The 72,089-nt window shown below is 39.7% G+C and overlaps 1 pseudogene across 1 annotated transcript; it reads right to left on the bottom strand.

The window, feature by feature from the left end:
* Positions 1-30,954: 30,954 nt before the first annotated feature.
* LOC118144132 (DNA (cytosine-5)-methyltransferase 1 pseudogene) lies at positions 30,955-33,205 on the bottom strand (annotated as a pseudogene). Its single transcript, XR_013522298.1, has one exon. The product of XR_013522298.1 is annotated as a DNA (cytosine-5)-methyltransferase 1 pseudogene (transcript).
* Positions 33,206-72,089: the final 38,884 nt, after the last annotated feature.

Here is a 72,089-nt window from a genome sequence, read left to right on the forward strand (position 1 = left end):
CACCAAACTAAAAAACTTCTGCATATCTGAGGAAACAACCAACAGAGGAAAAAGGCAAACTACAGAGCAACCAACCTACAGAATGGTATTTGCAAACCATATATCTGATAAGTGGTTAACAGCCCAAATATATAAGGAACTCCTACAACTCATAATTCATAGTGTACCCCATCACTACAAAAAATTAGCCAGGCATGGTGGTGGGTACCTATAATCCCAGCTACTTGGGAGGCTGAGGTACGAGAATCCCTTGAACCCAGGAAATGAACATTGCAGTGAGCCATCCCAACGTCAGGGTGGACGTTGCAGTGAGCCATCCCGATAGCAAAAGAGATTCTGCTATTGCACTCCAGTCCGGGCAACAGAGTGAGACTCTGTATCAAAAAAAAAAAAAAATTATATATATATATATATATATATATATATATATATATATAGTCATGTGCTACATAATGATGTTTCAGTTAAAGACAGTCTGTAAATTATATGATGGTGGTCTCATAAAATTACAATGGAGCTAAAAAATTCCTGTGGTCTAGTGATGACCTAGCTGTGGTAACATCATAATGTAATACATTACTCACATGTTTGTGGTGATGCTGGTATAAACAAACCTATGGTGCTATAGTTGTATGAAAGTATAGTAATGTGATTACATATAGTCCATAATATTTTATAATGATAATAAGCAACTATGTCACTGGATTATATATTTAGTAGACTATACTTTTTATTGGTGTTTAAGGGTACACTCCTGCTTATTTTTAAAAAGTTAGTTGTAAAACAGTCTCATAAAAGTCCTCAGGAGGCATTCCAGAAGAAGGCATTATTATCATAGAAAATGACAGCTCCATGCGCGTTATTGCCCTGAAGACCCTCCAGGAGGACAAGATGTGGAGGTGGAAGACAGGGATAATGATGATCCTGACCCTGTGTAGGCCTAGGCAAATGTGTGTGTTTGTGCTTAGTTTTTAACAAGCAAGTTTAATAAGTTAAAAAAGTTAAAATAGAAAAAAGTTTATAGAATGAGAATGTAAAAAAAAATATTTTTGTGTAGTTGTGTAATATGTTTGTGCTTTAAGCTAAGTGTTATTACAAGTCAAAAAGTTAAAACAACTAAAAAGTAAAAATGTTACAGTAAGCTAAAGATAATTTATTATTAAAAAAACTATTGTTTAATAAATTTAGTGTAGCTTAGGTGTACAGTGTTTATAAAGTCTACAGTGGTGTGCAGTAATGGCCTAGGTTTTTATGTTCACTTACTGACTCACCCAGAGTAATTTCTAGTCCTGGGAGTGCCATTCATGGTAAATGCCTCAGCCTCCCAAGTAGCTGGGATTATAGGATTATTATAGCTGCCACCATGCCAGGCTAATTTTTTGTATTTTTTGTAGTGATGGGGTTTCACTATGTTGACCAAGCTAGTCTTGAACTCCTGACCTCAGGTACTCTACCTGCCTTGCCCTCTCAAAGTGTTGGGATTACAGATGTGAGCCACTGTACCCAGTAGCACACTATATATTTTATATTGCATATATATATATATATGCCAACTCAATTTTATAATTTAATCACATTAGTAAGCCAATAAGAAAAGTTTCTAAATTCTGAAGGAATATAAAAGTCTCTAATAAGTGTTATTCTACCATATGTGCTATTTATACCTTTATGCTGTCAATGCTAAAAGATCTTTTAAGTGTCCTTAGAACTGACCTTTTTGCATCATACATCAAAATCTCTAGTTAGTTGACTAGCTTACTAGCAACCAATGTTTAAGGATAGCTTTCAGTATCTGATATTTATTGATACAAACACAAGAAGAGAAATTTTAATTCTGGATGTATGGGTGAGTATTTTATTTAAAAAAAAATTAAATGTCCATAATCCCAGCACTTTATGAGGCTGAGGTGAATAGATCACCTGAGGTCAGGAGTTGGAGACCAGCCTGGCCAAGATAGTGAAAACCCATCTCTACTAAAAAATACAAAAATTAGTCGGACATGGTTGTGCGTGTCTGTAATCCCAGCTACTCAGGAAGCCGAGGCAGGAGAATCCCTTAAACCCAGGAGGCAGAGGCAGCAGTGAGCAGAGATCGCACCACTGCACTCCAGCTTGGGCAACAGAGCAAGACTCCATCTGAATTTAAAAAAAAAAAATGAAAATAACATACTATATAATAACCCATGAAAATCTTTCCTCTATTTCTTTTTAATAAATATGCAAGTAAGAAGACATTAAAGTTTTATTAGATGTTTCCTTTGGTAATTTTGGTGTTGATTCAAAAATGCTTAAGATGCTTAGAAAATTATCAAATTGGGCCGGGCGCGGTGGCTCACGCCTGTAATCCCAGCACTTTGGGAGGCCGAGGCGGGTGGATCACCAGGTCAAGAGATCGAGACCATCCTGGTCAACATGGTGAAACCCCGTCTCTACTAAAAATACAAAAATGAGCTGGGCACGGTGGTGCGTGCCTGTAGTCCCAGCTACTCGGGAGGCTGAGGCAGGAGAATTGCCTGAACCCAGGAGGTGGAGGTTGCGGTGAGCCGAGATCGCGCCATTGCACTCCAGCCTGGGTAACAAGAGCGAAACTCCGTCTCAAAAAAAAAAAAAAAGAAAATTATCAAATTGTGTTCTGCAGCAGAAAATAGTAAAAGTAACTTTAAACTTGCAAGTCTTGTGTGTTATCAGTGGCACCAAATGTACCATGAAACTGCTCTGCTCAGGATGATGAACAAAGGAACTCATCTTCACCATCAGCACCGGATTCTTCCCCAGCCTCCACCAACCTGTTGGCAATCCTCCTGATTTCTATAGCAAATGAATTTTTAACAATATCCCATAGGAGCTGGAGTAGAATATACAAGTAGCCAAAATCAAAGCCTTTGTAGATTAGAGTGAGTCTCTTTCTGGGTTAATGGTAAGAATCCCAGGAAAGGAAATTTGCCATGGACTTCCCAAAAATGAGGCTGCTCTTTCCACTAAGGGAGACTATTGTGGCCTTTGAAACATTAACTATTTACTTAAATTTAGGAATAGTTACCAAAAACTTTCAACAAATAAAACTGAATCTACTTCAGAGAACAGTGATACTGGCTGAAAACCATAGTTTACATTCCATCTTCAAAGTGAGATAATGCAGGAATGCCAAAAATTCAGCAGAGCCTTCTCAAGTAACAATCTTGTTCTTAAGAAATCATTGGGATTTTGAGTTGTGGAATTTTCCAATCATTTATCCTCTCATTATCTATATTTTTTGCCTCAAGTGTCAGTTGAATCCTCTCACAGTTGTACAAATCACAGGACTTTTTTTTTAATTGTCATAAGACAGATACATTATTCATCTACCCAGTTTCATCTGAAGGAAATCCAATAAAAAAGAAATTTTATTTTCCAATAAAATATTAAAGCTGCTTTACCCCACAAGAGACAGAGAAGAAATTCCATTCATGATCTGTGTAAGTACAAAACATTTTGCCTATCAGAGAGTGTGTGAATTTAATTTTATGAAATGTATAACTGTCTTTTCCTGTTATGCTTCATAGTACTTGTGTATGAATATGTAACACATTCAATGTTTTTATTAGTTTGTGAAGTATTATGCACCATGATGATACCAAGAACATCCCGTGCTTTTCCTAGCAATTACTGACTTAGAAGGACACTGTTGACATTTGTGCTGTGTCCTTGATAGAAAGCATGTACATATTACAGGATTTGTTTCCCTCTAATGTAAATGCAGTGGAGCAGAATATTCAAGTGGTGATTATACATAAGTCATTACCTTTGCCTCTGGGTTATGGATTGAACTAGAACCCAGATTAAGGTCATAATAACCCTTTCTTAGCAGATGCTTCTATCACTAATGAAAAGAGGGTGTGCCAAGCTAAACACACACACCTTTCTAACTGTCAGAATCCAATTCTGATTTCTAAAAGTCCTATATAAAAGAAGGGAGAAATGATGTTAGCACTGATACAGAGGTAAATATCAGCTCAATGTACAAACATAGGTTAATTGTGTAAGGATAAATCTTTCTTTTTTCCAGGAGACAGTTCACCACTCCGACCTGTAAAAGGATTGTGGGAGACATAAAGTAGCAGGGAGAAACTTCCATCTGTCTCCCAACCTACCCCTGTGTCCGCATGTTCCACCAACTCTCCGCGATGGAATAATTAAGTCCTTTGATAGTTACCATGTGTCCTTAAATAGTTACCATCAACCTCAAACAAAAACACTCGGCAAGAAAACAAACAAACAAAAAAATGTGGGATCAGTGCTCTTAGTCCAAAGATAAAAGATACATTATGGAAAAGATAGGTATGACTTTATAAACAAAACAGAACTTTCTCAAGAATCTCATTAACCAATAGTCTTTCATCGTAAGTGATCATGGTTATTTGGAGTCAGAAGCAAAATATGAAGAGATCTTTCTGCAGACAAGTAGAGACAAGGCATAATAAAGGGAGGGTTAGATGTGTAAAGAAAATGATGAAATTGACATACTTTAGTGTTTAATTCATAAGGAAGAAAATACATCAACTAGAGCAGGGATTTAACCACTTCTGGGTGGAATGTCAAATATACATATAAACAATTATTTCTGTTCCTTTCAGCATCAATGCACATTAAATAGTTTGAACTTTTATCTCATTACTTGGGTTTGTTTCAAGGCTTGGTAAATACACTTCGTAAGATACTTTCACATATGAAAAGTTACAAATTCCAACATCTTTAACTGTATAAAAAGGTCACTGATTCCGAGTTGAGGAAGTTATGATTTGTGATGATTCCATTTCAAACCGTACCCAAACCTACCATTAAACTCACAGCTGGCATCTAAAATGACAGATGAGGAGAATTTCTGGGACTTACACTTTATGGGGGATGAGAAGGGTGGTCCTGTACTAACTGATGTTAAAAGGGCCCTATATTCAACTGCAGTGAACCCAGACAACATTCCAACAGCATTACCCAAGTGGTTAGGCTGACCTCTTCTGCAGATGCTTGTACACAAGACTTGATGTTTATTTTGTGATGTCACCTTCCTCTTTCCCCATTTCAAGTTACCTTGTGTCCATTTTAACCTGGTTTTGTCTGTATAAACACGTTGGGATAAAGGAAAGAACTGTAGGATTTTTGGACCTCCTATTCCTTAGTGGAGGACTTTGTATTACCTTTGACAAATGAATTTGCTAAAATAAATATTTTAAGTAGTGGGAGAGAGAAGGGGGGAGAGCAAGGGTGGTTATTTAGTCTTCTTGTTTTTCCCTAAGTTCAAAATTTTTGAAGGACTAGCTCATCCTATGTTTCTATACAAATAAAACTGATAATAATGCATGACTTTTGTTTATCCCTGGAAATTGAGCAAGGCAGGGAAGGAAGGGAATTGAGTGTGATAGAACAGCATAGGTCCACAGAGCATAAGAGGGATGTAAGAAGATGTGATAAATGCTAACCATGTAGAATTAGAGCAAACCCTCAAGTTCAACCACGTTAACCCAATTGTTCTAGAGTTTAAAATTGAGGTTCAGCCGGGCGCGGTGGCTCACGCCTATAATCCCAGCACTTTGGGAGGCTGAGGCGGGTGGATCACGAGGTCAAGAAATCAAGACCATCCTGGTCAACATGGTAAAACCCCGTCTTTACTAAAAATACAAAAAATTAGCTGGGCATGGTGGTGCCTGCCTGTAATCCCAGCTACGCAGGAGGCTGAGGCAGGAGAATTGCCTGAACCCAGGAGGCGGAGGTTGTGGTGAGCCGAGATCGTGCCATTGCACTCCAGCCTGGGTAACAAGAGTGAAACTCCATCTCAAAAAAAGAAAAAAAAAAAAATTGAGGTTCAAAGAAGGAGGATCTTTGCCCCAAAACAAATAACTGAACAACTAGAGTTATTATATAAAAATGACCATTGCAAACATTTTTAATAATAACAACAAAAATGTAAATGTAACTTATTGGCCATTTGCTAACTGTGTTACCTAGAGCAATTTAATCAAGCTTTCTGTGCCTCAGTCTCAACATCTGCAAAATTGAGAGAATAATTCTTAGGCTTGCTGGAAAAATCAAGTCAGTTAATACCTGTAAAGTGTCTAGAACAGAACCTGGAAAGAGCGTTTGATAAGCATCAGTTGTTTATTATTATTATTACCACCACTACTACTAATTTCAGACAAGCCTTTTTCAAGTAAATGAAATTTTATTGATGAACTGAAAAATTCAATCCATTGTGGATCGGAATGTTGCTGTGACATGAACATCAGCTTTTAAGGATGCACTAGAACAGAGTCTAGCACCATCTTAGAGCCAAACAAAGGAGGGAAATGAGGACAGTCTTATCTCCATGACTAATACTCGCTCATTTTTAAAAGTACTTAAATGTCAATTTTCAAATAGCATTTTTTAAAACTCAAAGAATGGAATCGAAAACCCAACCTTTCTACATCTGCTTTGATTTTTAGAAACCTTGATCAAGCCACTTTCTCTTACTTGGTAGTTTTCATATACGGTGTAAATAACAATCTTAGTCAGATGTGGTGGCTCGTGCCTGTGGTCCAGCTACTTGGGAGGTTGAGATGGGAGGATAGGTTGGACCCAAGAGGTCGAGTCTGCAGTGAGCCATGATCATGCCACTGTACTCCAGCCTGGATGACAGAGTAAAACCCTGTCTCTAAATAAATAAATAAAATAAAATAAAATAAAGATTGTTATAATCTTTACCTGAACTGTAAAGATTAAATGTACTTGAAAGCATTTCTGGTTTATAAATTTTGCAGAGAATTGTACATTCTTTAAATGCACCATGCATTACAATTATAAAATATTTATATTACCTTGAGATCACTGGGGGGGAAAATGTCATTTTTGTTTTCTTTCAAAGATTTAGCATTGACCATGGAAATAGCATATGTAATCAGAATATTCATGGAATAATGTGCTCAAAAGAAAGAACTCTGAGCCGGGAATGGGAGGTTTGGGTTCTAGCCCGTTTTCTCATGGACACCTTCATATGGCTTTGGGCAACTCATTTAGACTTCCTGGCACCATTTCCTTTTCTGTAAAACACAGGGTGCATTAACTGATCTATTCTCCTCTAATTCTATAATTCCAAATGTCATGCATGAATCCATGAAGTACTAAAACCTAGTTGATTTCAGAAAATTATTTAATAAACAAAATGTCTCATAAGCAATTCAAGAGATCTTGGAACTGACTTTCAAAACATTGCATAATTATGTTCAGGCAAAGACTTCAAACCCAGAAAAAACATCTTGGCGTTGTTTCACCATTCTGCATTGGAGAAAGGTTGTGAATTAATATATTAACACTCATTTAAACATCTCTCATCTCTGAGGCACTTAATAAGGAGAAAAGGGTATTTATTGCCTTTTTCAAAATGAAATGCAAGTTTAAGAGGATGGCATATTTCTGTAACATTCTCAGCATCTCACGATGTTGTGATAACAATGCTACTTTTTTTTTTTTTTTTGAGACAAAGTCTCACTCTGTTGCCCAGGCTGGAGTGCAGTGGCAGATTTCAGCTCACTGCAACCTCTGCCTTTCAGGTTCAAGCAATTCTCTCCTGAATAGCTGGGATTACAGGTGGGCACCAACACACCTGGCTAATTTTTGTATTTTTAGTAGAGACGGGGTTTCACCATGTTGGTCAGGCTGGTCTCAAACTCCTAACCTCATGATCTGTCAGCCTTGGCCTCCCAAATTGCTGAGAACACAGGTGTGAGCCACTGCAGCTGGCCAATGTTACCATTTTTTTCCCTCACACTTCTGATTTGATCAATGTAACAACTTTGTGAAAGAGGCTGGACTCAGGAATTATTGTACCCATGTTACAAAGAAATATCTTGGGGAGGAAATAAAATAACTTGCTTCCCACTTAGAGCTGCTAGTCCTCACACTTGGATCTCTGACCGATATGACACCTGACCCATCCTAGAGTAACCTCTGGGCTTCAGCTCATGTGCACATTGACCACCTGCTTGCCGCATCGCTGTGAGCAAGATCAGTTCTTAGCAAGGCCTGGCTCAGTTCCCTGTCAGAAACAAAAAGTCCTCCCCTACTTTCCACCCCAAATCACTGTCTGGGAATCTGTACAGAACTGAAGTGATGCAGTCCTTCTGAAGGATTTCCATGAATAAAAAGGTTCCCAGATAAGAATAGACTTATTGACGACCGAATCTGACCCTGCTTCCCATACTCCGAGGTTTCTCCCTGCAAATGTTTTTTCCATAATCCAGTGACTGCTTTGGAAGAGTTCTCCAGAACACTTTCATCAGGACTATTTTTTCATCCTACGATTTTGGCTATCATCCAGTTTATTTAAAAAATAATTAAAAAATTAAACAAAAATAAGGGGCAGCTGGGAGTAAATCATGTCCTAGAGAAAAAAAATCATTTTATATTCATAGGAATAATTAGGAAAATTTGAGAATTATACCTGATAGTCAATTAGGTAGTAACCAACTTGAAATCACAAATACAGGCTCCTGAAAACAACATGTAGTTTTATGCAACTGACTTACCAGCCTGGGGATAGAAATAAGGCCATGATGCATTTGAAGGGCCTGCCGAGGGCTTGATTGGTAACTAGAATCCAGCAGAACTGCTGGGCTTGGAAGGAAAGGATGGCAGAAATTAGCTCCACCAAAACATGCCTGTATTTGCATAATGTTTATGTTTCCACCCTCATAATGGCTTCATTTCATTTATCCTCCAAACTGAATGGCAGAGATAGCTACTTACTATGATACACATGGTTACATTACTCCTTTTGCCAGTTCCATGAAAAGAGCATTGTCACTTTTTCTCTGGATATTGAAAACAAAATAAACATAGGTCTGAATCTTTGACTCATTTTTCAGTTAGAATGGAAGATATTGGCAGCCATATATATCATTTCACTTAATTCAGATCCACAAATATCGAAAAACTTCTATGGATAAGCCATTTTGTTAAGTGTTTCAGGGGCCTAAATCTGAGCAAGATGCAATGCCAGTTGAAAAATATGTAAATGAAGTGGGTGATTGCTGGTAAATATTGCGGAAAATAGGCATCAGAAAGAGACTGTGGGGGACCAGAAGGGATGGCGAGTCTTCAAATTACTGCTTAGAATCAAAGGTCGAATAACAGAAGTGAACCTCATGATCAAATACAACATAGATATAAGATTAGGGACCACATGAAATTTTCTTGCTCTATAGCATGTAACATAATTTTTAAAAAGTAAGAAAGAGAGGCACTTTGAAGTTTCCAAAATAGAATGGCTCTTATGTCAAAGAGATAAGAAGTGGTTTCATGAAGGAAGTGGCATTGAAAATGAGCCTGGAAGGTTAAGTAGGCTTTTAATAAACTAGTAATATAACTATAGATATAGATATAAATTCATAACTTTAAATGGCATTTTTGCATACAGCATCCACTTTGCAGACAGAAAGATGAGGTCCCTCCATGTCGGAAGCACACCATGAGCAAATACAAGGACTGGGAATCATCGGACAGTCTTAGGAATTAGTACATAATTTTCCATGCACACGACAAAACTTTAGTGAGTAACTACTATGATTTAAGTCTGAAATACAGGTGATACAGAATTTTGAGGCATAGATATCTGCCTTCAAGTGTAACACAGTCTTTTGGACGGGCTGCCATATTATGTTCATATATGTCAGATGGTATTAGGAGAGACTATGCCTGCATCATTTTAAGAGGGTCCTTAAAAATAGGCTAAGGGTTAGTATTTAATTCAGTGACAATAGAGGATCATTAAAGATGTTAGGCTGGGGCCGAGCGCGGTGGCTCACACCTGTAATCCCAGCACTTTGGGAGGCCAAGGCAGGTGGATCACGAGGTCAAGAGATCGAGACCATCCTGGTCAATATGGTGAAACACCGTCTCTACTAAAAATACAAAAAAATTAGCTGGGCATGGTGGTGCGTGCCTGTAATCCCAGCTACTCGGGAGGCTGAGGCAGGAGAATTGCCTGAACTCAGGAGGCGGAGGTTGTGGTGAGCCAAGATCACGCCATTGCACTCCAGCCTCGGTAACAAGAGTGAAATTCCATCTCAAAAAAAAAAAAAAAAAGATGTTAGGCTAAGGAGCAATATCATTTGGGTTGAGTGTACAATTTATTTAGAGTAAAAATATAGAATTCATTCAGAATAAAATGGAATGAGGAAAAAAACTGGTTTAGAGACAACTGCAAAGCACCCAGGCAGGAGGTAATAGGAAATATGAGAGGATATATGGTAAGAAGTAAGAGGAAGTATGGTACCACTCAAGAGAATTAAAGAGAATGGAAAAAGAGAGACTCAACTGAAATTGACAGTGTAGAATATTGACTTGTGTCAAAGGAAAAGAAAATGTTTGATATGGCCATGCTGAGTTTGAGATGCCACTGGTGTCTAGCCATCAGTTGGACATTCGGGTCTGAGTTACTTGGGTCCTGAAAAGAAAGATACATGTGGGCACTATCCTCGTGGGAGTGATGTAAAGGCAAAGGATTGAACAAGATAGCAGAGGTAGCAAGTCTAAGTCTAAAAGGAGGAAGAAGAAAACATTCCAGGAGGCACACATATATAGAGAGAAGTAGGAAGAGAAGCATGTGAGGAGAAAGGAGAACTGAGAGAAGAATACCAGGGATGCAGAGAGGGGGATGCTTAAAGGGTAGAAGCAACAATCAAATGCTAAGGAGAAGTCAGGGAAGCTCAGCCTCAGATGAGCACTTGGATCCAGTGTATAGGTCTCTGTCTGTCTCTGAAAAAGCCACTTCAGTGGGGCTGAGAATGGAAAAGTCAGCACTCAAGATAATGAACAATGAGTTGGTACACAGCAAGGAAGTGGACTCTAGGAAGTTTGATAGGATTATATAGAATGAAGATGGAAATGACAAGGGAAGGATTGATGGGGAAAGGGTCGAGGGAATCAGGCTGGCAGTTAGAGGGCTTAAACTGACAAGGAAAAAGGGCACATACTCCTCAGAAGCACATTAGAAAGAAGAAAGTGTAGTAAGGGGCAGTGAAAATACAAATACTCTCTCCCTAGACCTTGTCGCCCATGCCTATGGGCACAATTACCACCTCTCCAGGAATGACTCACAAATGTCTATCTGCTGCCTTAACCTATTCCTGAGCTCCTGGGCTACATATAAAACTGCCTGCTAAAAATACCTGGCTGTCTGCAAGGCACCTCAACTTCAATTCAACCTACCCAAATCAAATTCATGACCTTTTCTCCCAAACAGTGTCATCCTGTACTGTTCCCTGACTGATAAATGATATTATTATCCACCAAAATTGCCAAAGTCAGAAAGTGAGGACTTACTTCTGCCCCTCTATTGCTCTCAACTTCACTCCCAACCAAAGAGCTTTTAATGTCTTGTCAAATCTGCTTTTTCCCCCTTCTAAGCTCTGCACTGCAGCTAGAGTGACCTTTTCAAAACTCAACTCTGAACATGTTCACTCCTGCTTAGATCCCTGCAGTGACTTCCTCTTGGGCAGGGCCACAGTCTGACTTGACTGTTGAGGCCCTATGTTGAGGCCCTATCTGGCCCTGACTACCTCCCTGCTTCACCCCACATTCTCCCCGACCCACATAATTTCAGTTCTCTTCTACCTCTGAGCTCTGCACATGCTGTTCCACATGCCTAATACTTCCTTCCCACCTTCCTTTCTACCTGGTTAACTTCTTCAGGGAGAATAAGAGACAGTAGTATATTACGGACTACAAGTAGTGATTAGGTCTTCAAGTTTGGAATCAAACAGAGTTCCAAACCCTACCTCTCGACTCACCCACTGGTTGATCCTAAACAAGTTATATACTGTATCTAAGCCTAAGTTTCTCACCTGTATGTTAACATAAGTCCATACCTCACAGAGATTATTCATAGAAAGCACTAAAATCTGAGACTGGCATATAGTGCCCATTTGGTAAATTTCTGCTATTTTTTCTTAATCTTCCTTCCAGCCATAGCTCAATATCATTTCTTCGAGAAGCCTCTGCCCAGGTCACCCCCCACTTCATCTGCACCCGCAGTCTCCTTTGTTGCACCCAACACAGATTCAATTTTGCACTTATGTATAAGAGTTTCAGAATATACCTGTCTTCTCCATCAGAAGGCTGCTTGAAAGCAGGATTCACCTGCTTTGCTCATGCAGGGAGCCCAGCCTCTAGCATAATGCCTGACACAGAGTAGACACTCTACCAATACTTTCTCAATGAAGAAATGAATGAATGAGCAAACCACAATAGCCCAGCTGTGGTAAGAGCAGGAGTCAGCATATCCAACTTGTCCTGTAAGCAACAGCCCAGTATTTGGTCATTTGGCCAGTGCATCCTTGCTTTAGTGGGGGCCTGATTAGTAGTCTGTCATCTCATCCATCAATGCCTGTAAATCATTATTAGCAATATGTATTTTTTAGAAACTCGATGAGTCTGAGGTAAAATTTATATTCATGCAGGCCTCATTGGCCAAGGACATTTGATCTCCCCTGGTTGAGGCTGATAAAGATAATGACAGCAGTGATGATAATGCCATAATTAACAAAACTTATGAATATTAGCACATTGAACCCTAGAACGCTTTGGCCTAGTAAATGGAACATACAGAACAGAAGCTCCTGAAGGTCATCTCACATGCCAAGTGAGAAACAGTGAGAGAGCCCCATCACTTGCTCTCTTTGTCCCATCTTAATTTTCTGTGTTGTAGACACATACACACATGCCTCACCAGGTCTCCGTGCCTGGATATGACCTTCTCTGGTCTTCTATTAACTGTGACACATGAAGTTCATGAGTCAGGCCCCATAGTCTGCATCCCTGCTTCTCCCTCCCCCCATGTCTCTTCCAAAGAAGACCACTGAGTCGGCTCACATTTTATTTTAGGGAATGTTTTCTGACTACTTCTCTTGGTGTCTGCTAATGGGGAAATACCAAATCTGTGGGAAATTCCTACACAGTTCTCAACAAATATGAGGAAAAGCAAATACAAGTTCTCTATGATTCTTTATACATTGCTTTTACATCATGTAAACCCTTTGATTAACATCTGGCCATGTGCAGTGGCTCACACCTGTAATCATGGCACTTTGAAAGGCTGAGCCTGAGGCGGGAGGATCACTTGAGCCCAGGAGTTTAAGACCAGCTTGAGCAACATAGTGAGACCAATGTCATTCGGGAAAAATGACAAGCCAAGTCTCAATCATTTTAGAAGTTTAAGAAGGCACACCCGGGAGACAGGTCTATGCCTTTCTATGAAGATGATTTTGAGAGCTCCAAATTTAAAGGGGAAAGGGTGGGACATTGAGAAGTACACAATTTTCATGTAAGATGCAGATAGGAAAAAATGTTTTTCATGTCTTTGGCTCAGTGAATCTGCATTTTTTAATGTAAGGTGATATAAACAAATGGGGCAGAGGAAAAATCAGATATGCCTTTCTGTCTGGAGGGCAGGGGGATGACTGCACCGGTAAGGATAAGCTATCAATTTATGTTGCCATGGTGAAATTGTGAAATTTTAACAGAAACACCTTAAAAGATTTTGAAGTTCATTAGGAATTTCCTTGTGGGCAAAATATGGCAGCGGTATGTGGTTTTTAATCTTGTAGCCATCTTATTTAGGAACCAAAAAGGGGGAAGCAGGTTTACATAATCCAGTCCCCAGCTTGGCTTTTCCCTTGGACTTAAGGAGTTTAGGTTCCCAAGATTTAATTTCCTTTCACACCCCTATCTCTACAAAATAAATAAAAAAGTTAAAAATTAGCCGGGCATATACTAATAGCTAGGACTACTAGCACACACTTGTAGTCCTAGCTATTCAGGAGGCTGAGGTGGGAGGATCCCTGGAGCCCAGGAGTTCAAGGCTGCAGTAAGCCCGGATCATGCCACTGCACTCCAGCCTGGGTGACAGAGCATTATCCTGTCTCTTAAAAAAAGGAAAAACCCTCCCTTTGCCTCTAATGACAAATGGTCTTTCCCTTGGTGGAACAGCTTGGGAGCTTTGGGAACACTGAATGCACAGTATGTTCTGCATTGTCATTAGAATCTGTGCTAATGTTATCAATGGCCTTTCTTTTATTGAGTACCTAGTAAATGTAGCAAACCAAAGGCCTGAGATGCATCTACTTTACTTGTCATTGAATTAAGTAGTAGCTTCAATGCCATAAGAGTAAAATCTAATGAGTTTTGTACTCTTTTTAGAACAGGTAAGGAAAATTGAAGTCTTAGCATTCACAGATGATATGGCCCTTTGTGTCCTAGTTTATCTTAGGAGTTCTCTTTGACCCCTGGCAGACTGTTTTCTTTAGTTGAAACAGTAAAGTGTGATTATCCACAATATGATAATGTTAAGAATAGCAAGGAAAACCTTTCATTTCCAGAACTTAGTGACCCTTTTTGAAGAAATCCATTATTGTCTAGCAATTGTATTACAAAAGCACATTAGTGCTTAAAATGTGAAGTGGCTATGGAGGAAAAAAAAGGCATATGTAACATTAGATGCAAAAACAGATTGTAAAGTCATGTCTATGCGAAGATTGTAACTACGTGAAAATTAGATAACCTATTGACAGTAACTGGAAGGAAACATTTAACAGCTGATTTTTAGACTGGCAAGATAAGAGACTTTTTTCTTCTTTTTTTCTTGCTTGATTTATTTTATTGTTGTTATAGCATTATTATTATTATTATTATTATTATTATTTGAGACAGAGTTTCGCTCTTGTTACCCAGGCTGGAGTGCAATGGTGCAATCTCAGCTCACCGCAACCTCCACCTCCTGGGTTCAGGCAATTCTCCTGCCCCAGCCTCCTGAGTAGCTGGGATTATAGGCACGCACCACCATGACAAGCTAATTTTTTGTATTTTTAATAGAGACAGGGTTTCACCATATTGACCAGGATGGTCTTGATCTCTTGACCTCGTGATCCAGCCTCCCAAAGTGCTGGGATTACAGGCTTAAGCCACCGCACCCGGCCTGTTGTTACAGTATTATTTGTACAATATAAGATTGTCAGCTGAACATGTATATTATGCTTAAAATTATAATTCTATACTTATACTACAGACATCAAAAAATTTATACTCCACCTTAAAATTGAATATGGAAAATATGGAGCTTTTTGCCTTATCTTTAAAAACTATTATTTAATCTGTGAAATAAAAAAGGGAACAACTTCTAGGACAGCTCCTAAAACTGGCAGAAAACAATTTATCTCCTTTGGCATCACTGACAACAGTCTCAAAATGTTTATTTCTTTAATGAGAAATGGTAGAACAAAATAACTTATTACTAAATTTTCTTTCTGATTATCTAGTAGACCAGAGAACATCTTTGAAAGAAAAGAAAAAAAAAAAAAAAACCGCCATACATTTGATGAATCTTTAGTGGGACTAAGCCAGAAAAGACTTCACCTTATATTTGCCTGGTGAGTACTAGTGCTTAAAGATAGAGAATGCTGGCTGGTTTCTAACAACCAGAATTAAATCCCTAAATTATAGGTCTGCAATTTCAACTCAGAAAATAACCATACAGTTCCCCTGTTTCTTAGCCCTCTATTCAGTACTTAGTCCCACAGGGACCTGTTGCCTGTAAACAAAACTGAATACAGAGTTAGAATAAATCTCACAGGGAATAGGCACTTCCTGATGTCTTAAATTTCCATTTACTTCTTAAATCAAAAGACTCTTATCCATAAGATTTGGCTGCCTTTTCCTTCTTGTGTGCCATGAAGCTCAGGTCTTTCCTTGTATACCTTCCAAGCGATCCAATCCAACAAAAATGTATCCAGCTGAGTGGCTTCCCAGAGCTGTTAGGTCAACAAGCTCTACCAGCAGGCCTTGGAAATACCTATTGGCCTTTGAACACTGTGTCTCATCCATTGGTTAGCACAGTTTAGGCTGAACATCTAAACAGTTCAATCAGGAATTGCTGGACTGCATGTTCCTAACCTTCCTCTTCGCATGTCTGCTGGTAAGCGGTGAGAGATATCAGCAGCAAAAACAAATAAGTCAAAGCTACAATAATAAGCAATATTGTGAGCAACAAATGAATTTACCCAATATCAGTAAATTGACTGCCATTCTAAAAAGAGTGAACTTCATTCTGAGAGCAATGGGGACCGATGGGAATGACTTTGAAAAGGAAGAGGATAATGTAACATGGGTTTAGGATAAGAACTCAGCCTAGAGGCAAGATGAATATAGATTTCAGACAACAGAGATCAGAACTGGGCAACAAATAAAGGCTGCCGAAATAGTTGAACTGACCCAAATCAAGGCAATGATGGTAGAAATAGAAATGGAATAGACAATAGAGTTTACATGGATAAAATGATGCAACAAATTTGATGCAGAGTAATGAAGAAAAGCACAGTGTAAAGACAGAGTTAAGAAGACATTACAGTTTCTAACCTGGATTACTGCGTCTGAGTGATGCCATTAATATAGTTGAGGAACCAAGAAGAAATGTTGGTTTAGGGAAGAAAACAATGAGTTTGATTTTGGATATAATAGGTTTAAAGTGTCTGAAGGGACATCCATGAGGAATGGCCCAGCAGACAATTAAGATATGCCAGGGTTAGAAAAGAACATTTAACAGTACAGACTAAAATTAAATCCTGGTTCTGCCACTTAGAATAAGTGGCCTTGTATAAGATATTTAAACTTCTGAACTTTCTATTTATTTATCTAAAAAAAATGAAGATAATTACATTGTAGAATTTGGCAAGGATTAAATAAAAAATGTGTGGAAAGCACTTGCAATATCTGACACATAGTAAGTACTCAAAAAAAAAAAAAATGATCTCCCATTGAACCGCTACAAAAATCTCTTCCTGTTCTCAGTTTCATACTGTGCCTCCTTTGGTCCACCTCTGCATGGCAATTGAGGAGATCTTGTCATAACAAAGAGGAACTCCCCATCACTCCGCTACCTAAAATCCTCTAAGGTATCCCTCTGAAACATGATCTATAAGGTCTGGCATTTCTATTCCTTGGCCCTTGACCATGCTGGTCTCATTCTACCCTCAGGGCATTTGCAAGTACTGTCCTCCCTGCCTGATGTGGTCTCCCGCAGATTTCTCAAGGTTGGCTTTTTTCATCCTTTTGCTGTTAGCTTACATGGTACCACCTCATGGAAGCTTTTTGGTGATTGTTTCATCTTGTTATTCTGTTTTTATTTTATCTATAGAACATTACTATTTGAAATGAAAAATTTAAATATGTTTACATGATGTTGTCTGTTCCCTCTGTTCAATAAGAATATCAGTTCCGTAACAGCTTGTCTGTCTTATTTCCCACTCTGTTCTAAGTACCTGGCATAGATTAGTCTCTCCATAGTCATTGAATGAATGAATGCAAATATCCGGAATAATTGTGGACCCTTAAATATAAAGTGTACATTTCACCTCCAGTAAGATGAAACAGTCTGACTCAGAAACATAAGCCCATGATGTTGACATACTGTAATCTGGATGTCCCACTGAGGTAAGCCAATTAACCTCTCTGGCCTCCATTGTCCTTCTCACTGTAAAAGAATGAACAATTGTCACTCTCTTGCCCAAGACGGATGCACTGAAGAACAAGTGAGATGAAATCTGGCATACGTCTAGAGTTTTACAAGAGGAAGACATTCTATTTTACTGTTCAACCCATCATAAAGATGACTGACACAGGCCAAAATGGCATAATCAAAATCCCTAAAGTCACATCAAATCACTAGACTATGAATCCCCAAAAGGTCCTGAAACAATAGTCTATCAAAATTTCCACTGAGCTGCAATGATAATGTAAATCCCAGGATCACAATTCACTATGGTAGTTCCCGAAATATTATGAAAAACAAAACCACTCCCCAAATGGATTAGTAAGAAAGAAAATGCAAAATACCTTCTGCCAGAGCATGATCAACACTGTGATTTCCAGACTCCTGGCTTCCCTCTCTCTGTGGACACAGTTAGTGTCCCCTTCATACACAGGGGCACACTGCTGGAGCATTCACTCAGCATCTCCTTGGAGGCTTACTCTTAGAAGAGCTTTTTGACATATACCCAAACAAACTGAAGAAAATATCTTAGTCTTGAGCTCTACTTCAGGCCCGCAAATGGAAGCTGGCTTTATAGGTGAACAGATAATGGCTCAGCTCAGGATGACTCTGACTTAAGCAACATTGCTCTCTAATTGCCTACCTTCTATGAGAGCAAAGAGATCCAGAAATCTCATCATACTTGGTATAAAATTTAAAAGAATGAATGCTTCACTTAGGTGGCCCAGGTTATTTTGACTTTGTTGCTTAGCTGTTGCATAACTTTAGGCAAGTTATTCTAAACTTTCAAGGGCTTCAGATTTTAATTTCTAATGTAAGGATAATAGTGCCTGTCTTTAGTTGGTTGTTGTAAGGATTAAAGAGATAGAATAAAATGCTAAGCATACTCAATGAACACCATTTATTCATATGAACCAGTAGCCAATAATAATTATCAATAATACATTAATCCAAGCTATTTCTTTTTAATTCATCCAGCAAATTGTAATTGGGCATCTGCTTGATACCAGGCTTTGTGTTAGAAGCTAGAGATACAAAAATAAACATGGTAGACTGATCCCTATCTTTGTGCATTCAACATATTTGTAAATAGGCAATTATGGTGTGACATTATAAGTGCTATCATGGGAAGAGTCCAGAGTGCACTGAGAGCATCTGAATGGAACATCAAAATGGCCCAGGGAGTCAGGAAGTCTTCTCAGTAGAAGTGATGCTTAAGTTATGGATCAAGGAAGTCATCCAAAAGGTTGGGGAGGTTGGAGTAAAGGAAATCGTATGCAGAAGAAATACTATTTGCAGATACCTGAAGAATAGAGAGCAAGACATTCTTAAACTGCAGAAAGTAGGTTTGAGCAAGGCACAAAAGGCTAGTAAAAAAAAGAGTTTTTGTAAGTTCTTGTTAAAGAGTTTTTACTTTAATCAGAGAACCATCTGGAACATGGTAAGATTTAAGCCAAAGAGTGGATTGGTTGTATTTATGGTAACTCTATTTATAGTAACTCTAGTTGCAGTATTAAAAAATAGATTAGGCAAAGAAATCACTATAAGTCTATGAATTAAAAAGATATCCTTCAAGGATGTAGACCAGAGGACATATTCTACAGATATCTAGAAGGGACAATGATGGGATTTGGCAATTGATAGGAAGATAGACTGAGGGAGAGAAAGGAATGGAAAATAAGTATCAGGTTGAATGGTAGTGCCACTCACTGAGATAGGAAGTACAGAAGAGAAGCAGCCTTGAATGGTCAATATAGGATAAGCTGAGTTTAAAATGCCCACAGAGCTCTCAGATGGAATATTCAGCAATAAGGTGATTAGATCAGGCCCAATGATATGGTTCAGCTGTGTCCCCAAGCAAATCCCATCTTGAATAGTAGTTCCCATAATTCCCTCATGTCATGGGAGGTGCTTAGAGGGAGGAAATGAATCACGGGGGCACCTACCCCCATGCTGCTGGTCTTGTGATAGTGAGTGAGTCTGCACAAGATCTGATGGTTTTTATAAGGGCTCTTTGCTCAGCACTTTTCTCTCCTGCCACCATGTGAAGGATATATCTGCTTCCCCTTCTGCCCTGATTGTAAGTTTCCTGAGGCCTCCCCAGCCCTACAGAATTGTGAGTCAATTAAACCGCTTTCCTTTATAAATTACCCCGTCTTGGGTATTTATTTTTTATATATTTTTTGAGACAGAGTCTCACTCTATCACCCAGACTGAAGTGCAGTGGTACAATCTTGGCTCACTGCATCCTCTACTGCCTGGGTTCAAGTGACTCTCATGCCTCAGCCTCTCACATAGATAGGACTACAGACCCCCACCACTACACCAGGATAATTATTTGTATTTTTAGTGCAGATGGGGTTTTGCCATGTTGGCCAGGCTGGTCTCAAACTTCTGGCTTCAAGTGATCCACGTACACTGGCCTCCCAAAGTGCTGAGATTACAGGCATGAGCCACTGTGCCTGGCTTGTCCCAGGTATTTATTTATAGCAGCATGAGAATGGACTAATGCAGACCCAAATATTTTTTTGTAATCAGCATTACAGCTACCTTCTTTTAGTATTTAATTCCTTTAGTACATGCCCCAATGATCTAGCACACAGGACTTCTGGTCCTCAAATATACCAAGCTCATTTCTACCTCTGGGCCTTTTTATCTGTTGTTCTTTCTACCGGGAATACTTTTCTCTGAGATGGCCAATTGCCTGGCTTCCTGTCATTCAGATGTCAATGCAGACATTACAGAGAGATCTTCTTTGACCATCCAACCTGAACTCTTCCCAAAAGCGCTCTCAATCACCCTGTCCTATTGTCAGAAATTATCTTGTTCTTTTATTTATTTACTTCTTTCTTATCATTCACACTCTATAACTGCACTCTTCAATACTGTATTCACTAGCCACCTGTGGCTTTGTGAATTTAAAGTAAATAGAATTAAATGAAATTTTAAAATTCTGTTTCTTTAATTGTGTACTAGCCACATTTCAAAGACTTAATAGTAATTAATTAGTAATATGGTAGCTACTGGCTACCATATTAGACAATACAGATATAAAATTTTTCTATTATTGCAGAAATTTTTAATGGATTGCTTGATGCTAGAAAGCAAGTGCCATGTGAGACACTTCTATATTCCCCATGTCTACAAGAATGTTTTCTAATCTGTAGGCCACGGTTCATTAGTTGGTTGGGAAATTTAGTGGATTGTGGCCAATATAAGTTTTAATGAAATAGAAGAGAAAATAACAAAATATATCACACTAACATAAGGAAAGTAAGAATTTATTTTATTATTATTTTTTATTATTTTTTTTTTTGACAAAGTCTCACTCTGTCACCCAGGCCAGAGAATGCAGTGGCATGATCTTTGCTCACTGCAACCTCCAGCTCCAGGTTCAAGCAATTCTCCTGCCTCAGCCTCCTGAATAGCTGGCAATATGCGTGCCCACTACCATGCCCAGCTAATTTTTGTATTTTTAGTAGTGATGGGGTTTGGTCAAGTTGGCCAGGCTGGTCTTAGACTCCTGACCTCAGGTGATCTGCTGTCTTGGCTTCCCAAAGTGCTGAGATTACAGGCATGAGCAACCACACCCAGCCAGGAGTTTCTTAATGAAAATTCTATTGTGTATGTGTGTCCTAGGTTGTATTATAAATTGTATTATTTGTTATATGTCACAGTAAAAAAAAAAGTACCTGTATCTGTAATATGGGTTCCAATGTTTTCGCTGAATCAATAAATAAATGAAGTGATTTTATAAAATTTATTTGATTTAATAAAATCTACCACCAATTACAGCCTTGTGAGGCAGGAATTGTTGTACCAATTTTAAAGATGAGAAAACTAAAACTATAAGGGTTAGGCGACTTGCCCAGATAACAAAACGTATAAGAATACAAATTGAGAGTAAAATCCAAATGTGGCTGGATCTCAATTCAAGATTCTTGACCACAGATGGGTTGTTCTTGAAGCACTGAACATGGGTGGCTCACATAATCTCAGAAGAAATGAGAAGCTCAGATGGAACCCCAAAGAAGCCCGATGTTGAAAGATAGGCAAAGGAGGAAGAGTCTTAAAGACACTAGAGAAGCAGCTAGAGAGGAGTCTTGAGAAGGAAGCGGATCACAACAGGAAGGAGGGAGAGGTCCCAGTTGTGAAATGATCCAAACTGCAAGGAAAATAAAGACTGATCTTTATTAAAGACGTTGGCAAGAATCATTTCAGTGAACTTATAGAACGCCAAAGACTGACAGTAAAGGGGAGATGAATATAGACAACAGCCAGGAAGTTTGGCTATGAATCAGAAGGAAGAAGCCACAGTCAAGGCAGGGTTTCTGCTTATTTATTTACTTGTAGAATGTTCTGAGTGTGACTATATGTTGATGTAAATGTTGGTATACTGAGAGAGGATAGTTAAAAGACCAGAGTTCTTGAGAAGATGAGAGGTGACAAAATCCAGGTAAGAGGTGGGGCAATTGGCCTTGGATAAAGCAAGAAATAATCTCTTGTTTAATGAGGAGGAAAGGAAGAAAAGCTAAATGCCCAGAGACCAACTGCAAGTCTCTATAGCAAAATGTTGCCATAGCTCTTCTCTGATGGCCTCTTTTTTCTCTAAGACACAGAAAGAGAATTTGTGTTGTGAATGAAGAGAGATCAGGAAATATGTGGAATTGCCTCGATTAAAAAAAACAAACAAACCAAGGTTGTATTTACATTTGGATGAGCATAAACCCTCAGAAAACTGTTCCTAGTTTTCCAAAATCAGTAAGCCAAAACCTCTCTCCATTGCAGTGCACAGCAGGAGTGGAAATACAAAATGTTTATAGACATATATTCCAGTCAGGTGAGAAAAGAGGAGGGAGCAGACCAGGAAAAGTAGATTATGAGGCAGCACAGAGGGTCCACTTGAAGGTGGAGCCTATGAACTTTTAGTGACATCAGTTGGCAAATGTCATGGAAATGAATGGAAAATCTCTTACTCTAATTGAGCTGTTTAACACATCGGGACTTCAGTAATAAGAACCTGACTTCATCCCTCCTGTAAACACTTAAAGCTGAAAGAAACAAAACATCCAGCACAGACTAAAAGAAAAATATAAAAAATATAGCCATTTTGTGGGATTTATCGGACCCTTAAGTGCATAAAATCTAAAGCAAAGATGTAGCCTTTCAGAATCCTCATTTGAGCCTTATGCATTTGTCAGAATTTCCCAATCTTGTATTTATAGGTACATCAGATAATATTAGTATACAAGATTTCTTTTAAATTAAACATAAGCCCTCAAAAACCTGTTCAGAGTTATCCTAAATCAAATTTTTAAATGCCCTCTATCACTGTGTAGTGAGGTAATAGGAATATAAAACATTAAAATTAATTTCATTCCCAATGGGAAAAGCAAGTTATTATTTTTCTTTGTCTGAAATGCTTGACTGCTCCATACCACCATGCTCATAGCCACACACCCCTACTCCCTTCCAATGAGTCAATATTTTCCTCTTGCCATAAGGCTCTTAACATCTCTGAGAGCTCCCCAGTGCCTTTATTGCAGACACAGTGGCAATGGAATGCACCCTCCAGAATCCAGTGTAGCTCTACAAGGCAGGGTCACATCTGCTCTGCAGCCACACCCTGCCTAGTTAGCCCAGGGCTGACCAAAACAGAAAGATCAGTACATATGCTGAAGGCCCTTACAACCATTTGGTGAGAAATGTTGGATCCTTGCCTTACTCCACATACCCCCAAAATTCCAGATTCACCAATGTCAGAGATGTGTGAGCCAGAGCAACTCCATCTTGAATAGGAGCTGGATAAAATAAGACTGAAAACTACTGGGCTGCATTCCCAGACAGTTAAGGTTTTCTAAGTCACAGGATGAGCTGAGAGGTCAGCTCAAGATACAGATCATAAAGATCCTGCTGACAAAACAGTTTGTGGTAAAGAAGCCCGCCAAAACTCACCAAAACCAAGATGGTCACAAGAGTTACCTTTGGTCTTCCTCACTGCTTACACTCCCACCTGTGCCATGACAGTTCACAAATGTCATGGCAATGTCAGAAAGTTACCCTATATAGTCCAAAAAGGGGAGACATGAATAATCTACCCCTTGTTTAGCATATCATCAAGAAATAACCTTAAAAATGGGCAACCAGCAGCACTCAGGGCTTCTCTGTCTATGGTGTAGCCAATCTTTTATTCCTTTACTTTCTTAATAAACTTGCTTTTGCTTTGCACGGTGGACTCGCCCTGAATTCGTGCTCATGTGAGATTCAAGAACTCTCTCTTGGGGTCTGGATAGAGACCGTTTTCCTGTAACCCCAATATGTAAAATAGAAAAATAAAGCCATAAGAGTACCATGAAGGGAAAAAAATGGCAGAATTTTTTTATGACCTCAAAAAAGTGGAAAATGCCTTTCTAAATTTTTCCATAAAACTCAGAAGGTGTAATATCAAAGATTGAATGCATTTGACTACATAAAAAATAGAAGTTTCTGTATATCTCAAAATACTATAGGCAAGATCAAAAGAAACTGTACCTCACATGAGAAACTAAGGACTAATTTATTTCCTGAATAAAGAGCTCTTATAAACCAATAAGAAAAACTAATTAAAGGCAAAGGATTGGAATGGCCCACAGAAAAGGAAAAAACAAATTACTTAGATTATAAAGAAGCACTATACTTTTCATAATAAAAAAGATGTGAATTTAAGCAGATCAAAGTATTTAAGAACATTGTGTTGTCAAGTATTTAAAGAAACAGGCACATTCTTGCTTTGCTGGTGGAAATATGAATCATAACCTTTTGCAATTTGACAATACTCACTGAAATTTAAAGTACACAAATTGATGGAACCAGAAATTGAATTCTGGGTATTTATCCCATAAATATATTCCCAGAAATGAAAATGTATCTTTGTAATAGCAAAAGATTGAAAATAACCAAGATATCCCATACTGGAAGATTAAGACAGTATTATTAAATATTGAGAAGGGAGGATCTCCAAGATATGGCTAAGGAAAAAATAGCATGGTTCAGAACAGTGTATAGAGTATGTGATCACCTGTATTAAAAAAAAAATGCCCATATTCTTATGTATGCATATGATTGTAAATATCCAACATACCCCTATTAATATTTATAATAAACCAGTAACAGTGATTGGGAAAGGAAAAGATGGCTGGAAATTAAAAGAAAGAAGGATATTTGCTATTCAACATATTCTATGTGGACATTTTGCATTTTTTAACAGATGCTAACAAGTTAAAAATGTCAATATCCAGCAAACTAAATGACGATATCACCAACTCACACATACATAAAGTTAACTTAACAGTATAAAACTGTGAGAAGGCTGATCAGTGATCAGTTGAATTCACCTTAGAAAGTTTTTCTCTAAATATGAATTCTGGGCTGTGTGTGGTGGCACACCTCCATAATCCCAGCACTTTGGAAGCCAGGGCAGGTGGATCACCTGAGGTCAGGAATTTGAGAAGAGACTTGCCAACATGGTGAAACCCCCTCTCTACTAAAAATACAATTATCCAGGTGTGTTGACAAATGTCTGTAATCCCAGATACTTGGGAGGCCGAGGTAGGAAAATCTCTCAAACCCAGGAGGTGGAGGTTGCAGTGGGCCGAAATTGAGCCATTGCACTCCAGCCTGGGCAATAGAGCCAGACAGCATCTCAAAAAAGAAAAAATAAATAAATAAATATGAATTCTGGATGAAAGCTGGAGCTTAACATTCTTGTGGACACAGAAAGCACACAAGCAGTGTCAATAGCACCATTGCTCCCATGGAGAGGAAGGGAACAATTGAAGTCACTAATGTATGAACATAGGAGCTTCTTTGCAGGCCATGATTATGTGATTACGGCTTAGTTCCAATCTTAATTAACTGCTATTTTAAAAAATAATTTGTAATAATATCATTAGAAAAATTAAAATAAAGAAAAAAGGGGGGAGGACTCAAGATGTCACTGTGAGAACAACCCAGGATTGCAGCTCTCCTTGAATCCACGGAGAGGTGAGTCAGAGATGCATTTCCAGACTGATCTTTGTTGCCCACAGAACGGGGAAATTCCCAAGTGTAAAAAAGACGTGGGACGCCTGGCAGTACCTCTGCCTGACGAAACCGACAGCCAGGGTGGTGGCAGCCGGCCCTACCCATCACTCCCCACAGGGTGTGCTTGTCTGGGTGCCCTGTTGAACCGGCAACCTGAGACTTGAGAGGACTGGACTTGAGACTGAACGAGACTTGGACAGTGGGCCAGCCCAGGGGACTGCAGGGACAGAGCATTTCGGCTAGCCCAGTGGGACGAACAAAACCGCGATTTCCAATGATCCCCGTGCAGACGGTCCAAGATGCTCTGTGGTGAGGAGCGTCCACCATTACTGAGGCAACCCGTCCCGACTGAGATGCACGCCCACTGCTGACGCACCCTGCCATTGCTGAGGCAACCCACTACAACAGAGAGACTCCACCTCAGGGCGTGGTGGAGACCACAGCAGAACAGCAGAGCCTGCCCCAACAGGGCGAGCCTCACAACAGCAGGGTGGAGCCTCGGCAGGCAAACAGTGGCTAGTCTGCCTCCTAGCTGGGCAGGACACCTCAACGAACATCCAAAAATAAAGCCCAAACCCCCCAACACAGAGCATTTGAGAAAAAAATGCCTTTTTAATGAGCTCTGTTGCAGCAGAATCAAACATAGCAGCCTAACAGCCCTGAATGAACAACAGAGATCACAGCTCAGCAATTGAGCTCCTATAAAGTAGAGACTGTCTCCTCAAGCAGCTCCCTGACCCCTCTATATCCAAAAGACTGACATTTCACAGGCATCATCCTGGGACAAAGATAGCAGAAAAAGAAACTGGTAGCATCCCTCACTGTGCCACAGCTGCTAGAGGTGCACCCCAGACAAGCAGGGCCTGGAGTGGACCTCAGCAGTCGTACAGTGAAGGGGCTAGACTGGTAGAAGGAAAACCAAGTAACAGAAATACTTCATAATCAACAATCTGGGTGTCCACTCAGAGACGCAATCGAAAAGTCAGCAACTACGCAGGCGACAAGCGGATAAATCCACAAATATGGGAAGAAACCAGCGAAAAAAGGAGGAAAATACCCGAAACCAGAACACCTTGTCTCCTAGAAAGGACCAAAACTCCTCACCAGCAAGGGAACAAAGCTGGACGGAGAATGACTGTGACGAAATGACGGAATTAGACTTCAGAAGGTGAATAATGAGAAACTTTTGTGAGCTAAAAGAACATGTAATAAATCAATGCAAAAAAACTAAGGAACTTGAAAAAAGATATGAGGAAATGATAACAAGAATGGATAACTTAGAGAGGAATATGAATGAATTAAAGGAGCTGAAAAACACAATACGAGAACATCATGAAGCCTGCACAAGTTTCAATAGCCGAATTGACCAAGCAGAAGAAAGAATATCTGAAGTCAAAGACCAAATCAATGAAATAAAACGAGAAACCAAAATTAGAGAAAAAAGCGCAAAAAGGAATGAACAAAGTCTCCAAGAAATGTGGGACTATGTGAAAAGACCTAACCTACGTTTGATAGGTGTACCAGAAGGGGACGAAGAGAATGAATCCAAGCTGGAAAATACTCTTCAGGACATCATCCAGGAAAATTTCCCCCACCTAGCAAGACAGGCCAACACTCAAATACAGGAAATACAGGGAACACCACAAAGATATTCCGCAAGAAGAGCAACCCCAAGGCACATAATCGTCAGATTCAACAAGGTTGAAATAAAGGAGAAAATACTAAAGGCAGCCAGAGAGAAAGGTCGGGTCACCCACAAAGGGAAGCCCATCAGACTCACAGCAGATCTATCGGCAGAAACACTACAAGCCAGAAGAGAGTGGGGGCCAATATTCAACATTCTTAAAGAAAAGAACTTTCAACCCAGGATTTCATATCCAGCCAAACTGAGATTCAGAAGTGAAGGAAAAATAAAATCCTTTGCGAACAAGCAAGTACTCAGAGATTTTGTCACCACCAGGCCTGCTTTACAAGTGCTCCTAAAAGAGGCACTACACATAGAAAAAAACAACCAGTACCAACCATTCCAAAATCACACTAAATGCTAAAGAGCATCAACATAATGAAGAATGTACAACAACTAACAGGCAAAACAGCCACTTAGCATCAAAATGGCAGTACCAAATTCACACATAACAATATTAACCCTAAATGTAAATGGACTAAATGCACCAATCAAAAGACACAGACTGGCAAATTTGATAAAAATCCAAAACCCATCAGTGTGCTGTATCCAGGAAACCCATCTCACATGCAAGGATAAAGGGATGGAGGAAGATTTATCAAGCAAATGGAGAGCAAAGCAAAGCAGGAGTTGCAATTCTCATCTCTGATAAAATAGACTTTAAAGCAACAAAGATCAAAAGAGACAAAGAAGGACATTACATAATGGTAAAAGGATCAATACAACAAGAAGAGCTAACGATCCTGAACATATATGGACCCAATACAGGAGCACCCAGATACATAAGGCAAGTTCTTAATGACTTACAAAGAGACTTAGACTCCCACACAATAATAGTGGGAGACTTTAACACTCCACTGTCAATATTAGACAGATCAACCAGACAGAAAATCAACAAGGATATCCAGGGCTTAAACTCAGACCTGGAGCAAGCAAACCTGATAGACATTTACAGAACTCTCCACCCCAAATCCACAGAATACACATTCTTCTCAGCACCACATCACACCTACTCTAAAATTGACCACATAATTGGAAGTAAAGCACTGCTCAACAAATGCAAAACAACTGAAATCATAACAAACAGCCTCTTAGACCATAGGGCAATCAAGTTAGAACTCAGAATACAGAAACCAACCCAGAACCGCACAGCTTCATGGAAACTGAACAACTGGCTCTTGAATGTTGACTGGGTAAACAATGAAATGAAGACAGAAATAAAGAAGTTCTTTGAAACCAATGAGAACGAAGACACAACAAGCCAGAACCTCTGGGATACATTTAAAACAGTCTCTAGAGGAAAGTATATAGCAGTAAGTGCCCATATGAGGAGAATGGAGAGATCCAAAATTGACACCCTATCGTCAAAATTGAAAGAGCTAGAGGAGCAAGATCAAAAAAACTCAAAACACAGCAGAAGACAAGAAATAACTAAGATCAGAGCTGAACTGAAGAAGATTGAGACACAAAAAACCCTTCAAAAAATCAATAAATCCAAGAGCTGGTTTTTTGAAAAGTTCAACAAAATAGACAGACCACTAGCCAGATTGATTAAAAAGAAAAGAGAGAACAACCAAATAGATGCAATAAAAAATGATAAAGGGAAAATCACCACAGACTGCACAGAAATTCAAACCATCATCAGAGAATATTACAAACAACTCTGTACACATAAACTAGTAAACCAGGAAGAAATGGATAAATTCCTGGACTCCTGTGTCCTCCCAAGCCTAAACCAGGAGGACGCTGAAACTATGAATAGACCAATAACAAGGTCAGAAGTCGAGGCAGCAATTAAGAGCCTACCACTCAAAAAAAGCCCAGGTCCAGACGAATTCACAGCTGAATTCTACCAGACACACAAAGAGGAGCTGGTACCATTCCTTCTAAAACTATTCCAAACAATCCAAAAAGAGGGAAGCCTTCCCAAATCATTTTACGAGAACAACATCATTCTGATACCAAAACCCGGCAGAGACCCAACAAGAAAAGAAAACTTCAGGCCAATATCTATGATGAACATAGATGCAGAAATCTTCAATAAAATATTGGCAAGCCGATTGCAACAGCAAATCAAAAAACTTATTCATCATGATCAAGTAGGACTCATCCCGGGGATGCAAGGCTGGTTCAACATATGCAAGTCTATAAACGTAATTCACCACATAAACAGAACCAAAAACAAAAACCACATGATTATCTCAATTGATGCAGAGAAGGCATTTGACAAAATTCAACAGCCCTTTATGCTAAAAACCCTCAATAAACTTGGTATCGATGGAACGTATCTCAAAGTAATAAAAGCTATTTATGACAAACGAACAGCCAATATCATACTGAATGGGCAAAAACTGGAAGCATTCCCTTTGAAATCCGGCACTAGACAAGGATGCCCTCTTTCACCACTCCTATTCAATATAGTACTGGAAGTTCTAGCCAGAGCAATCAGGCAAGAAAAAGAAATAAAGGGTATTCAAATAGGAAAGGTGGAAGCCAAATTGTCTCTATTTGCAGAAGACATGATAGTATACCTAGAAGACCCCATCGCCTCAGCCCAAAAACTCCTGAAACTGATAATCAGCTTCAGCAAAGTCTCAGGATATAAAATCAATGTGCAAAACTCACAAGCATTTGTCTACACCAATAACAGACTTAAAGAAAGCCAAATCAAGAACGAACTGCCATTCACAATTGCTACAAAAAGAATAAAATACCTTGGAATACAACTCACAAGGAACGTAAGGAACCTCTTCAAGGAGAACTACAAACCACTGCTCAACGAAATCAGAGAGGACACAAACAGATGGAGAAACATTCCATGTTCATGGTTAGGAAGAATTAATATCGTGAAAATGGCTATACTGCCCAAAGTAATTTACAGAATCAGTGCTATCCCCATCAAGCTACCATTGACTTTCTTCACAGAACTGGAAAAAACCACCATGAACTTCATATGGAACCAAAAGAGAGCCCGCATAGCCAAGTCAATTCTAAGCAAAAAGAACACAGTGGGGGGCATCACACTACCGGATTTCAAACTATACTACAAGGCTAGAGTAATCAAAACAGCATGGTACTGGTACCAAAACAGAGATATAGACCAATGGAAGAAAACAGAGACACCGGAGGCAACACAACATATCTACAACTATACAATCTTTGATAAACCTGACAAAAACAAGCAATGGGGAAAGGATTCCCTGTTTAACAAATGGTGTTGGGAAAACTGGCTAGCCATGTGCAGAAAGCAGAAACTGGACCCCTTCCTGACACCTTACACTAAAATTAACTCCAGATGGATTAAAGACTTAAATATAAGACCTGGCACCATAAAAACCCTAGAAGGAAATCTAGGCAAAACTATCCGGGACATAAAAGTAGGCAAGGACTTCATGAACAAAACACCAAAAGCATTGGCAACAAAAGCCAAAATAGACAAATGGGACCTAATGAAACTCCACAGCTTCTGCACGGCAAAAGAAACAGTCACTAGAGTGGATCGGCAAACAACAGAATGGGAAAAAATTGTCGCAGTTTACCCATCTGACAAAGGGCTGATATCCAGAATTTACAAAGAACTCAAACAGATTTACAGGAAAAAAACAAGCCCATTCAAAAGTGGGCAAAGAATATGAACAGACACTTTACGAAAGAAGACTTTTTTTTTTTTGGTTTATAGGAGAGATTTATTTGAAGAAATATTACAACATATAAAAACTACATAAAATCTTAATTTCCACTCATACAGTGGTAGATTCGATATAATGCATAATAAAAAAACTTTTAAAATCCAGAATGCACAAAGTACTGCACAATTTGATCACTAAATCATTAGTTGGTAAGCAAACCTCACACAACAGCTTCATGTCAGCCAAGGCCAGAAACACCATGTGCCACACATGTGAACGGACAGATGGACATGTTAAAAACACAACATCAGTGCATGTTGGGGATTCCTGGTGCCAGAAACATGGGTGAAGGGAGGGCAGAACTAGTCCTTAGCAGCTTCCTCCTCCTTTATTTTAGCTGAGGCACTCTCTCGGGCTTTGGCCAACACACAGAGCTTGATCTCCAAGCCGATGGCTTTGGCCAGGGGTGGTGGCACGGCATTGCCCACCTGCCGGTGCTTGTCCAGGATATTGCCAAAGAGCCGGTAGGTGTCAGGGAAGCCCTGGTAGCGGGCACACTCCCGCACACTCACCACACGGTGTTGCTCGGGGTGGAGCACGCGGCCCTGCTTGCCCATGGGCTCGGGGTTGGTGACAGTTGTGCTGAAGAAGCCGTCCCACTCAAGCCTTCCATAGAGGCCAGCCCAGTGGTTGTGCCGGTTCCCAGTGTGGGGCAGGCACCAGGGGATGAGGGTGTTGAACTGCCTAGCTGCAGGGTCGCAGGCTTTGCCAGCTTCCACACAGGAGCAGACCCCACGGAGGGCCCCGGAGCTGCTGCGACCGTTCTTCCTGTCATGGTGGGTGTACCGCAGCTTCCGGGCCATGGTGCCGTCCGAGAGCCGCACTTCGATGTTGGGCAGATCTTGCCGGTCTGAGCCGGGGGCCAAGGGGATGTGCCGCATGCGGGCGGCCACCAATGCACTCATGTCCTTACAGATGTGGTCCCTGAGGATGGGCTGGTACTGTGTGCCCCGGAGCTGCCTCTGGAACCAGGACTGAGGCTCCCCGTTGTAGGAGATCTCCAGTGCCGAGGCTCCGTTCTGCACCTCCGGCAGGTCAGACATCGTGTCTCGCACCGTGATGGTCCGGAAAGGACCCGAGCTCAACCTGGTTATGTTGCTCACGAACTTCTTGTCGTCCACCACCACGCTCAGCTGGCAGGCCCGGGGTGCAAACACATGCAGTGGCTCCGGGAACAGGGGAAGCTTCTCTCCAGGGGCTGCAGCCAGGATGATGGCCCGCCTCCGCGTCTGGGCCACGCCATACTGACTGGCCTGCAGCACGCCAAAGGTGCACTGATAGCCCATGCGGACCAGGCAGCGGAGGGTGAGCTTCAGAACCATGGAGCGCTTGAAGGAGACAAAGTTCCTGACGTTCTCCAGGAGGAAGAACCGGGGCCGGTAGTAGTCACAGTAGCTGAGGAAGGAGACCACCAGGGAGTTTTTGAACTTGGAGTAGGTGCGCGAGTTGAAGCAGTTCATGCCGCTGAAGCCCTGGCAGGGCTGCCCACCACAGAGCGTCTCCACATCTCCCTTCTGGGGCAGCCGCTGGCCACGGGAGTTGGTGGTCTCCCCAGCCATGACCAGCTTCAGCAGGACGTTGCAGTCCTCTGTGAACACCGTGGATCCGGGGTTGTTCAGCCGGAATGCCTGGGCTGCCGGGTCCCACATCTCGATGGCCCACAGCGTCTCAGAGATGCCTGCTTGGTGGAATCCCTCCGACAATCCCCCACAGCCAGAAAACACGTCTAGGGTCCGCAACTTGGGCAGCTTGATCTCAGTCTCTGGCTCGCTCGGCTCACAGGCTTGGGACTTGGGCTTGCCCTTCCCTTTTCCCTTGCCCTTCCCTTTGTTTCCAGGGCTACGAGCATGGTTGGGAGGATCTTCAAAGCTTTTGCTCCTCGCATTATAGGCCTCAGGGAAGTAGAAGCGGTTGGGGCCGCCCATGGAGTACTCCTGGACGCACTCGGGCAGGTCCTCCCTGTACTCCACGGTGCAGCGGCCCTGCACGGCCTTGAAGTCCACCACGGCCTCCTCATCACTCCAGTAGAGCAGGTTGATGTCTGCGTGATTTTCAATCATATGAAAAAATGCTCATCGTCACTGGTCATCAGAGAGATGCAAATCAAAACCACATTGAGATACCATCTCACGCCAGTTAGAATGGTGATCATTAAAAAATCTGGAGACAACAGATGCTGGAGAGGATGTGGAGAAAAAGGAACACTTTTACACTGTTGGTGGGAGTGTAAATTAGTTCAACCATTGTGGAAGACAGTGTGGCGATTCCTCAAGGCCTTAGAAATAGAAATTCCATGTGACCCAGCAATCCCATTACTGGATATATATCCAAAAGACTATAAATCGTTCTACTATGAGGACACATGTACACAAATGTTCATTGCAGCACTGTTTACAATAGCAAATACCTGGAATCAACCCAAATGCCCATTGATAATAGACTGGATTGGAAAAATGTGGCACATATACACCATGGAATATTATGCAGCAATCAGAAATGATGAGTTTGTGTCATTTGTAGGGACATGGATGAATCTGGAGAACATCATCCTCAGCAAACTGACACAAGAACAGAAAATGAAACACCGCATATTCTCACTCATAGGCGGGTGATGAAAAATGAGAACACATGGACACAGAAAGGGGAGTACTAAACACTGGGGTCTATTGGGGGGAAAAGGGGAGGGCCAGTGGGAGGGGGAGGTGGGGAGGGATAGCCTGGGGAGAAATGCCAAATGTGGGTGAAGGGGAGAAACAAAGAAAAGCACACTGCCATGTGTGTACCTACGCAACTGTCTTGCATGCTCTGCTCATGTACCCCAAAACCTAAAATCCAATAAAAAATTTAAGAAAAAATAAAAAATAAAATAAAACTTTGACACAAAACAAAAAAAATAAAAATTAAAAAAAAATAAGGAAAAAAGTTCTTAAATGGTCCCGGGTCAAATTTGAGAAGTATTTCCGATCAAGAAGAGAGAAAGCTGAAATGGCCTCTGAGATAAGTCTGACTCTGCTTAAAAGCTTGCTCCTAAAACCGTATTTCGGCCTTTGGTGGACTGTTTGTCATCAAAGAAATCTGGCACATCATGTAGAAGAGAATGATTAATGCGACACCAAGTAAACCTAACAGTGAAATCCAACCATTGTTACTCAAGTTAATGAATGATTTGGAGTGCTGATACACTCTTATAAAACACAGTTGACTGTTTACAAGACAGAGCAATTTCTTTTCTTACATTTTCTCCTCCAGCATTTCTGAGCAATTACATTAGGAAGTGGCCGTTTACCCTGGCAGCTGGGCTCCATATCTCCACCACTGGAGAGACAATTCCCCAGGCCACAAATAGCCAGAGAGCTGACTCATTACATAAAAAGGAAGTTCTCTTTGGTAAGAGAGTTTAAAGAACATACTTTAGAACGTGCATTAAACACTAGTGTTAATCATTGCCAGAAAGGACGAGTAGGCTACAGGCTGGTTGGTGAACTTAAACCCAACTTATTTTGATAAAATTTGGTACCTTGGACTCTAGATCTTTTGTGAAAACTGAGGCTGTAGGCCCAGCACCCAGCACTAACCTGAGTGTCAGGAACTTTCCATTTCCTTTATAAATCTAATAAATCATTAATATCTTACTGTGGTAAGTATGACACTTCTCTTTGTCTCCTTGTCTAAAATAATAAGCCTGGCCTACTTATCTATATTAGAGGTGATGGTGAAATTCAGTTAACTGTGCCTAACACCCTATGATCCCTGGTGTGGATAGTTCAAAAAATAATTTTTTTTAATTGTAGGCAAAGAGGAGAAAATAGAAAATATCACAAAATTTTATAGCTATAAAAGAAATCTATAGGTGTGTATAGTCAGGGCAACCTGAATCTATGCTCCCTGACTGCAATATAAACTATGTATCTAGTAACTACACTCACAAGTACATATGTAGTAATTTTTTCCCCAATTTGCTTGTACATTTCCTTTCCTTTCTATCGTAAGACAGAAAAAAAAATTATCTCTGGACACTTCCCCAAGTGAATGCATTTTTTTCTTGTCTGGGCACACAGCCAATAGAGATTAAACTAGGTAGGGAATTGATATGACTGTGGGTGAGTGTGCTAACTCCTCTGGATGCCAATTTTCTTCTCTGTAAAATAAAAACTGGACAGATAAGTGGTTTTCAAACCTCAGTATATTTTAGAGTTACCTAGGAAAGCAGGTCTTAGCCATCAGGGTATGATTTGTGCATTGGTATTTATTTTTACAAACTCCCAAGAGATTCTTATGTTTACCAAAGTTAGAGAATTTCTAAATCCAAGCATTCCTAAAATGGCTCTAACAATCGTTAATCTTTTTTAAAACATACCTTCTCTGCATATATAGAAAAAAAATTTTAAGTGTAAAAACACAATTATATACATACTTTGGGGGCATTTTTTTCTCTTTTCTGTTTTTGTGTGGCTTCCCCTCCTGCTGATCCCCCCATGGGCTCCATGGTAACAATCTATCAATGATCTTCATAAAGCAGGCAGGGGCCTTCCTGGTCCCTTTTTCTAGATTTGGGATGCTGAATCCCAAACTTCAAACGCATTTTTTAAATCTAACTGAAAATGACAATTATGTGCAAATCCTCTGTTTCCTCTCATTCTATCTCCCTTGCCACCATCAAGATAACCTAGTTGCAATTGATTTTGCACAATCATGATTGTTTGCCTCCAGGTCTCCAGGGTGAGCTCAATGCTTGGTGGGAATTTAGGAATTGTTTGTTAACTGTCTTTGGAAAAGAGGAAATTCAATCTTTGCTGCTGATTGGTGACTCTAAGTGAGAGGTTGTCTTTACTAGAAGTAAGAATATCGGGGATGCATGAAAGTAACAAAGCAGCCAAAGTCAGAACCTGAGTCTCCCATGAGTCTATTGAACTCTCTCAATTCACAGGCAAATGAGACTCTGAAGTTGGACATTCCATATATAAAAAGTAATGGCTTCCTCCAAAATAGGTAGAGACCTACCAAAGATCACATTATCAATCCAAATAAACACCATGTGGAATTTCACAAAATTCTTATGCTTAGTCTATTTGATTATCTTTGTCAAATTTTCACAGAAATTGGATCAAGCACAGAAACTGATTGTATTGTATGGTTTTCTATTTGAATAGTAACAAGAATAATAAAGGTAGTTTGTAATTTGGAACAGGCAAAAAAATTAATAAATATTTTGCTGATGGGTAGAAATCTTTCTGAGACTGTAATTTGATTCATTTGCTTATGGAACCAAAACACTGGAGGGAAATGTTCCCAATGAATCACTATGAATGGGAAGCTGATATATGATTTACCACCTTACCTCACCTTACAATGCATTAATGGTTCCCTGCATGTTTTACTTTATGTTCATCCAAAAACACCCAGATTAATAAGCAGTGTATATTAATAAGCAGTATACACAAGAGTGTATATAACATCACAGGGTCCACCTTTGAGGTGCCAGGAAGGATCATGCCAAAACCATCAAGATAATGGATTGTGCCACCTCCTTTGGCAACACAAACCAGTTTACCCTTCTGTTGCCACTAGTGCAGATTACAAGCTTAATTAAGAATTCGCCAAAAGATCCAAAGATCAAAAGACTATGGCTGATTACACATCATCAAATCTATATATTAAAAAAATACAGAGCATACATGTCAACCTGTTCTTAAAAACACTCTCAGAGCTGTCATATGTGCTAGATAGTTCTCCACAGAGAAGACCTTCGTCTTCAGGATGTTAGGAAAACCTCCTGACTCAAGCACTGAAATAAATGCAAATCACCATTATGAAGTAAAATCTATAAACAAGCTTGGAACCCAATCTCAAATCCCTCAGATCCACACCTATACACTCAGTAACTCATGTCTATGAGCCATGGTGACCATGTCCGGGGTTGGGGTCAGAAGAATCAGGGGAAATGCAACAGCAAGGGGACTCTTCTTCAGTCTTGGGTGACTCTGCATTCCATTTATGATGCCTATGGGGAATACAAGAGGAGCTTCAAATAAGCACTGGATATATGAGCCTGGAGCTCACAGGAGAAATCCGAGGGAAGAAGGACATGTGGGAGTTTGTATCATGTGGGTAACCATAGCAAAGCCTTGCAAATTAATAAGGGCCCCTTTAGATCAAAAAAATTTCCATTCTAATTTTCACCAGCCTTCCCAACATAGACTTTCTGCATTATTATTACAGTATTTTAATTTTGAAATTTTTATAAGATTTACTCTGCTGCAAATTAGTTGTTAAAACTTAAACAAGTCATTTAATTAACTTATTAGGTTCTTGTTTTTTTCATCTGACAAGCTGAGATAAATAACCGTTATAAATTCTAACTTCAAAGGTTAATCTGAGGATCGAATGAGAAAACAGAAAAGCACTTAGAAAAATGAAAACATTACCCAAATGCCACTTTTTATTTCTGTTAGGTTTCTTTTTTTTTTTTTTTTTAAGAAATACAGTTTCTTGGCTATTAGGAATGAAAAGAAGACAAAAATTAAATTAAACATGCATTAAACTTCATGTGAGGGAAACAACCAATAAAAGAAAAAAAATATCCAAAGAAAAATAAAAGAGAAATAACATGAACAAAAATTGAAATAAATACACTGGAAAACACTGAAATTCTAGAACAAATAAAACTTAGCTGTTCTATAAGCAAAAATACAAAAACAGTTTGCAAATTGATGACAGATAAAAGATGAGCTTACATAGAAAATGACAATTAAATAAAATATGAGTATTGAATACAAGTGAATATTTATAAAAATTAAGTATGCTACTTTACTCACCCCCTTCATTAAAATGATCACTTTTTTGTCTTAAAAGTAACAGAGTAACGAATGTGCCTCATCTGGAAATTAATTGTATTTCCTGTATAACTAAATGAGGCATTATGTGTAGTCCATATTTTTGTTCCATACTACACTTTTTAAAGTAGGGAATCGAATTTTAATTGTCTATAGAAATGTCTTTGTAAGTTGTTTTAAATGGAATAATGTCAAAAAAAATAGCAAAAACTACAAGGAAGTCCCATGAGAAATTCAGATTTCAACTATATGGTCTGGATGTATCCTGGTCTACCCGCTACCTCCTTGCTGGAGTGGGGGCACCATTTTCCTCCTTGGCTTCAGGGACTCCTGGGCTCTTTCCCAGAGGGATTGAGCCGACAGTGGACTTGGGTACAGAATTTTTTTTCTTGTTAACGTGTTAAGATATAATTATCAGAATTGACTGGGGCCATTTGGTTCTGGAATGATGCACTGGCTCTCTGATAACAAATTGAGAAAAAAGAAGATTCCTGTCATCTTGGCAATAGTCTCTTTAAAATGGGATTTCTCTTTGATGGAAACCTTCAGCTCCCTGTTTCTTTATTATGGGCTCTTGGTTTCTTCATCTGATAAGCTGAGATAAACCATAATTATAAATTCCAACTTCAAAGGTTAATCTGAGGATCGAATGAGAAGACAGAAAAGCACTTAGAAGAGTTAAAACATTATCCAAATAATACATTTTATTTCTGTTAGGGTTTTTTAATTTTGAAATTTGTCATAAGATTTATGTTGTCAATTCCTCTTAAAGTGGTAATTTCTCCGAAGCTTGCCTCTCAGTCTTGGGGTTTGACCTTTGGGAACAGTCCTCTCTTTCTGCCTTTCACACCCTATCTGGTCCACATTTGTCTGAACTACACTCAGCTGGTGGGTGTTACTTTCCAACTAATGTGCTCCTAGAAAAAAGTCAGGCTCACAGAGGCTCCCTCCAAATGCATAGCCATCAAGGAGACAAAAATATTTGTCAGCTTGGACCACCATAACAAAATATCATAGAATGGGTGCCTAAAACAACAGAAATTCATTTCTCACCATTCTGAAGGCTGAAAGTCTGAGATCAGGAAGCCACTATGGTTGATTTCTGATGATGCCTCACTTCCTGGCTTGTGGGCAGCTGCCTTTATGCTGTGTGTTCACATGACCTTTACGTAGGAGAGGGCATGAGAGAGCTCAAGCACTCATATCAGGGCCCCACACTTATAACCTCATTTAACCTTAATCATTACTTTATCGGCTCTGTCTCCAAATTCAGTTTCATTGTGGGTTAGGGGTTCAACACATGAATTTTGGAGAGACACAGTTCAGCCCATCACAGACAATGTAGACAATTAGAATACACTAAAGCTAATCCCAGAAACAAAAGTGACCTGAGGAGATTTTCTTTAATGCAATATGAATTTGCTCTTTTTTTTTCTTAATGGCATTTTAGGTTTTGGGGTACATGTGAAGAACATGCAAGATAGTTGCATAGGTACACACGTGGCAGTGTGATTTGCAGCCTTCCTCCCCTTCACCTATATCTGGCATTTCTCCCCATGCTGTCTATCCCCAACTCCCCACCCCCCACTGTCCCCCCCCATTCCTCCCAACAGACCCCAGTGTGTAGTGCTCCCCTCCCTGTGTCCGTGTGTTCTCATTGTTCAACACCCACCTATGAGTGAGAACATGTGGTATTTCATTTTCTGTTCTTGTGTCAGTTTGCTGAGAATGATGGTCTCAAGGTTCATCCATGTCCCTTATTGTCCCTACAAAGGACACGAACTCATCATTTTTTATGGCTGCATAATGTTCCATGGTGTATACGTGCCACATTTTCCCTGTCCATCAGTGGGCATTTGGGTTGGTTCCAGGTCTTTGCTATTGTAAACAGTGCTGTAATAAACATTCGTGTGCATGTGTCCTTATACTAGAACGATTTATAATCCTCCAGATATATACCCAGTAATGGGATTGCTGCGTCAAATGGAATTTCTATTTCTAGGTCCTTGAGGAATCGCCACACTGTCTTCCCACAATGGTTGAACTAATTTACACTCCCACCAGCAGTGTAAAAGTGTTCCTATTTTCTCCACATCCTCTCCAGCATCTGTTGTCTCCAGATTTTTTAATGATTGCCATTCTGACTGGCGTGAGACAGTATCTCAATGTGGTTTTGATTTGCATTTCTCTAATGACCAGTGATGATGAGCATTTTTTCCTATGTTTGTTGGCCTCATGTATGTCTTCTTTTGTAAATTGTCTGTTCATATCCTTTGCCCACTTTTGAATGGGCTTGTTTGGTTTTTTCCTGTAAATCTGTTTGAGTTCTTTGTAAATTCTGGATATCAGCCCTTTGTCAGATGGGTAAACTGCAAAAATTCTTTCACATTCTGTTGTTGGCTGAATCACTCTAATAACTGTTTCTTTTGCTGTGCAGAAGCTGTGGAGTTTGATTAGGTCCCATTTGTCTATTTTGGCTTTTTTTGCCAATGTTTTTGGTGCTTTGGTCATGAAGTCCTTGCTTACTCCTATGTCCTGAATGGTTTTGCCTAGATTTTCTTCTAGAGTTTTTATACTGTAGGTCTTCTGTTTAAGTCTTTAATCCATCTGGACTTAATTTTAGTTTAAGGTGTCAGGAAGTGGTTCAGTTTCTGCTTTCTGCACATGGGTAGCCTGTTTTCCCAACACCATTTATTAAACAGGGAATCCTTTCCCCATTGCTTGCTTTTGTCAGGTTGGTCAAAGATCAGATGCTTCTGGTTATGCTGTGTTGCCTCTGAGGCCTCTGTTGTGTTCCATTAATCTATATCTCTGTTTTGGTACCAGTACCATGCTGTTTTGATTACTGTAGCCTTGTAGTATAGTTTGAAGTCCGGTAGTGTGATCCTTTTGCTTAGAATTGACTTGGCTATGCGGGCTCTCTTTTGGTTCCATATGAAGTTCATGGTGATTTTTCCAGTTCTATGAAGAAGGTCATTGGTAACTTGATGGAGATAGCATTAAATCTATAAATTACTTTGGGCAGTATGGCCATTTTCACAATATTGATTCTTCCTAACCATGAACATGGAATGTTTCTCCATCTGTTTGTTTCCTCTCTTATTTCCTTGAGCAGTGGTTTGTAGTTCTCCTTGAAGAGGTCCTTTAGGTTCCTTGTTAGTTGTATTGCTAAGTGTTTTATTCTCTTTGTAGCAATTGTGAATGGCAATTCATTCTTGATTTCGCTCTCTTTCAGTCTTTTATTGGTGTAGAGGAATGCTTGTGATTTTTGCACATTGATTTTATATCCTGAGACTTTGCTGAAGTTGCTTATCAGTTTCAGTACATTTTGGGCTGAGTCAGTGGGATCTTCTAGATATATAATCATGTCATCTGCAAATAGAGACAATTTGGCTTCCTCCTTTCCTATTTGAATAGCCTTTATTTCTTTTTTTTGCCTGATTGCTCTGGCTAGAAATTCCAGTACTATATTGAATAGGAGTGGTGAGAGAGGGCATCCTTGTCTAGTGCCTGATTTCAAAGGGAATGCTTCCAGTTTTTGCTCATTCAGTATGATATTGGCTGTTGGTTTGTCATAAGTAGCTTTTATTATTTTGAGATATGTTCCATCAATACCTAGTTTATTGAGGGTTTTTAGAATAAAGGGCTGTTGAATTTTGTCCAAGGCCTTCTCTGCATCAATTGAGATAATCATGTGGTTTTTGTCTTTGGTTCTGCTTATGCAGTGAATTACATTTATTGACTTGCATATGTTGAACCAGCCTTGCATCCACAGGATGAATCCTACTTGATCATGGTGTATAAGCTTTTTTATATGCTGTTGTAATCAGTTTGCCCGTATTTTATTGAAGATTTTTGCACGTATGGTCATCATGGATATTGGCTTGAAGTTTTTTTTTCTTGTTGAGTCTCTGCCGGGATTTGGTATCAGGAAAATATTGGTCTCCTAAAATGATTTGGGAAGGATTCCCTCTTTTTTAGTTCTTTGGAATAGTTTCAGAAGGAATGGTACCAGCTCCTCTTTGTGTACCTGGTAGAATTCAGCTGTAAACACATCTGGGCCTGGGCTTTTTTTTGTGTAATAGGCTTTTAATTGCTGCCTCAACTTCAGACCTTGTTATTGGTCTATTCATACTTTTGGCTTCCTTCTGTTTTAGGCTTGGGAGGACACAGGTGTCCAGGAATTTATCCATTTCTTCCAGGTTTACTAGTTTATGTGCATAGAGTTGTTTGTAATAATCTCTGACGATGGTTTCAATTTCTGTGGCATCTGTGGTGATTTCCCCTTTATCGTTTTTTATTGCAACTATTTGGTTGTTCTCTCTTTTCTTTTTTATCAGTCTGGCTAGTGGTCTGTCTATTTTGTTGATCTTTTCAAAAAACCAGCTCTTGGATTTATTGATTTTTTTGAAGGTTTTTTTCGTGTCTCTATCTCCTTCAGTTCTACTCTGATCTTAGTTATTTCTTGTCTTCTGCTGGGTTTTGAGTTTTTTTGATCTTGCTCCTCTAGCTCCTTCAATTTCGACGATAGGGTGTCAATTTTAGATCTCTCCACTCTTCTCATGTGGGCACTTATTGCTATATATTTTCCTCTGGACACTGCTTTAAATGTGTCCCAGAGATTCTGGTATGTTGTGTCTTTGTTCTCATTGGTTTTGAAGAACTTCTTTATTACTGCCTTCATTTCATTGTTTATCCAGTCAACATTCAAGAGCCAGTTGTTCAGTTTCCATGAAGCTGTGCGGTTCTGGGTTACTTTCTGAATTCTGAGTTCTAACTTGATTGCACTGTGGTCTGAGACACTGTTTATTATAATTTCCGTTATTTTGCATTTGCTGAAAAGTGATTTACTTCCAATTATGTGGTCAATTTTTGAGTAGGTGTGATGTGGTGCTGAGAAGAATGTATATTCTGTGGATTTGGGGTGGAGAGTTCTGTAAATGTCTATCAGTTTTGCTTGTTCCCTGTCTGAGGTCAAGTCCTGGATATCTTTGTTAATTTTCTGTCTGGTTGATCTGTCTAATATTGACAATGGGGTATTAAAGTCTCCCACTATTATTCTGTGGGTCTATGTCTCTTTGTAAGTCATTAAGAACTTACCTTATGTATCTGGGTGCTCCTGTATTGGGTGCATATATATTTAGGATTGTTAGCTCTTCTTCTTGCATCGATCCTTTTACCATTATGTAATGTCCTTGTCTCTTTTGATTTTTTTTTTGCTTCAAAGTCTATTTTGTCAGAGATGAGAATTGCAACTCCTGCTTTATTTTGCTCTCCAGTTGCTTGGTAAATCTTCCTCCATCCCTTTATTTTGAGCCTTTGTGTATCCTTGCATATGAGATGGGTTTCCTGGATACAGCACACCAATGGGTTTTGGCTTTTTATCCAATTTGCTAGTCTGTGTCTTCTGATTGGTACATTTAGCCCATTTACATTTAGGGTTAATATTGTTATGTGTGAATTTGACACTGCCCTTTTGATGCTAGCTGGCTGTTTTGCCCATTAGTTGATGCAGATTCATCATTTTGTGGATGCTTTTTAACATTTGGTATGTTTTTGGAATGGCTGGTACTGGTCGTTCCTTTCTATGTGTAGTGCCTCTTTCAGGAGCTCTTGTAGAGCAGGCCTGGTGGTGACAAAATCTCTGAGTTCTTGCTTGTTCACAAAAAAATTTATTTTTCCTTCACTTATGAAGCTTAGTTTGGCTGAATATGAAATTCTGGGTTGAAAGTTCTTTTCTTCTTCTTTTTTAAATTTTTTATTGCATTTTAGGTTTTGGTGTACATGTACAGAACATGCAAGACAGTTGCATAAGTACACACATGGCAGTGTGTTTTGCTTCCTTTCTCCCCTTCACCCACATTTGGCATTTTTCCCCAGGCTATCCCTCCCCAGCTCCCCCCACCACTGGCCCTCCCCTTTTCTCCCCAATAGACCCCAGTGTTTAGTACTCCCCTCCCTGTGTCCATGTGTTCTCATTTTTCATCACCCACCTATGAGTGAGAATATGCGATATTTCATTTTCTGTTCTTGTGTCAGTTTGCTGAGAATGATGTTCTCCAGATTCATCCATGTCCCTACAAATGACATGAACTCATCATTTCTGATTGCTGCATAATATTCCATGGTGTATATGTGCCACATTTTCCCAATCCAGTCTATCATCAATGGGCATTTGGGTTGGTTCCAGGTCGAAAGTTATTTTCAGGGTGTTGAATATCGGCCCCCACTCTCTTCTGGCTTGTAGGGTTTCTGCTGACAAATCTGCTGTGAATCTGATGGGCTTCCTTTGTTGGTGACCTGACCTTTCTCTCTGGCTGCCCTTAGCATTTTCTCCTTTATTTCAACCCTGGTGAATCTGAAGATTATGTGCCTTGGGGTTGCTCTTCTTGTGGAATATCTTTGTGGTGTTCTCTGTATTTCCTGGACTTGCATTTTGGCCTGCTTTGCTAGGTTGGGGAAGTTTTCCTGGATAATATCCTGAAGAGTATTTTCCATCTTGGATTCATTCTCTTTGTCACATGCAGGTACACCTATCAAATGTAGATTAGGTGTCTTCACATCGTCCCACATTTCTTGGAGACTTTGTTCATTCATTTTTATGTTTTTTTTCTCTAATCTTGAATTCTCATTTTATTTCATTGAGTGGATCCTCGACCTCTGATATCCTTTCTTCTGCTTGGTCAATTCGGCTGTTGGAACTTGTGCATGCTTTGCAAAGTTCTCGTGTTGTGTTTTTCAGCTCCATCAATTCACTCATATTCCCCTCTAAGTTGTCCATTATTGTTAGCCTTTCATCAAATCTTTTTTCAAGGTTCTTAGTTTCTTTGCATTGGGTTTGAACATGTTCTTTTAACTCAAAGAAGTTTCTCATTACCCACCTTTTGAAGTCTGATTCTGTCATTTCATCACACTCATTCTTTATCCAGCTTTGTTCTCTTGCTGGAGGTGTGATCCCTGTAGGAGGAGAGGTGTTCTGGTTTCAGGTGTTTTCCTCCTTTTTGTGCTGGTTTCTTCCCATCTTTGTGGATTTATCCACCTGTCATCTGTGTAGTTGCTGATTTTCAGATTGGGTCTCTGAGTGGATGTCCAGTTGATGATGAAGTTATTTCTCTTTCTTATTTTTCTTTCTAACCATCTGGCCCCTCTTCTGTAGGACTGCTGAGGTCCACTCCAGGCTCTGCTTGCCTAGGGATCACCTGCAGCAGTTGCAGAACAGTAAGGGTTGCTACCAGTTTCTTTTTCTGCTATCTTTGTCCCACAATGATGCCTACCAAATGTCAGTCTGATCAGTTCTTAATGAGGTACCTCTTTGGATATACAGGGGTCATGGAGCTGCTTAAGGAGACAGTCTGTCCTTTATAGGAGCTCAAGTGCTGAGCGGGTGAGCTCCATTGTTCATTTAGAGCTCCTAGGCAGGTACGTTTAAGTCTGCTGCAGCAGAACTCATAAACCCTTTTTTTCCCCAGGTGCTCTGTCCTGGGGAGTCAGGGCTTTATTTATGAGTTTCCGTTGTGCTGCTGCCTTTTTTTTCAGGGCTGCCCTGCCCAGCAAGGAGGCAGCCTAATCACTGTCTGCCTGTGGAGGCTTTGCTGAGCTGCTGTGAGCTCTGCCCTACTGCCGTGTGAACTTCCCTGCAGTACTGTTTATATGGGTATAGTTAGAACTGCCTTGGCAGTGGTGGCCCACCTCTGTAATGGCAGACCATCTCTGTAGTGGCAGGTTGCCTTGGCAACGGCAGGCTGCCTCAGCAATGGCGGACTACCTCTATAGTGGTAAAGTGCCTCAGTAATGGCAGATGCCTCTCCACCACAGAGCTGGACCATCCCGGGTTCAGCTGTGCTTGCCATGAAACTCTCAACTGAATGCGTTTCCAATTGTTGGGTTCTTTTGGGAGGGGTGGAGAGGTACGACCTGCTGAGCCTGCTCACCTGACTCCCTGCCTCAGAGCCTTTTTTCTTTTAAGGTGAATGGTTGACTCTCTCCCAGATGTTCCAGTCACCTGTTGCAAAGGTGCTGGGACCTATGTGATTTCCTGTGCTGTGACCGTCTGTGCCAGCTGAAACAACAGTGCTGCCTGGGAATCTCCTGGCCTGGCTCCCTGTTTCTGTCCCGTTTAATCAGATGAGTGGGTGACTCTGCCTTCCTGGAGCTACAATCACCAGCTTAAAAGGGCAACCAGACCAGTGTATTTTGTATGGAGAACCACCATGCTGGAGCACTGGCAAAATAGCCATGCCAGCCAAAATGGCCACACTTGTGACCCATGAGGTGCCTCCACCTGGGAATCTCCTGGTCTGTGGGTATTAAATATCCGTCTGAAAATGCGGCATCCACTCACCCTCTGTGCTTTCACTGGGAGCTGCAATTCTGAGTTGCTCCTAAACTGCCATCTTCAGGACCAGCTCATGAATTTGCTCTTATCGTCCACTCTTTCTTCCACTTGCAGGGTCTTTCTCATGAAAGTGAAACAAAGGAATGCAGTATTCTCTTCACAAAATGCAGTCACGTTTTAGAAATAGAATTACTTGCAAATTCAAAGAAAAGCATTGGAAAGGTATTCCCCCAAACTATAAATAGTTCCCAGGTGGAATTGGCAGAAAGATGGGGGAGATGGAGGGTTAGTACTATGGTGTTTTCTTTCTTTTTTTTTTTTTTATTTTTTATTGGATTATAGGTTTTGGGGTACATGAGCAGAGCATGCAAGACAGTTGCGTAGGTACACACATGGCAGTGTACTTTCTTTTCTTCTCCCCTTCACCCACATTTGGCATTTCTCCCCAGGCTATCCCTCCCCACCTCCCCCTCCCACTGGCCCTCCCCTTTTCCCCCCAATAGACCCCAGTGTTTAGTACTCCCCTTTCTGTGTCCATGTGTTCTCATTTTTCATCACCTGCCTATGAGTGAGAATATGCGGTGTTTCATTTTCTGTTCTTGTGTCAGTTTGCTGAGGATGATGTTCTCCAGATTCATCCATGTCCCTACAAACGACACAAACTCATCATTTCTGATTGCTGCATAATATTCCATGGTGTATATGTGCCACATTTTTCCAATCCAGTCTATTATCAATGGGCATTTGGGTTGATTCCAGGTCTTTGCTATTGTAAACAGTGCTGCAATGAACATTCGTGTACATTTGTCCTTATAGTACAACAATTTATAGTCTTTTGGATATATACCCAGTAACGGGATTGCTGGGTCAAATGGAATTTCTATTTCTAACGCCTTGAGGAATCGCCACACTGTCTTCCACAATGGTTGAACTAATTTACACTCCCACCAACAGTGTAAAAGTGTTCCTTTTTCTCCACATCCTCTCCAGCATCTGTTGTCTCCAGATTTTTTAATGATCGCCATTCTAATTGGTGTGAGATGGTATCTCAATGTGGTTTTGATTTGCATCTCTCTGATGATCAGTGACGATGAGCATTTTTTCATATGATTGTTGGCCTCATATATGTCTTCTTTCGTAAAGTATCTGTTCATATCCTTTGCCCACTTTTGAATGGGCTTGTTTTTTTCCTGTAAATCTGTTTGAGTTCTTTGTAAATTCTGGATATCAGCCCTTTGTCAGATGGGTAGACTGCAAAAATTTTTTCCCATTCTGTTGGTTGCCGATCCACTATAGTGACGGTTTCTTTTGCCGTGCAGAAGCTGTGGAGTTTCATTAGGTCCCATTTGTCTATTTTGGCTTTTGTTGCCAATGCTTTTGGTGTTTTGTTCATGAAGTCCTTGCCTACTCCTATGTCCTGGATAGTTTTGCCTAGATTTTCTTCTAGGGTTTTTATGGTGCCAGGTATTATGTTTAAGTCTTTAATCCATCTGGAGTTAATTTTAGTGTAAGGTGTCAGGAAGGGGTCCAGTCTCTGCTTTCTGCACATGGCTAGCCAGTTTTCCCAACACAATTTGTTAAACATGGAATCCTTGCCCCATTGCTTGTTTTTGTCAGGTTTATCAAAGATTGTATAGTTGTATGTATGTTGTGTTGCCTCCGGTGCCTCTGTTTTGTTCCATTGGTCTATATCTCTGTTTTGGTACCAGTACCATGCTGTTTTGATTACTGTAGCCTTGTAGTATAGTTTGAAATCCGGTAGTGTGATGCCCCCCACTGTGTTCTTTTTGCTTAGAATTGACTTGGCTATGCGGGCTCTCTTTTGGTTCCATATGAAGTTCATGGTGGTTTTTTCCAGTTCTGTGAAGAAAGTCGATGGTAGCTTGATGGGGATAGCGTTGATTCTGTAAATTACTTTGGGCAGTATAGCCATTTTCACGACACTAATTCTTCCTAACCATGAACATGGAATGTTTCTCCATCTGTTTGTGTCCTCTCTGATTTCGTTGAGCAGTGGTTTGTAGTTCTCCTTGAAGAGGTCTCTTACGTTCCTTATGAGTTGTATTCCAAGGTATTTTATTCTTTTTGTAGCATTGGCGAATGGCAGTTCGCTCTTGATTTGGCTTTCTTTAAGTCTGTTATTGGTGTAGAGGAATGCTTGTGATTTTTGCACATTGATTTTATATCCTGAGACTTTGCTGAAGTTGCTTATCAGTTTCAGGGGTTTTTGGGCTAAGGCAATGGGGTCTTCTAGGTATACAATCATGTCATCTGCAAATAAAGACAATTTGGCTTCCACCTTTCCTATTTGAATACCCTTTATTTCTTTTTCTTGCCTGATTGCTCTGGCTAGAACTTCCAGTACTATATTGAATAGGAGTGGTGAAAGAGGGCATCCTTGTCTAGTGCCGGATTTCAAAGGGAATGCTTCCAGTTTTTGCCCATTCAGTATGATATTGGCTGTTCGTTTGTCATAAATAGCTTTTATTACTTTGAGATACATTCCATCGATACCGAGTTTATTGAGGGTTTTTAGCATAAAGGGCTGTTGAAATTTGTCAAATGCCTTCTCTGTGTCAATTGAGATAATCATGTGGTTTTTGTTTTTGGTTCTGTTTATGTGGTGAATTACATTGATAGACTTGCGTATGTTGAAACAGCCTTGCATCCCCGGGATGAATCCTACTTGATCATGATGAATAAGTTTTTTGATTTGCTGTTGCAATCGGCTTGCCAATATTTTATTGAAGATTTTTGCATCTATGTTCATCATAGATATTGGCCTGAAGTTTTCTTTTCTCGTTGGGTCTCTGCTGGGTTTTGGTATCAGGATGATATTGGTCTCATAAAATGATTTGGGAAGGATTCCCTCTTTTTGGATTGTGTGAAATAGTTTTAGAAGAAATGGTGCCAGCTCTTCCTTGTGTGTCTGGTAGAATTCGGCTGTGAACCCATCTGGACCTGGGCTTTTTTTGTGTGGTAGGCTCTTAATTGCTGCCTCAACTTCAGACCTTGTTATTGGTCTATTCATAGTTTCAGCTTCCTCCTGGTTTAGGCTTGGGAGGACACAGGAATCCAGGAATTTGTCCATTTCTTCCAGGTTTACTAGTTTATGCGCATAGAGTTGTTTGTAATATTCTCTGATGATGGTTTGAATTTCTGTGGAATCTGTGGTGATTTCCCCTTTATCATTTTTTATTGCATCTATCTGGTTGTTCTCTCTTTTATTTTTAATCAATCTGGCTAGTGGTCGGTCTATTTTGTTGATCTTTTCAAAAAACCAGCTCGTGGATTTATTGATTTTTTGGAGGGTTTTTCGTGTCTCAATCTCCTTCAGCTCAGCTCTGATCTTAGTTATTTCTTGTCTTCTGCTGGGTTTTGAGTTTTTTTGATCTTGCTCCTCTAGCTCTTTCAATTTTGATGATAGGGTGTCAATTTTGGATCTCTCCATTCTCCTCATATGGGCACTTATTGCTATATACTTTCCTCAAGAGACTGCTTTAAATGTGTCCCACAGGTTCTGGCACTTTGTGTCTTCGTTCTCATTGGTTTCGAAGAACTTCTTTATTTCTGCCTTCATTTCGTTGTTTACCCAGTCAACATTCAAGAGCCAGTTGTTCAGTTTCCATGAAGCTGTGCGGTTCTGGGTCGGTTTCTGAATTCTGAGTTCTAACTTGATTGCACTATGGTCTGAAGGCTGTTTGTTATGATTTCAGTTGTTTTGCATTTGTTGAGCAGTGCTTTACTTCCAATTATGTGGTCAATTTTAGAGTAGGCGTGATGTGGTGCTGAGTAGAATGTATATTCTGTGGATTTGGGGTGGAGAGTTCTGTAAATGTCTATCAGGTTTGCTTGCTCCAGGTCTGAGTTCAAGCCCTGGATATCCTTGTTGATTTTCTGTCTGGTTGATCTGTCTAGTATTGACAGTGGAGTGTTAAAGTCTCCCACTATTATTTTGTGGGAGTCTAAGTCCTTTTGTAAGTCATTAAGAACTTGCCTTATGTATCTGGGTACTCCTGCATTGGGTCCATATATGTTTAGGATCGTTAGCTCTTCTTGTTGTATCGATCCTTTTACCATTATGTAATGGCCTTCTTTGTCTCTTTTGATCTTTGTTGCTTTAAAGTCTATTTTATTGGAGATGAGAATTGCAACTCCTGCTTTTTTTTGCTTTCCATTTGCTTGGTAAATCTTCCTCCATCCCTTTATTTTGAGCCTTTGTGTATCCTTGCATGTGAGATGGGTTTCCTGGATACAGCACACTGATGGGTTTTGGATTTTTATCCAATTTGCCAGTCTGTGTCTTTTGATTGGTGCATTTAGTCCATTTACATTTAGGGTTAATATTGTTATGCGTGAATTTGATACTGCCATTTTGATGCTAAGTGGCTGTTTTGCCTGTTAGTTGTTGTAGATTCTTTATTATGTTGAAGCTCTTTAGCATTCAGTGTGATTTTGGAATGGCTGGTACTGGTTGATCCTTTCTATGTATAGTGCCTCTTTTAGGAGCTCTTGTAAAGCAGGCCTGGTGGTGACAAAATCTCTGAGTACTTGCTTGTTCGCAAAGGATTTTATTTTCCCTTCACTTCTGAAGCTCAGTTTGGCTGGATATGAAATTCGGGGTTGAAAGTTCTTTTCTTTAAGAATGTTGAATATTGGCCCCCACTCTCTTCTGGCTTGTAGTGTTTCTGCCAAGAGATCTGCTGTGAGTCTGATGGGCTTCCCTTTGTGGGTGACCCGACCTTTCTCTCTGGCAGCCCTTAGTATTCTCTCCTTTATTTCAACCCTATTGAATCTGAAGATTATGTGCCTTGTGGTTGCTCTTCTTGCGGAATATCTTTGTGGTGTTCTCTGAATTTCCTGCAATTGAGTGTTGGCCTGTCTTGCTAGATGGGGGAAATTTTCCTGGATGATGTCCTGAAGAGTATTTTCCAGCTTGGATTTATTCTCTTCGTCCCCTTCTGGTACACCTATCAAACGTAGGTTAGGTCTTTTCACATAGTCCCACATTTCTTGGAGACTGTTCATTCCTTTTTGCGTTTTTTTCTCTGATCTTGGTTTCTCGTTTTATTTCATTGAGTTGGTCTTCGACTTCAGATATTCTTTCTTCTGCTTGGTCAATTCGGCTATTGAAACTTGTGCATGCTTCGCGAAGTTCTTGTACTGTGTTTCTCAGCTCCTTTAATTCATTCATATTCCTCTCTAAGTTATCCATTCTTGTTATCATTTCCTCATATCTTTTTTCAAATCTTTTCTCAAGGTTCTTAGTTTCTTTGCATTGATTTAATACGTGATCTTTTAGCTCACAAAAGTTTCTCATTATCCATCTTCTGAAGTCGAATTCCGTCATTTCGTCACAGTCATTCTCCGTCCAGCTTTGTTCCCTTGCTGATGAGGAGTTTTGGTCCTTTCTAGGAGGCGAGGTGTTCTGGTTTTGGGTGTTTTCCTCCTTTTTGCCCTGGTTTCTTCCCATCTTTGTGGATTTGTCCGCTGGTCGTCTGCGTAGTTGCTGACTTTTCGATTGGGTCTCTGAGTGGACACCCTGAATGTTGATGATGAAGTATTTCTGTTGCTTGGTTTTCCTTCTACCAGTCTAGCCCCTTCGCTGTATGAGTGCTGAGGTCCGCTCCAGACCCTGCTTGTCTGGGGTGCACCTCTAGCAGCTGTGGCACAGCGAGGGATGCTACCAGTTTCTTTTTCTGCTCTCTTTGTCCCAGGATGATGCCTGCCTAATGTCGGTCTTTTGGATATAGAGCGGTCAGGGAGCTGCTTGAGGAGACAGTTTGTACTTTATAGGGGTTTAATTGCTGAGCTGTGAGCTGTGTTGTTCATTCAGGGCTGTTAGGCTGCTATGTTTGATTCTGCTGCAACAGAGCTCATTAAAAAGACCCTTTTTTTTCTCAAATGCTCTGTGTTGAGGGGTTTGGGCTTTATTTTTGGATGTCCGTTGAGGTCCTGCCCAGCTAGGATGCAGACTAGCCACTGTTTGCCTGCCGAGGCTCCACCCTGCTGTTGTGAGGCTCACCCTGGCTCAGCTGTTCTGCTGTTCTCCACCACGCCCTGTGGTGGAGTCTCTCTGTTGTAGCGGGTTGCCTCGGTAACGGCAGGCTGCGTCAGCAGTGGGCGTGTATTTCAGTAGGGACGGGTTGCCTCGGCAACGGCTGGCTGCATCAGCAATGGGCGTGTATCTCAGTTGGGGCGGGTTGCCTCGGTAATGGTGGCCACCCCTCCCCCTCAGAGCGTCTCGGGCCGTCTGCACGGGGCTTGTTTGAAATCGCGGTTTTGTTCGTCCCACTGGTCCAATCCTAACGCTCTGTTCCTGCAATCCCCTGGGCTGGCCCACTGTCCAAGTCTAGCTCAGTCTCAAGTCCAGCCCTCTCACGTCTCCGGTTGCCAGTTCAACGGGGCACCTGGACAAGTGCGCCCTATGGGGAGCACTGGGTAGGACCGGCCGCCGCCACCCCGGCTGCCGGCTTCGCCAGGCGGAATATCTGCCTGGCGTCCTGCGTCTCCTCTTCACTTGGGAATTTCCCCATTCCGTGGGCAACAAAGATCAGTCTGGAAATGCAGCTCAGACTCACCTCTCTGCCGACACAAGAACTCCAATCCTGGGTTGTTCTCACAGCGCCATCTTGAGTCCTCCCCTCGGTGTTTTCTATTATACATACTTTATATTATCCATTTTTATATCATAAGAATGAACATGTATTACTTTGCAGTTGAAAAGAAAAATAAACTACAAATGGAAAAAATAAATTGAACTAAAATGCTGACATTTAAGGAAATGTGAATATCAAGCCTAAGGAATAAAAAGGTTGACTTTCGGCATGCTGTTGAATTCTCCCACTGGTTTTTTCTATGATTTTGAAGCTGGAAATAGATTCTTTAAGAACTTTAATAAGCTACTAATTGTTAGTAAGCAAAAAGTTGAAAATCTTTAGAAATAAGCTTGCCTTTTAAAATTACATCTCTTATTTCTCTGTGTATTCTTTTAAAGAATATAATCTAAATTTGTATTTTTAAAAGACTTGGTAAAGCATAAGACTATTTTCAAATTAAGAATACCCATTTAAAATAATGTTTTGCTACTCGAGCTTCATGGCAGAAGGGTAGGCCTCAGAACACTCACTGTGCCCCTAGCCGGGCCGAGCCCCCTGCGACACCACCGGGGCCGTGGGGGTTGCATGCAGCCCGCCGCCCGCCATCCTGGGGCTCCCCACTGGGGCTGCTCCTGCTGTTCCTGGGCATGCTGGCCCCCAGTGATGCCTCCCTGTGACTCCTGGACCAGCCGGCGCTCCGAGCCGTAATGACTACGAAACCTGCCTGATGCACTGCAGAACCGAATTCCACTGTGACACACCCAACCTGTAGCAGGGGAAACAGAAAGATGTAAGTATTCACTCAGATGAAATGGATTACAGTTAAAGTCAATAAATAAATAACAGATATAACCAGAGAGCACAAGATTATAAAAACATGTGAAGAAAGGCTTCAGTCTGAGAAAGAAACCAAAACAAAATGCAGAGATAAGGAACTGAGAGGAAACAAAGCAACAAAGGAAATAAAAGAAAAATCTGAAAGAACTGTAATTAACATCCTTAAAGACATAAGACTTTGTGTCTGTAAAACAGGAAGAGGAGGTGATAAAAAATAAATAAACAGAATGAGAACGAGCTTTTAGAAATGAAAAATAGGAAACCTGAATGTTTAAAAATTGACTAGCAAAATAAAAATGAAGTTAAATATTTTGAAAAATAAAGCAAAGTAGCAGAGAAGAAAATGAGATGATGATTGGTTGAGGAAATTTCAACACCAAAGTAACAGATATTTCAAAAGGAAAAAGAACAACAACAAAAAAAAGGTGAAGGAAATAAGCAAATAAGGAATATGAGAAATTGCCCCAGAACTGACAGTGTCTCTAGATTGAGTGTCTCACACAGCACAGTCACTCAGTGGCCACACCAAGGTACAGCATCTTGGTATTTCAAGACTTGTGAAATTGTGAAATTGATTTTATGTGTTCCTGCTGTTTTTACTGAGTCTTTTGCTTTGTACTTTGATTACATTACCCTTTGCTCAAAAGAAGTCCACTGCTGGAATATTAGAAAATGGAAAAAAACTGCACCATTGTTCCAATGTAATAGATATTGTTTTAGAATGTTTGTCTTTGAATTTAAAATAAAAGATATGCTAATAAAAAATAAAATAATAATAATGTTTTATGTGTTGCAGCTATTTTATATTGTTCTAAGTCATGCAATCACACGACATGAAAATAACTAATGAAGAGGAGTAGGTTGGGAAACAACTCATCTGGCTCATCCATGGAACTCTTGTCAGGTGACCCCTCTGTAACTAAGGGTAATTCATTTTTCCATGGCTGAAGAAGAGCCAGTTTCCCTATCTGTAACATGGGGACTGTGAGAATTTAGGAAAATTTGTCCTCAGTAAAATATGTCCTTGAAAAACTTTGACTGCTCAAGACAGTCCTATACATAGTAGGCATTCAATTAATATACAGTAAATAAATAAAATTGATAAAATTACTAGCTACACTTGCTGACAAATGACATATTTAACAATTAAATTTCTGAAAATTGTAACAGCTGAAAGGATACTCTTTCAAAGAACCAGGTTTATTCTGAATTGTATTGTTTTTGCTAGATACAAGAAGGATTCAGAGGATGGAAATCAACTCTTAGATCATCAGAGCAGGTGAAAAGGAATCAGGAACATCTTCTTAAGCACCAAATCCAATAAATGCTTTTTAATTGAATCAAACAGTTTGGAGTTGTTTAAATAATTTCATTTCTTTTAATGTTTCACTGTTAAACACTGACTGAACAAAGTGCAGCTGCTGCTCCTCAGGATGATTTCTCCTACCCTTTGAATTCAGCCAACTTTCTCCCAGTGTATTTTTAGACCACACAGGAAATACTAAAGACTAAGGAAGCTCGAATGTGACTGACCTTTTACCTGTAATGATACCAGCAACACCAACATTCGCCACCAGTGACGTGGGGACAGAGCTGATGGGAACTCTGCTAGGGAACTAAATGGCTTCTTTTATTGAGTTGATATCTATCCCTGTAGTTTTGCAATGTCCTATAATTACTTCAGACATCACTCATTTTAAAACAGGTTATGCCACACTTTATAATCTTCTCCACTTAAAATAAACCATAAGAATACTATCATAGTGTTGTCATCCTTGACTGAAGATCCAAATGGATTAGTAAAATGAGGCTCTAACAAGATTATCTGCAGCATTTGCAGCCAGAGCGTTCTCTATACTTATTCATGGACACTCCCTGTGCAAGGTATCTTGTGAGGGTAGCCTGAGTAAAATGCCTAAATCATTAAGATATATGGTCATTTAACATGAAGCAATTTACCAACATTTTGGTCACTAACACTTAACAGTGCAGCATAATTATGCTTTGAAATCCTTTCACACTCAGCCATTATATAACTCTGGACCCAGTTCATAGAAAACTTTATAAGATATTTCCTTCCTTCATAGTTGTAAACCAACAAAAGATGACATCGTCTTCCTATACTGTCATTTAATTATATGAATCAGAATCAGGCTTTTAATTCATACCAGGTAATAAGTATCCAAAGGCACCTACAGACATAGTGCACATATTAACAGAGAAACAAAAATTAATTCTACTACTCCAAAGTTTCCTTGACAGAATTCAGAGGTAGCAATCACCAAGTTCTGCTGAGAACACCTCCCAAACTGCTTGTCTCGCCTCGCAGAGCCACTGTTCCCGTGGTCTAAGCTACTACTATTGCTTGCCTAAATTATTGCGACTGCCCAATAACCATCCCTCCTCTAATGTATTCTCCATTTCATCAGAGACAGCTTCCTGAAAGGCAAATCTGATAATGCCTCTCCCCAACTTAATATCCTTCCATAGATTTTCATTGCTCCAAAACAGAATGCTGATTCTTGAAGATGGTAAAAACGATTACACCCCTGCTGCTTTCTGCAGTGTCACTCCTCTATTGTTAAACCATGGAGGGTCTCACTTTCTTGAGCATTCACAAAAGAAAATTTACCTTCAAGTGGTAGCTTTTGTAATAATAGAGTTGTTACTACTGTTACATTATTATACAGAACATTGATTCTTATCAAACTTATCAGTCCCTAGCCAGCCAATCATTTTTTTGAAAGAGACAAGACTGTGGCAAACAGGCATAATATTTTAAATAACTAAATGATATTATAACATAGCATCTGTGATTATTTGAATTTTTAATATGTACCAAACATATATATGTTCTTCCCATTTATTAAATCTCATCTAACTCTTCCAATAGCCCTTTGAAGTGGACAACATATCATCTGGAACCATGGATTTGTTCACTCAATTTCCATTCATTCTCACTGGAGAGGTTGCAAAGACAAAAACAACATTTTCAAGATCTCCCTGCAGCTAGGGTTCTGGAAAGAAATTGGGTCTCAAAATGTGAATACACACAAGTGTGGCATAAAGATATAAAAGGCAGAGACCACCTTCCTAAACCTTCTTGGCTATTTCTGCTGACAAGCAGGGTAAGGCTCCTAGCACCACGTTCCAGGGCCCAGTGTTCAAAAGCCATGACAGCAACAGTAGCAGCATTAGCTTCTTGACCCTGGCATAGCTCCATTGCTGGTCTCATCATTGGTAGCTCCCATAGTCAGTCAGTTTTGTAAAACATCTTTCCATTTCAAATACTTAAAGTTCTTTCTCTTTTCTTATATTGAACCTGACAGTTTGCAGAAGTCTATATGTTCATTAGACTACAGTTAGGCTGCTGAAACAAAGACACTCAAAAAATAGATTGGCTTAAATAAGACAGTTGAAGTTTCTTCCATGTAACAGTACAGCAGTGGGTGGTATCACAGAAGCGGAGTGGCTCTCTTGTCATCAATATGCAGCAACTCTCTTTGGTCCAAGGCATCTCCAGTTGTTGGCTATTTCTCAGTCAGTTGTGGAGATAGAAATGGAATAAATACCCAATGGTGTTCAAAAATGTACAAAACTTCTGTTCATGGACTACTGGCTATAACTGAGTCACACAGCAATCCCTAGTCACAAAGAAGACTAAGAGAATATACTCACCAGGTAGGCAACTGTGTGCTCTGCTAAAACTAGGTGGTGTGGGGTGCATTTTGTTAGATAAAGAAAGGAAGAATGGTTACTAGAGTAAATTATCAGCTTCTGCCATGTCTATCCCTCCTCCCAATATCTATGCACACACTTCTTTTTGCAAACAGATACCACAGTCATCCCCATCTTTGAGTAGGATTCTAATCTATTGGCTTCTATATCAAAGTCACAATAGCCAAAGTTTGTCTCTGGTGACAGTCTTTAAGCCAAGTCTTCTCTTTTATTTACTGGTCTCTGTACTTAGCCTGTCTCTCTTTCCTTCAATTTAATGTTGGCTAACTTTAGTGGTAGCCATGTGAAACAGGAAGGTAGTGTCTTCAATGTAATCTTTGCTCTGGGATGGCTTCAATTCTCCAGCCAGTTGAAGGTACTTAACAGTTGGCAATTGAACACTTAACAGAAAGCATGTGAAAAAGGCCTCCATCATCAAATTTATCTACAGCTGTTTTGAGATATAAACAGATTTTCCAACTCTGCATAACTGAGCCTTTCAAGCACTAAGGCATATTATATTATAAGCCATAGGTAATAAGAACCTCCCTTATCAGAGTTCTGTTTCTTTCTATCTTTGCTTGCTGGCTAATAATTATATAACTTTCATTTCTTCTTATAATACATTATTAAAAGTAGTGAGGTCTAGCCAATATATATTTACATACAAAGATTTACCCACTGAGCTAAGGGTCAGTAAACACATGGCCTGTCTTTCAAGTTATGATAGGTAACTGTTTTAGCAAATTACAAATTACAGAATTACAAATGTTCTAATGTTCCTAGACCAAATTTTGTGCCCATGTCACCTTCTGCCTGTTGCTATTCAATGACACAAAATTTAGCTTTGTGTTATAGGAACACCCCACTTCTGGTACAAATTTCTATATTAAATAGGGTAAATGCTAAGATTTTTTTTTTAAAAAGATGCCCACCCAACCCCAAAGTACAGTACAACATAGACATTTGTTTCTCTCTTACCTAACAATACAGAGGTGAGTAGAGACTTTACTACAGGTATTGGACTCACTAATGGACTCTCTTTAGCTGTTCTATTATTATCATTTCCCAGCCAGCAGAAATTGTTTTTTAAAAGTAAAATCCAGAAGATCCCTACATTACTTCTGATCACTTTCCATTGACAAGGACTTAGTCTTGTACCTCCAAAGGATGCTGTGAAATATTATATCTAGCCAAGTAGCCATGTGCCTTGCTAATACTCAGGAATTCTATTACTAAAAGAAGAAGAAAAGGGATACTAAGACATAATTAGCAATCCCTTCCACCATGAGAATTGGAGGATGACAACTGCCTGACTCCAAATCCCAAAGGCAAAATTACTTCTAAACAGTTTTCATTTATCTACAGAGTGTTAAGCCTCCCAGTATTGCTGTTTACTCTGCTGGTGCATCTTCTCTAGAATAAGTTGCGATGTCTTTGTTTGTCATAATGTTTTAACTTGATCATCCATTTATTCTAGCAGTCATCATTTATTGAATGCCTACTATGTGTCAAACATTTAGTTATATAATAGGAATATAAAAAATGGAAAATAGAATGATCTGCATTCTTTATTCAAGAGTTTCTTTTTATTTGGATTTTTATTTACAAAATATTTCATTCTTTTCTGAATGTTCCATAAAAAATAAAAATTTGTTTAAAAAAAGTTCAAAGGAAAGCACACAAGACAAAGGTTTTATTTCTCACTCTCCTCAATTTTGTATTATTTACATCAATTGGCCTAACTAAAATTACAATTCGCTGTAAAATGTAGTGAATCATTTAAGGTACAAAAATCTTGGCAATAAGAACAAGATTCAACCTAATTACACCTACACGCTCTTACTAATCAACTGCTATATTGATACCACTTTCCATCATTAAAATGAAACTGCAATATGTGAAATGCTTTTTTCCTCCACTGAGGGCCCTCAATTTGGAATCCTACTTCCTGTGATCCAAAGCAACATCTGAATATTTCTCAAAAGAATTCAAACACAACAAGTACCTATTATATCATTCTATTTGTACTAAATGTAGACAAACAGGAGAAAGCTCATCTATGCTGTTAGAAGCAAGGATCAAGGTATCCCTGAGGGGGGCATGGAGGAGGCTTCTGGAATGCTGGTAATGTTCTGTGTGTATATGTCAGGGTGCTGATTACACAGGTGCATTCCATTTGTAAATCCCATCAATACCCTATACTGAAAATTCTAGTAGTAGTTTTTCATTATCTATACTATTTAGAAGGCATTTAAAGAAATCATTGGGGTGCTAAGCACTGTATGAGCCACTGTGGAGGTTTCAAACAACATATAAAACATGTGCTCTTCCCTCTAAGAGGTACCTTTCTATTTTCCCCTCAAAATAAGGCAGCTGTGACATGGGGGGAAAGAGTGAGACTCTTTGAGGAGCTCTGGCACTGCATGTCCATGCATCAGTCCAGGCCAATAGACATCACCCTGACCTTTAACTTTCTGAGCTGTATCAGAACTCTAAGATTCTCTGCTCTATAATTCTCTTCTGTTCAAATGGTCATGGATGCCATTTTGTTCTTTTATTCTAAAGAAGTCTTTTTGGCACTGGGAATATCAAATTAGGTTGACACTGGAAACAAACATGATCAAATCATAACAAATCTATACAGCTTTTTGTCAAAAGGCAGGGCCATAGGACTGAAATGTCTAGGACCAGGCACCCCTGACTGCTGGTTTATGTTCAATGCCCAGTCACTAGCTTGCATGGCCTTAAGCAAGGCCTTTCATTTTTCTGGTCCTCAGTTTTGTTATTTGTGGTCAAGAGGGCTGGACTCCCTTTAAATCCCTTCAGTTCTAAATTTCTGTTTCTAAGTTAATTTGTTGAAAGCTAAGAAGTAGTAGGACCAAGACTGGTTTTCTGGCTTAAGCCCAGTTTTCTTTCTACAGATACATATGTTTAAAAAGCAACCTAAATTCAGGTTTTAAAATTAATGTTGCCCAATATGTGCTGGACAACACCATGTGAGGTAGGTATGCTTTCCTTTTTCAGTGAGGAACTGACCATCAGAAAGTTAAGAGACTTGCCCCCGTGCATACACCTGGTTGGTGCCAAAGGCAGGATCAAAAACTTGGTCCTACTGGCTCCAGAACTTCCCTCTCCCACTGAGGCTTGTAATACAACCAAAAATCAACAAATAGGCCTAACATATATGCAATTCTAAAGCAAAAACAGTCTTTCGTTTTCTAGTTACCTCCAATTGAGAAAGAAAAACAAGAATTGGGAGTTTCATTTATAAAGATAAAATTTCATGTCATTTGTTAAATTTACAAAACTATACGCAGTTTGTAGAAGGTCTTGCAAAGCTTCAAGTCCCAGCATGTTTTAATACTTGACAAGCATGTCTTCATTTGTGCTGCACATCACATTTTATTGGAAGATCTTAATTCTTGGGGGTATAGAATTTCATGGGCATAGAGTCAAAGATCAACAAGTATTTCCTAGGGTTTGTTTTAAAATTTCACTGCTAAATCAGAAAGGCTTACAGATAGACCACTCAACCTACCATGACATCCTTTGTCAGGTGTCATATATGCTTTGCAGGAGTTGCCGCCATGAAAACAACTGCAAGATGCAAAGCAAAATAGCTTTGCAGTGAGGTGCCATGAACAACACTCATAGCAAACTCATAAATACTTTTTATGTTGTTTCAACCAGACTGATGATTGTTTTAGAATAAGTCTCCTGCCATGGTCTGACACTTGATCCACAGAATTCCTTAAAAGACACTGGGCCAGGCAGGCAGTAATATATCATATGCCCGACAAAGACACAAAACATCCTGGACATTGCCATAACTCTCAAGAAGTTATTAGAGCGGCTAGAGGTCACTTAAGTACTTCTAAAAATACAATGGTATAGCCTTCCTGGGCTTGTTTCTTTTAGACACTAGACCATCAATTAATATTTGAGAAACATGTATTATAAAAGTTTGCTCTGAGAAAAATTTACAATATTTAGTCTTTATCGTGTGGTTCTTCTGTGCTGAATCTCCCATTCAATTTCTCTTCCCAAATTCTTCCCTAAACTAAATACTGAGATTTTAGGTTAACACTATGTATAATGGGACTATTTTCTAAATCAAGCCTCATGACCCTGCATGTTTGTTTTTTCCTGTGATTGTAAATTGACAGTATGTTCCCACAACACTTGTGTTCTCATTCATCCCTGCCCCCGCCCCGGCTCAGTGTGATGACCTTATTAAGTACACGAAAAGTATCTCTTGGAAACTGCTTACGTTCGATAGCACTGTCTAGCTTTCTATGTATTATTTGTTAAACATGTTTTTAGAATCTATCATGCCAGATGCCAGGAGTTACTGATATAGCATTAAACAAGTTGGACATAGTGCTGTCCCCACAGAACTGACTGCCAAAAGAGATAGGAACAGGAACCCTGGGAATACCAAATGGGAGGGAAATGGAGGGTGCAGCAGAAACCGAAATAGAGAGTCCAGCAGAAGTGGAATGTTCTCCCATATATCAGGAGTCTAAATTCTACTTGATATTCTATCTCTTATAAGCATGTGTCGTTCACACTTCTACTTGGGGTCCCTATAGAACACAGAGAAAGAGGGATGCTCTACGTCCCACTCATCTGCAAGTTTGCATTTAGGGAGCACTCGCCATATGATGAGTCTGATGTATGCTGCAGATAGTAACAGTATACCCTGAGGCAGATGCTGTTTTAAGCCTTTTATATATATCTGTGAATTTTTTTCATTTAATTCTTACAACCTCTCTATGAGGTAGTATACAGTAGTGTCTCAGTTCTACAGATGAGAAAACTGAAGCACAGGGAAGCTGAGTAACTTGCCTGAGGTCACACAGCTACTAATTTGGCAGCAGCATTTAAACTCAGACAGCCTTGCTCCAGCCTGAGCTCTTTGGCCCTGCCTCCCATGCCTTTCTACCCCAGAATATAGATCAGCAAGCACACCATACCTCTCTTTCCTGCAGGAGCTCTCACTCTACTAGCAAAGTGGGTAGAAACACCTACCCAGAGTACAGGGGCTATACTGGAAATATGAATCACATGACTAAAACTCACAAAACAAACTTCAGAAGACATAGTCCACAAGATGTATACAAAACAGAACCTATTCTTCATATGAGAGATGGCTACCACATATTGAGTGCCCCCCCCAGGGTACCCTGGCACTTCATTTAAATTATCTCATTGCCTTCTCATAACAACCATGCAAGGGATATAGTATCACTTCACATTACATAGGAGGAAACAGAGGCTAAGAGAAATTGTGTGACTTGTTTTAACTGAAGCTGAGGTTCTTTCCCTATTTATGCAGTCTCCTTACTCCTAAAAAGTGACAGCAATGTCAAGTAACTTCATAACTTTTCTTTGATGTAGAAAGTAAGGGGAAGTGTTTCTGTTTAGGCAGTTACCAGATTCACTTCCCAAACTCTGCAACAGGAAGCTGGTGCAAACACACCAAAACAGCATGCTTGCAGCAGCCTAACTGCTTAGAGAAAGACCTCTAGCTCCAGCCTACACCATCCGAGGCTGACAGAAGCACTGCTGAAGGCACTTGCAAGGTAGGAGGGTGCCACATTGGAGTGCTCCATCCCAGAGGCCAGGGTGATCCCAGGGACAAAGTGTTTGAAGAGCTCAGCAAATCATAAAGGGGAGGAAGAGAAAGAAGAGAGGAGGGGAGGAGATGGACTGGGACAGGATCCTTCCATCAAAATCTTCCTTCAACAACAAAGATTGCCTCTACTTTTGGCTGGAAAGTGTCCAAGAATGGAAAAGAGAACTGAAGACCAAGGATTTGTATCCAGGATTTTAGGAGAAGAAAAGTACATTTTAGCCCTGAAGTGCAAAATATATTGTTTCTAAGAATAGAAAAGAGATGAAAATTATAACTGATTTTAAACATATACTACAGTTTTATAATAACAGCTTCTTTCCTCCCTCTTCTATCCCCTTCTCACATGGAAAAAAAACACTACTAATTAAATCCACAGTAATAGAAGGCCAATTTAATATTAGTTTTTATTTATTTTTTTTTTTTTTTTGAGACACAGCCTCGTCTTTCACCAAGGCTGAAGTGCAGTGGTGTGATCCCAGCTCACTGCAACATCCACCTACCAGGTTCAAGCGATTCTCCTGACTCAGCCTCCTGAGTAGCTGGAACCACAGGCGCATGCCACCATGCCCAGCCAATTTTTATATTTTTAATAGAGATGAAGTTTTGCCAGGCTGGTCTCGATCTCTTGGCCTTATGTGATCTGCCCACCTCAGCCCCGCAACATGGTAAGATTACAGGTGTGAGCCACCACACTCTCTGTAGAGGACAGAAAAGGAGCAAGTCATCAGACTTTCCAAAGAGTAGAAAAAAGAAAACAACATGGCAAAACTAACAGCATTTATCAGCAGCAGCAATGACTCAAACACGAGCATAACAAAGGAAGGGATGTGTGGGTAAGTCATGCACACGAATGTTCATTGCAGCACTGTTTACAATAGCAAAGACCTGGAACCAACCCAAATGCCCATCGATGATAGACTGGACTGGAAAAATGTGGCACATATACACCATGGAATATTATGCAGCCATCAAAAACGATGAGTTTGTGTCCTTTGTAGGGACATGGATGAATCTGGAGAACATCATTCTCAACAAACTGACACAAGAACAGAAAATGAAATACTGCATATTCTCACTCATAGGTGGGTGATGAAAAATGAGAGCACATGGACACAGGGAGGGGAGCACTACACACTGGGGTCTATTGGGGGGAATAGAGGAGGGACAGCGGGGTGGGGGGAGCTGGGGTGGGATAGCATGGGGAGAAATGCCAGATGTGGGTGAAGGGGAGGAAGACAGCAAATCACACTGCCATGTGTGTACCTATGCAACTATCTTGCATTTTCTGCACATGTACCCCAAAACCTAAAATGCAATAAAAATAAATAAATAAATAAATAAATAAGAAAGTAGTGACTTGTGTGAAAACCAAAGAGAAGTGAATACTGTTTCTTCTGGCCAATGAATGCAGAGAGCCAGCGGGCTCGGAGCCTGGAGGCATCCTCCTTTCCCCTGGGGTTGCTAGGGGGATTAGGTAAATATAAACACCTTCAAATAACACAAAATGTGAGAAATGGAAAGCATAGCAAGCTGGAATAGTCATCAGACGATATATTTAGGAGAGCTTATTTTACATGCTACAATTACAGAACAGAGAGAGGTGGTCAATTAAGAGTATTTAAGGATGAGTTTCTATAATGGGGGTGGGTGGCAAGAGGGAGTTGTAATCCAGGACAAAGAATCAGAAGAGACCACCATTCTCCAAAGACCAGGTGGTGATTTTAATAAACCGATTCATGTCCTATCACCCCCAACAGCTAGTTTCTATATAAAGCTAGTTCAAGATTTCAACAAGAGGAAATGGTTTACAAAAGAATTACCAAGAACTCAGAAATGTTTAATGAAAAACAAAAATGCTACACGGGGTAAAAGTTAACATGTGTACTATTTAGGCTATGCATTGTTTTCAAACAGGGGTGTCCTACCAGGAAGTAGGACCTTAAAAAAAAAAGACACTGCTGCAAAATTCCTACACTCACAGAGTTCTTCATGCAAGGCCTGCGACACACTGTCATGTCCCTGTCTCCTAGACCAGAGCCTCATGCTTACCTACTCAGGTAGTGCAGAAATTACGCTCCTTTTACAGATGGAAAACTGAGGCACAGAGAAGTAAAACAATTTTTGAAGGGTTATACAGCTAGCAGTTGACAGAGTTAAGTCCACCTGAGAAACTGCATTTTACTTCACAGGTTTTTTTTTTTTTCCTATGTTGGCCAGGCTGGTCTCAATCTCCTGACCTGATGATCCGCCTGCCTCGGCCTCCCAAAATGCTGGGATTACAGGCATAAGCCACCGCGCCCAGCCTGAGACTACATTTTAAATGAGTCACTTGGTGTAATCACAAAAACAATTATTCTATGATCTGGGTTTTTTCCCTACTGATTATTGAGATACATACAATTTGCATGACTTTTTTATTTTAATCCTCACAAAAACACTTTGAGATTTGTAATATTGTCCTTTTGGCACCAGCCCAGCACTTACTAGGCTCTGTAACTTTAAAGCGTCACTTAAAGTGAGGTATCTGCTTCAGTTTCTTCCTCTCCAAACAGTTATTTTAGGGCTCCAACTCATTTATTCATGAAAAGCACTTGGAATAGCACCTGGTACATAGCAGGGTTCTGTTGGTGTAAGTTATTATCATTTCTGCTGTTGCCCTGATCTGTCTTCCCCAACATGGTCAAAAACTTGAATTATACAAAATCCCTATTACCATACTAAATCATATCAATTTCTTACTAGTATTTACAGTGTGCTGCAAAACAAATTAGTTTGCCAAGTATAAAAGAAATATGCCTAAATGAAAATCTATGCCTTTATATTAAAGAAATGTAATTGTACCTAGAACAGCGACTGACACAAATTATTAGGTCATTGAATATTTCATAATAAATGTATTAACAAATGAATGGACAGCCAAATAAAGGAATAAGTGATCAAAAGTTCAAACAATAAAGTGAATAACTAGTGGCTGGGTGCAGTGGCTCACACCTGTAATCCTAGCACTTAGGGAGGCCGAGAGGATGGATTGCCTAAACTCAAAGTTTGAGACCAGCCTGGGAAACATGGTGAACCCCATACACTAGTGCAATACAAAAATAGCCAGGCATGGCAGCATGCTCCTGTAGTCTCAGCTACTTGGGATGTTGATGCAGGAGAATTGCCTGAACCAGGGAGGCAGAGGTTGACAGTGAGCCGAGGTTGCACAACTGCACACCAGCCTGGGAAACAGAGTGAGACTCCATCTCCAAAAATAAAAAAGTGAATATCTAGTAAACAAAATTATGTAACTTAAGTTAATCTGCAGATTCTGGGAATAAATAAATACAAAAGGAATAAAATGAAAAGCAACATTTTTTTATTTTCTAAGAATTGTTTTTCAATATTTCACTTAATTCACTGTAAACCATGTCTCTATAAAATGCAATTAACATTTTTCAAAAGCAACTGTATGAAGTCACATAAAAAGCTAATAAAATCAACATCCAATTATAAGAGAACCTCACTGAAATATTTTTCAAAATTGAGGAAGGAAGTCTATAGTTGCGTTTTTATTTCATCCTTAATTTCCCATGCTTTTCAAAGAGCCATATTATAACTCTTTCTCAAATATTTGCAAGGAAGTATTGTGATTGTGAAAATAGATGCTCCAAGAATACCTAAGCTAAATAAATATTTACATTCTGCCTTTTTAGTTGAACAATTGACTTTGTTCTTTAGCATTTAGGTCAAAATACTTAAATGTTTTAAAACATCAATAACAAGAGGATGTGATTTTTCACCAGACAGTCTAAACTTACAGGTTTTATCAAAACCTTCACAAGAAGGAATTAATTTTAAAAATGTTAATACACACACACCATAAAAATAAAAAAAGGGAGTGTGTTGACCACTGATACATTTTAGCACAAAAAAATATCTCTTCCACTTCCCTGTTTTTGTAGTTACGTCTTGGTGAGCATTTACATCCACTTACATCATTATAACTACAACCTCAATTTGCTGACTTTATGTGGAATTTATATCAAAGGAGTCTTGGAGCTTGGCATGCCTTAGTTCACTTTCATAGCATTCTTGTACATCACCATGTGCGCAGCATCTTAGCTGTATCATACAAAATTAAAACCAAATGTACTAGGAGGTGAAGCAGCTTTCTCAAAGGGGATAAAGTCACATAATTATCAACTGATGAAACTTGTCTTCAAACTCATGTCTTCTCTTAATACAGCCAAGTTTTTCCCCCCTAAATTATTGTTCCTTTACATAAATTTAAAAAGTCATGGTGGCAGCTAAGCAGAAGAACGGAACTACCTGGACAAACTCCAAGATTTTTTGAGGTTGGGTTAACCTGACCCAGCAGAAGTTCTGAGACTTGGAAAAAGGGAAGCCAGGCTATAAGAACTATTCATATTTTTTGACAGTCAGTGAGTAACACGTAAGTTACTGAAAGCAGGGTAGCAAAATGAAAGTGTAAAAAAAGGTGAGAAACGTCAGTGTTTCATAATAAACTTTTCTCATGGGCTTCACTCGAAACTCTTGTTCCAACCCTGAGCTGTATGTACGAGCCCTGGAGCAAACCATCCTTCCATCAGAACTCTCCCTTGAGTTGTAGGAACTGCTCCTGTGGGTACTGGAAAACAAGGCTCTCCTGCAGCTGACTTAGAGCAGGTGGTTTTGTGTGAGGAGACTGCAGATGTGTGTCAGGTATGACCAGATGCACTGAATTGTTCACATTTTTGACACTAAAATTTTGCACATTCTTTAGAAATAAGCCCTTCATTTGGATTCCCACAGTCACCTCTCTCAAGCCTAACTTAAGCTGCCAGAACTGAGTCACTTTCTCTCCATGGTGGTTCGTATTACTGGTGGCAGGTTCCACCTATTTTAATATTTGCTTGATAACAAAAGTGATCCTCAAGAGTTGAGTGACAGGGGCTGCTGAGCAGGCTTCCAAACCAACTGTGGGAGAGATCAAGATAACCAGTCCCCTACAGGAGGAACTATGAAGACAACTCGGCCAAAAGAGAGTGTTCTAATAGATACTTTTGTCCCAAGATCTTACTTGGGATTAATCAGTGTTGGGCAATGTATCAGTTTAAACAGAAGTAGGAGAGGAAGCTTAAATTACAGCAGAAAGAATGCTGGCCTAATAGACGGGAGAACTTCAGAACATGTTGGAGGAAAAAGCGTACATCTCTAAATAGATCTCTAAAGTAGACACCTGGAAATAATATCCATCATGAGCCTTTCCAATACTAAAATTCTCTGGGAGAAAACAGTCTTCAGCCAAATGAAGCACCTTTGAGAGAAAATCCAATCTTTGAATTATCTTATCCCTGTCCTCCATGACACCCCACTAACACTTGTTTTGTAAATAAGTTGTTATATTCCTGAATATAATGCCAGCAACCAATTTCTGCCAGCACAGTTTTTCACCCTACTTAACTTCTCAAAAGCATCGCCCCTTTTCTACCATCTCCCATCAATAGATGAAGTGATAGTTCCACTTACTATTTAAGTAGTGGGCAAAGTTCTCAGCTATACCCTATCTTAACCTTGCAAATCCAAGAAAGGGTTATCAGCTCTTATAGAATCAGGAAACCATGTCAGGGTGTGGTAGGGAGAGCAAGTACTTAAAGAGAAGCTCAAAAGCCAGGCAGGATAGTGTGCACCTCTAGTCCCCAGCTACTGGGAGGCAGTGGAGGGTTATGACTGGAACCCAGGAGTTCCAAGTTGTAGTGCACTATGATCATGCCACTGCATCTGCACTCCAGCCTGGGTGACAGAATGAAGCTCTGTCTCTAGAAGAAAAAAGAAGAAGAAGAAACTCAAAATACCTGGGCTCTTATTTCATCTTTTCCACTTGCCATTTGTGTGGCCTTATGTTAGTTACTCAACAGCTCTCTGCCTACTTTCTCTCTCATAAAAACCTGCTAATGTTAGAATGTGATACTTGGAAGATTGTCACTCTTCCTCCTGCACCTGGAAGGCACGAGTAATCAATATTTCCACAGGTTACTCATGTTAAAAATTTCATGTCATTCCCTAAAGACATTTTTGTTTCTAGAATATGTATATTTTTATTATTATGAGCCCAGGACAAATCCAAGAGATGATCAAGGCCATCAAGTTCAACACTCAATTTGCTTAAAGTCAACCCTTTATAAGTCAGCCAACATAATGTTAATAATACTCATATATGTGTGTATGTGTTTACATTATTAACATTATGTTGACTGACTTATAAAGAACTGACTTTAAACAAATTTATCTATGTATATCTATATATGTATAAACATATGTATGTATGTGTAAACACCAGACAAATATATATACATGTACATACACACACACACACACACACACACACACACACACACACACACATATATATATATCTGAAATCTAGCCTTTCAGAAAATAATTCATTTTAAGGAACAAGAGTAATTCTGTAATTAAAAATTATTTCAATTTAGAAATCATCAGCAAAATCAGTTAAAATGTAGACTTGGGTTAATTGTGTAACATATCAGTCTATGTCTGAATAATCTGTTATTTTCTTGATACTTTTCTTCAACTGCAATAAGCACTGATATTTACATGGCATGAAAATATCTGTAGTTAAACCAGAACATTAAATGCCATCCCAATTCAGCATTTCTCTAGTTGAGGAAGACGAGGCTGAAAAAGAGGAGGCTGAGTTTTCATTAGATAATGTTTGTGGGGTTTTTTTAATGATCATTGTGCTTAATTATATTATTAATACATTATTACTAGAATTTTTGTCTTCTATAAAACTTTGAGATCATGACAGATAGTAAGCCAGAAAAGACACAGGGATTGCTATATCTTCATCGCCAAATGGAGAAATGGCACAGGAAAATGAAAGAGTTTATCATAAATCACAAATATAGGTTTCTGAGATAAAAAGAGAGAGCAGAATTCCTGATCCCACACATGAAATCCCCCCTTTAACTGTAACACATGTTCGAAGGGATCTAGTGGCCTTTTCCTCATACCTCACAAGAATCAGGCATTGAAGGAATTATGTTGTTCCTGAGCCCCTTATGTTTCACAGGTAACACTCTGAAGCCCACAGCATGTATGTGACATGCTTAAGATCATGTGTTAGTAAGAGAGAAAGAACTAGGACCTAGGCCTCCTTTCTACCTCCTTAACATGGCCCTTTCCTAGACAACACATTGCTCAATTCCACATTCCATCACAGAGCAACTGGACTGGACTCGCCCATTCACTCAACAAAAATGTATTGAGAACACACCTAACATGATAAGTCCCAGATACAAGAAAAAAAAAAAAGTAAGTTTCCTCCCACCCCCTTCCCAAAGAAAAAAAAATGTCAAAATAAACAGGTAAGTAGGTGAGGACAAGACTTAGCACAGGCTTTAAGATTGGACAGACCTGGACACATAACCTGAGTCTATGCTTCACTAACTGTGTGACTGACCTTGAGTCTCTGCGTGTTCTTATATAAAACTGAAAATTTTTCATAGGTGGTTTGTGAGGATTAAATGTGATAGTATTTATTTTCTTAAAATAGTATAGTGTCTGGACTATATTTTTACTATACTGCTATTACTATAGTAAGGGGCTCAGCAATGGTGGCAATTACCACTACTACTGGCTGAAATAAGGCTGAGAGGGAGGAGTACTTGTGGTCCCTTTTCTTCATTCTCCTATCAGATAGCTTAGAGTGCTCACTTTTCTGCCATCTGTACCACATGAATGGGGAGAGTTACTGGGAAGTTACAAGGGACCCCAGAATGCCTCACTTAGTGGGTTCTGTCTGCAGCAGGACTTAGTGTCTCTTGATCTCTTTCTCTCTCTCAATTTCTCAGGCTGACTTTCTTAGTAAACCAGCACTATTTAATTCTTTAGCATTAATGAGTCATCCACCAGTCCAAACTTGTACACATTCCTGCAAGATATAATTTGGAACCTTTGCCAAATAGTTTTTGTAAATAGTAAGATTATCAGACTAAGATGAAAATTGCTGCACTAAAAAACCAAAAGAAGAGTGTTGAGAGCTTTCCCAGATATGCCCTTTATCCACTGTCTTTATAATTCATTTAATTTATAACAATGTAGGGCATCACATAAAAAAACAACATGGGATCTCTATCCTCATAAGCTCTCTTGGAGGAGGCAGAATAAATACTGGTAAACACCAAGTAGTGAACATGGAAACACAAAGGCAGTTAGGGCTATATAAAGATAGGCACGTCAGTGTTCAGGAGGGAGAACATCTATAAGAAACAAAGTTAGCAGAATGTCACTCAGGAATGAAGCAGGACAGCACCTGTTTGGAAAAACTTCAAGGGAAAGAGTTCTGAAGGTCAGTGGTGATGAATGGAGAGATGGCTTCAGGTTTGAAAAGAAACAACAAAGCAGCGATGTCACGAGATAAGAGGGAAAGTAACCCTCTAAGAGCAGAGAGAAAAAGTAAGGGGATTTGCAAATTCCTCCAGAATACTGCAGTACTCACACAGTCAAAGCAAAACATAGAGCTAAATAAATCTGATTTCTTAAGGCAGATGTGAATTATACTGTACTCTCTCCCCAGTACTTGTTTATCTGTATTAATCAAGTAATGAGTCAGCTTTCTGCTCGTGGTTATCACAAATGGGAATGAGAATGTCCCAAAGCCAAAACCTAACATATAACTTTAAACATCCATAAGTGAATTATTGGCCTCATAGAGATCACTGAAAGGTTAGAGACATCTAGGGATAATGACAGGACTTTTTAAAAACTATTAAAAAGTATATGAAAAGGATCTAGAAAAATACAGAAATACTTATATTTTAAAAAATTAAATGTTTCTAAATGTTTCTGTTACAATGTCTTGCCACATATGATTGAAAGTTTTTAATAACTAGCAAGTTTATATTTTTGCTTTTGTACAATGTTTATTTAATACAACAGCACTATGTTGTCGTCAATGGTTACTTTTATAAATATCTGTTGACTAACTTGGCTGTAGTTCTTACTACAGTCATGAGACTCACACATATCCCTTTCAAAAAACCTTGATTTGCTCCTCTACAAAGTCCCTGGAGGCCACATGGGTGATAATTAATGTAGGAAAATAATAATTCTCATTTAGCGAGCTTGTTTGATG

Source organism: Callithrix jacchus, chromosome 9 (genome assembly GCF_049354715.1).
Source record: "Callithrix jacchus isolate 240 chromosome 9, calJac240_pri, whole genome shotgun sequence".
Classification (NCBI taxonomy): domain Eukaryota; kingdom Metazoa; phylum Chordata; class Mammalia; order Primates; family Cebidae; genus Callithrix; species Callithrix jacchus.